The sequence below is a fragment of the Lithobates pipiens genome, unplaced genomic scaffold, assembly GCF_037356315.1.
Source record: "Lithobates pipiens isolate NorthernLeopardFrog02 unplaced genomic scaffold, aLitPip1_a1.2 Scaffold_23, whole genome shotgun sequence".
Lineage (NCBI taxonomy): Eukaryota > Metazoa > Chordata > Amphibia > Anura > Ranidae > Lithobates > Lithobates pipiens.
The window spans coordinates 217,883,987-217,956,075 of NW_027507785.1; the positions used below are offsets into that span (position 1 = coordinate 217,883,987).

Consider the following 72,089-nt stretch of genomic DNA (forward strand, 5'->3'; position numbering starts at 1 on the left):
TGGGGTGTCATCTAAGCCCCAAAGGGTTAGGAGCCATGCTGGCCTTCCCTATGCCCTTCAGAACCCCTTGTGGCTTCCTCCTAATTCAGGAGAGGCCAATGTTCCCCCTTTCACCGCCCAGCCAGGAGTCCAGGTGGACACGGAGAATTTTAGCCCTATAGATTTTTTTAATTTAATTTTTACGGAGGACATGTTGGCGTCAATTGTGGCCCAGTGCAACCTGTATGCACAACAATTTATTTTTCAAAATCCGACCTCTTATTATGCCCGTCCCTACGAATGGAGAGACCTAACGGTGGAGGAGTTCAAGGTTTTTTTAGGCCTCACATTTAATATGGGACTCAACAAAAAAAATCAATTACGCAACTACTGGTCAACCCACCCCCTCCACCACTCACCGCTCTTCTCCGCGGTAATGCCCAGAACCAGGTATCAGATCATCCTGAGGTTCTTACATTTCAGTGACAATTCCCAGTGCCTTCCACGAAATGATCCAAATTATGACCGGCTTTACAAAATTCGACCAATACTAAATTTATTTTTCAGAAATATTCCCCAAATTGTTTACCCCGGACCAACACATGTGTGGATGAGTCCCTTATTAAATTTAGTGGCAGGCTTAGAATGAAGCAATTTATGCCCAGCAAAAGGGCCCGCTATGGGGTGAAGGTCTACAAATTATGTGACCGAGCCACAGGGTACACATATTCATTCAAGGTGTACGAAGGGAAGGACACCCAGCTACAGCCCCCTAATTGTCTGGACTACTTGGGATCCAGCGGAAAAATTGTTTGGGACCTCATATACCCCCTACTGGATAAAGGCTACCACCTCTATGTAGATAACTTCTACACATCTCTGCCCCTGTTCCACAACCTTCACCGGAAGAAGACGCCAGCATGTGGCACTGTAAAAAAGAATCAGAAGGGCTTTCCTCAAAGTCTGGTGAACAAGAAGCTGCGAAAAGGAGAAACCGCAAGTATGAGAAACAAGGAGGTTCTGGCAGTGAAGTGGAGGGACAGAAGGGATGTATACATGTTATCTTCTATCCACAACGATACCTTCGTGGAAATTCCCAGAGGGAATGGCCCCGTAAAGAAACCCAAATGCATTTCCGAATACAATTTGTTCATGGGAGGAGTCGACTTCAACGACCAAATGATGGAACCATATCTTGTCACAAGACGGACATATCATTGGTACAAAAAAGTAGCAATTTATTTTTTTCAATTGGCCATTTATAATTCCTATGTCATTTACCGCAACGCCACCCAAAACCCCAAACGTTTCTTTGGCTACCAGGAGGAAGTTTTCACTGCCCTTATTTTCCCAAACGGCCCACCAGAAAATATCAGATCAGACGTTGTTAGTCGACTCTCCGAGCGCCACTTTCCCGATAAAATCCCCCCCAAACCAACAGGCAAAAGACGCCAAAAAAGATGTAAGGTGTGTACCAGAGCAGGAGTCAGAAGAGAAACATCTTATTATTGTGCACAATGTCCTTCCCAACCAGGCCTCTGTATAGGCGACTGTTTTCAGCGTTACCATACTTCAATACATTTTTAGTGAAGTATGGTAAACATAATCCTCAGTTCCTGCCTTCATACACCTTCACACCCCTTATGCCACTGCCTGCTCTGTAACTGACCCTGGCTTGTTATTTGACCACTCTTATGCCTGCCGATTCTGTACATACCGCTGCCTGATCTGGAACTGACCCTGGACTGTTATTCGACCATGCTTCTGCCTAACGATTCTGTACATATCTCTGCCTGATCTGGAACTGACCTTGGACTGTTTGACCACGATATTTGCCTGCCTCTTGGACTGATCTTGTATTCTGCAACTGGACTAGTGGGATTCAACACGGGGTCTCACATATGTGAGGGGCTCCAGTATAGTTTTTCTGGAAGAAGAAAACAATTTTCTTTGTTTTCTTATTCCTAGATTAGGGTCTGGAGACTCGGAGGCTTCAAAGAGATTTGGGAGGGAGAAGCCTCTACCCCTATCCCCATTCTGTCCTGAACGAGGCTCTACTTCTGTCTGCTGCCTGTAGGACTTACTGCCATCATGCCGCACTGACCACACCACAAGGACCTGCCTACTACCAGGACCAATATTTTTGGCACTGCTGACATCTCTGCACTGACCCTGGACTGTAATATGGACAGTATCCCTGCCTGCTGCCTAAAAAACTGTGTTCGCTGTTGCTGACCAAGTCCCTGCCTGCTGCCTGGACCAGTGATATCCTCCTGTGGACAACTGCGCTTCTAAAACCACAGGTAATCCTTTTCTTTACCCTTTGCTCAGCATAATGTATTTGGGGGTGTAATTCTTGGTATGTGCAGGCTATGTGTCCCTGGAACGCCGACGGTGTTTCTTGCATGTTGCGCCTCTGTATGTGGCCAGGCTGTGTAAACGTCTCACACATGTGGTATTGCCATACTCAGGAGGAGTAGTAGAATGTATTTTGGGGTGTTATTTTTGCTATGTAAATGCTATGCGTTGGAAATATCTTATAAACGGACAACTTTGTGTAAAAAAAAAAAATGCGTTTTCATTTTTTTTCCACATTTTCCAAAAACTTCTGGAAAAAAATGAACCATTGAAAAGACTCATTATGCCTCATAGATTATACGTTGGGGTGTTAGCTTTCCAAAATGGGGTCATTTTCTGGACGTTTCCATTGCCCTGGTGTTCCAGGGCCTTCAAAACTGTAATAGGTGGTTGAGAAATGAAATGTGTAATTTATGCTCCTAGAATGCCTGAAGGTGCTACTTCAAAATTAGGCTTCTGTATGTGGTCGGGCTGTGTAAAAGTCTCACACATGTGGTATCGTTATACTCAGGAGGAGTAGGAGAATGTATTTTGGGGTGTTATTTGTGGTATGCACATTCCGTGTGGGAGAAATGAGCTATTACAATGAAAATTTTGTGGGAAAAAAAAAAAATCTTAATTTTGCAAAGAATTGTGGGAAAAAATGACAACTTAAAATAACTCACCATGCCTCTTACTAAATACATTGGAATGTCTACTTTCCAAAAAGGGGTCATTTGGGGAGCATTTGTACTTTCCTGGCTTGTTAGGGTCTCAAGAATGGAGATAGGCCTTAGTACATCAGATGTGATCTTTTTTTTGCAAATCTTTGATTTGCACCATAGCTTGTAGACTCTATAAATTTCACAAAGATCATATAATATGCAATAATTTGGGTTATTTTTACCAAAGATGTGTAGTAGTATAAATTGTGGCCAAAATTTATGAAGAAAAATTGCTAATTTGCTAAATTTTGTCACAGAAACGAAGAAAAATTCATTTTTTTTTCAAAATTTTCGGTCTTTTTTCATTTATAGCGCAAAAAATTAAAAACCGAGAGGTGATCAAATACCACCAAAAGAAAGCTCTATTGGTATGAAGAAAAGGACAAAAAAATCATTTGGTTACAGTGTTGCATGACTGAGTAATTGTCATTCAAAATGTGAGAGCACTGAAAGCTGAAAATTGGTCTGGGACTGAGGGGGGTTTAAGTGCCCAGTAAGCAAGTGGTTAATAAAGCGTCACTTTGTTTTTACCCTAACATATGGAGGAGTGTATGTAAGGGATTCTTCAAATGGACCAACATCAGTTGGTCAACTGAAAAAGACTACAAGGTGGTGAACATCGATGGATGAAGATTTCTATATGTAATCAAATGTGTGTTTTATTATTTATTGAGGTGAGAATACTGAAGTGTCACGATCAGGTGGAAATACACGATTTGTTTATATGTTGTCCCACTGAAGCCCCCTGCACTGAAGAGAAAACTAGCCACCTTATTTATTATTTGATCTGCACTGTTATGTACTTTCTAGCACACTTGCACTTTACTTTTGTTGAACTATTCTAATGCACTGTGAATTGATTTCCTTTGGTTTGATATATTTTCATCACAAATCATTTTGAGGTAACTTTATTTTACAGTGTCAGGTTTTTTTATTTTTCTGGTATGCACCACACTTCTTATTATTTAATTAATGGTGGGCGCAGCGTCATGCTTTTGGAAGTTTTTTTTTTTCAGGAGCAGGAATTGGGAAACTAGTCAGGATCTAGGGAAAGATGAATGCAGCAATGCACAGAGACATCCTTCATGAAAATCTACTTTTAGTGTGCTCTGAACCTCCAGACTGGGGCGAAGGTTCATCTTGCAACAGGACAACGACCCTAAGCACACAGCCAAGATAACCAAGGAGTGCCTATGGGACAACTCTGTGAATGTCCTTGAGTGGCCCAGACTTGAACCTGATTGAACATCTCTGGAGAGATCTGAAAATGGCTGTGCTCTTATGCGCCCCCATCCAACTTGATGGAGCTTGAGATGGTCCTGGAAAGAAGAATGGGAGAAACTGTCAAAAAAAATAGGGGTGCCAAGCTTGTAGCATCATACTCAGAAAGATTGAGTATTAATTGGTGCCAAAGGTGCTTCAACAAAGTATTGAGCAAAGGTTGTGAATACTTAAGTGCATGCATTTTTTTTTTTTTATAAATTTGCAAAGACTTAAAACATCTTTCACATTGTCATTATGGGGTATATTGTTGTAGAATTTTGAAGAAAATGGGTTTAATCCATTTTGGAATAAGGCTATAACATAATGCGGAAAAAGTGAAGCTCTGTGAACACTTTCTGGGATGCACTATATGTTGTATGAGTGCAACTAATACCCTTTTCTTGGATCAAGCTATCTTTCTTCTGATCAGGCCCTTGCCAGTCCTTCCTCATACTGTCCCTGCATTCCCTGGCTCTGTTCATTCCTATTGGTAAATTGTACTCATGACGGCTTCCAATGGTTCCTCAGAGGAAAGATCACTGTATGTCAGAAGAAATAATAATGTAAAGAAAATACCTCCCCTGCCAGCCATGCCACCGATCTTATCTGAATTTTAGAGATCCCAGTGCCTCAAGAATCTTCAACTTCAACTTTTTTTTTCCACTTCAACTTTTGTAGTCCTTGACCAAGTTATGAACAGACTATTTCCACATGTAAAAAAATAAATAAAAAATAGCGCCACTTAAATGCCTTCCGTTCTCCTCCGACAGTGGGTGCAAGCCCCTTCGGAGCACATCTCGTTCCATGGAACAAACACTATAGCAAAATGAGGGGGCACACATCCAGCACATCTGCTGGAAAACTAGTAGATGCTTCAGCTACAGTCCCTGCATCTTGGATACGCTCCTCTGACATATTTCACTCTGATTTGGTGTAATGGTAGAGCACGATTAAGCCCAAGCAGTGTGAAATGCATCAGAGGGCATGGCCAAGATGCAGGGACTGTAGTTGAAGTAGCTACTAGTTTTCCAGCAGATGTGCTTGAGCTATGTGGTGTGTGTCCCCTAATTTTGTTATAGTGGTTGTTCCATGGAGTGAGATGTTCTCTGGAGGGGCTGGCACTCACCGTGGGACGAAAGGGAGAACTGTTACGTCTTAATTGATTGTACCCCTCTGAGGAGATTAAAGCTGAGTTCTGGGTATGTATATTTTTGCATAGTTCTTTCGGTCCAGCTTGGACCAATAACACGTATGTGTGTGCCTGGTGGAAGATGAATATGACTGTAGTAGGTACATCTACCACAGTGTTGGCCACTGGCTTCTGGGTCTCGTGCCAAGCAGCTGACCTCCTTTGTGAACATAGGACGCCGCTTGTTTGCTCAGCATGGGCACTATTCAAAGTACACTGCATTTTCTCATTGAATGCAAAGCTTTCTTTGGCTGGACACAAGGTGGAGAGGCAGGGTGGTAACGTCATGTCAAACTGGACCAATGTAACTATGCAAAGATATGCATACCTGAAAGTAAGCTTTAAATATCACTTTGTCTTTTGGTGACTTGTTGCTGGGACAGAAAGCGAGTAGAAATCAAAAATGTCACCCGTACCTCCTATGGTGTCAGCTGTTTGGTGAGAACTGTCAAAGTGGGATTTTCTCCGACTTTAACTGTTTGTGCTTCTGGGATTGTAAAATAAGGGCAATCTCTCAATTAGGGACACAGATGTCAATAACATCTATTCTACTCAAAACTAAGAAAACTTTGGAGAAAAAGATATCCACCACACACTGACTACAGAGGATAACAGTCAAGACGTTAATTGGTCACTAGGGGCATGTTGATGTTTTTTTTTGCTCCAGTTTTTGGAAAGTGACCCCAGTTGTTGCCGAATCACCAGCCATGGCTATAAGGGACAAATTTTCTCATCAAAGGAAAGGAGTCTGTCAGGGATGCCAAATACAGGCATCCAGCAGGAGTGATCAGACCAATGGGCTGCGCTTAAAGGAATCGGGAACAAATGAGTAAGTGAAAAGGTCAGTGGCAGCTGGTGAAGTTTTAGGGTGAGGGGGCCCCAGACCACGCCCTTTTTGACCCCTCCCACTTCTCATAAGCCTCACCCCTTATAGAATCCACCCACTCCGTCCCCTGTATTCCACTTGCATCCACCTATAGTGTCAGGACTCGTATACAGCTCTGCATCAGATACGGTATATAGATCATCACCACAGATAGTATCTGGCACACTCACAGCAAGCCCTCCACCCCCCGCTGATGGCTTACCATCACAATGGAATATTGTTCTGTAAATAGGCCCTGCTCGAGCCATGCGATCCATCCACTAAGCGGCGTCGTCACTTCTGGCTTCTCACTGGTGCAGAGCAACCGGAAGTGACTATGTGAGAAAGCACCGCTCATGTCCTACGGCGGTGCCAAGCAAAACATAGTGAAGAATGAGATGGAGGTGAATGAATGGGAGTGATGCGGCACAATGCAGCACAAAACCCAGCAAATGAAGCGTCTCTTCTGCAGTCAATAGCTTTCTGGGGGTGGGGTGGGGTGTCACCGGTGCGCCCCCTATGGACGGGCCGCCACTGGAAAAGGTATATTTATAAAAGATAATGACGTGCAACCAACACCAGCAAACCATAAACAAGTATTGAACACAGCACACCCTAAATAACATCTGATTAACTATATTACGATATACAAATTAAGGAAATGCACATGAGCAAACAAACAAGGACACCAGAAAAGGGGAACAGTCAGTAGCGGGAGCAGGAAGCAGGTATCAAGGGACAGGTCTCAGGGTCAGGATTCCGGATACAGAGTCCAAGACAAAGAACAGGAACAGGTCAGGCTCAGGCAAGGATAAGGCATGCAGGTGAGATACTGAAGCCCTGAGCCCCAGTGAAGGGCAGGCTTATATACTCCCAGCAGTTCCACATCAGGTGCAGCTTGATTATCAGAATGTACATCTGCTGGAAGACGCCCGCAGGTGGCCACCAGAACTACACCCTTTGGTGCTAAAAGCAACAGTGCCACCAGCAAGTGGCCGCTTGGCTGTTATACTGGAGGAGCGGGAGGGGACGTCCACCCCCTCCTTCCGCCGCTCTTCCCGGGGCTCCCGTTCCATCGGGAGCCCCGATTGAACATCCGCCGCTTCTGGCGTCTAGGGACAGACTGGAATGAAGCCGTAAGGGGCTTCATTCCAGCCTCCTAATTGTAAACACGGAAGCGACATCATGACGTCACTTCCCGTTTACTCGGCTGCCAATGGCGCCAGTTTTGGTGATCTGAATAATTTGAAGTACAAAGGAGGGATTGGAGGTCTTTTAGACCCCCGATCCTTCCATAAAGAGTACCTGTCACCACCTATTACTGTCACAAGGGATGTTTACATTCCTTGTGACAGCAATAAAAATGATTAAATTTATTTTTATTTTTTTAAAACAATTTATTAATTTTAAAATAAATAAGAAAATGTAATCACTTACACGCATACGGAAGTCACACCAGCATATGTAAACGATGTTCAAATCACACATTTGTGTTATCGCCGTGATCATCAGAGTGAGAGCAATAATTCTAGCACTAGACATTTTTTTTTAAAGCGTCGCCTATGGAGATTTTTAAGTACCGTACTTTGTCATCATTCCACAAGTGCGTGCAATTATAAAGCATGATATGTTCGGTATCTATTTACTCAGCGTAACATCATCTTTCACATTATACAAAAAAATTGGGCTAACTTTACAGTTTATTTTTTTTTAAATTCATGAAAGTGTCCCTTTTCCCAAAAAGTTGCGTTTACAACACCACTGCACAAATACCGTGTGACATAAAATATTGCAACAATCGCCATTTTATTCTCTATGGTCTCTGCTAAAAAATATATATAATGTTTGGGGGTTCCAAGTAATTTTCTAGCAAAAAATACAGATTTTAACTTGTAAACACCAAATGTCAAAAATAGGCTTAGTCATGAAAGGGTTCAAAAATAAAAATATCCCATGAAGTCCATTCATCTTCTTCTATCGCTCCGCTGACGGACCGAAACCCCCCCCCAAAAAAAAACAGCCACCGATCCGCCTCCATGGGAGGCTCCCGCTGCTGACGCGTCCTCGCATGTGACAGTTCTTATATAACTGAGGGTGGGGCCACACTGTGACGTACCTGGGTGACCCCGCCCCCCTCTGACGCAGGCAAACAGTGCACCCACAGCTACCCCCTGACAGTCGGGTAACCTGCACCACCCACCCCCCTCCGGTCCGATTTGGTACGGAGCACTTACCCATTTATGGCAGGCAGTGCTTCACCCTGGTGGAAGGCGGTGGGTATTACAGGTAGCTTTCCGTTTCCCTGCTATTCTCTGTGGGCATCACGGCGGCTTCTGTCTCCTCCCTCCCCCACGGTGGCCAATTGGAATGCTTCTCCTTTCGGTCAATTGGGAAATGGGTCTCAGACCCGCTTCCTGATTGGCTGGGAGGAGAATCAGTGTGAAAATAATGAATATTCATTCGCTATTGTCACACAACAGGGTGGGCTCGGTTCGCAGTGCTTTGCGTTCCGAGCCCACCCTATATTGAAGCCTGTTAGAGACTCTGGCTCTAATCATGTGCTTCGAAAAAACATTGGAATACATGCATCCGGCATCCTGCATGGGGGCCGGATGCATGGATAGGAGGGGTAGCTCCTGTGCACCCTTAATGGACGGGCTGCCCCTGGTAAATATGAATATTTTTAATGTGCTCAAATGCATGAGCCCTGTCTGGGTCCACAGTGGAAATATTGGGCAGGTTGCAAACCATCACCAACACAAAAATTGTGGCTTTTCGGGAACACAAAGGACTTGTTTGTTAGGACAATAGTGTTTGAATTGCTGTGGCCCCAGCAGAATAATCCCCCCTCCTCCTGCCATTACACTCGTCAATCTTCCCATTGCATCCCCAGGTAGCATTAAAAACTTAACAGAGGTTCTGACTCGTTTTCACTCTATTGTGCCTGCAGATAGGGTATTGTTAACTGAAAAATCCCCCTGTAAAATTGAGGTTTCTGTTTAGCCATATCATAGAAGGGATTGGCTATCAGACATGGGAGCATTCAGGGGCATTGCAGCCCAGCACCCCCTCCCCAATTCCAACAAATTGCGACCTAGCACAGCGCTGTTGCAAGAAAATCGCTTTGCAGGAAAGCCTGCTGTCAGATAGGAAAGATAACCATAGTTCCCCCAGATCTCAGACTTTTACTAAGCTGATCTAATATGTCATTTGTTTTATTTACATTATTAATCTGGGGGGAAAAAATGAACATGAAGCTCAAACAAACCCAAATAAATACATTGATGTTATGGAAACGCCATCAGCGCCACTTAGTGGTTCTTATCGAAACTGCATGTCTATAAAGGAAAGCTCTGCCACCCAGTGGACAGCGAGCGCAATGCAGGGGAAGCTCCATAGAGCAGCGGAAAGGGAAGTGCTGATGATCCCGGATCGGTGACATGGATGGGGGCTCCGGGCTGTGCATGTCAGAGGCGGCGCTGGAGGAGATCTCTGTGCTGTCAGCCATATACTGTGAGCCGGGGGAATTTGAAGTTCTCTCCCGTTCAGGTAAAGGACATTGTATCAGCTCTGATCTGTCACAGACTAGATAAAGCCATTGATTTCCCATTATTTAATGTATGGATCGCTTAATCCTTAACCTGGGCTGGCAGAGGGAGACAAGCAGCATACATAGATCCGTATACAGAGATCCGTATACTATACATAGATCTGTATACAGAGATCCGTATACTATACATAGATCTGTATACATAGAGCCGTATACAGAGATCCGTCTACATAGATCCGTATACATAAATCCCTCCACTGCTAATACAATCACATCATGGGAAGGAGATCCAGGAGCAGAGGAGCTGGACAGGCTGGGCTTTACATCTGTCCAATGTGTACACACACACACACACACACATATCTTTCACATTATACAAAAAAATGTGCTAACTTTACTGTTTGGGTTTTTTTTATTTTTTTAATTCATTAAAGTAATTAAAAAAAAAAAAAATTGCATTTGAAAGACCGCTGCGCAAATACAGTGTGGCATAAAATAGTGCAACAACCACCATTTTATTCTCTAGGGTGTCTACTAAAATAAATAAATATATTATTTATATATATATATATATATATATATATATATATATATTATATATATAATTTGGGGGTTCCAAGTAATTTTCTAGCAAAAAAAAAAAAAAAATGATTTTTACTTGAAACCAACAAATGTCAGAAAAAGGTTTAGTGTTTAAGTGGTTAAACTTTTTTCACTTACAACGTCTATTCTATTGACAAATGGTTACGATGTTTATATGTAAGCCCCATACACACTATCAGATTTTTTGCTGATTTTTTTTCCTTCAGATTTACCAAAACCATATAATATGAGGTCAAACCTTAGGAGTTTCAATGTGTAAGGAATCAGGCAGGCCCTTACACTACATGGTTTTGGTAAATCTGAAGACAAAAATCAGCAGAAAATCTGATAGTGTGTATGGGGCTTTAAGTTCAACTGATAAAGAATGTTTTGATTCTTGGCAGACTGCCCAGTTTTTTTCTTCCTTTCTTTTGACTGCTGTGGCTTCAGAATAGCAGAGAAAATTGTTTGCATAGAAAGAATTGTGAAACATTTTAACAGTATAACAGTGTAAATTTGCTGTCCCCTCAAAATAACTCAACACACAGCCATTAATATCTAAACTGCTGGCAACAAAAGTGAGTACACCCCTAAGTAAAAATGTCCAAATTGGGACCAACGTGTCAATATTTTGTGTGGCCACCATTATTTTCCAGCACTGCCTTAATCCTTTTGGGCATGGAGTTCACCAGAGCTTCATAGGTTGCCACTGGAGTCCTCTTCCACTCCTCCATGAAGACCTCACGGAGCTGGTGGATGTTAGAGACCTTGCACTCCTCCACCTTCCGTCCATCACCTCCTCCACCTGGCCAGTCCATCACCTTTAGGGCCGGTTCACACAGGGGGCGATGCGAGGCGACACTGACTTGCCTCGCCGCGACCTCAGCGACGACTTGCAAATGACTTCTGTATAGAAGTCAATGCAAGTCGCCCCGAGGTCGCCCAAAAGTAGTACAGGAACCTTTTTTCTGAGTCGGAGCGACTCGAGTCGCTCCTCTCAGAACGGTTCCATTGTACAGAACGGGGCGACTTGTCAGATCGCGGCACGGCAAGTCGTGTCGCCTCGTGTCGCCCCCTGTGTGAACCGGCCCTTACCCTCAGCTTCTTTAGCAAGGCAGTGATCATTTTGGAGGTGTGTTTGGGGTCGTTATCATGTTGGAATACTGCCCTGCGGCCCAGTCTCTGAACAGGGGGGGGGGGGGGAGGATCATGCTCTGCTTCAGTATGTCACAGTACATGTTGGCATTCATGATCCCCTCAAGGAACTGTCTTTGTACTCCTCACCTGGTTTCTGCCACACATGCTTGACACCATCTGAACCAAATGAGTTTATCTTGGTCTCATCAGGCCAAAGTACAGGGTTCCAGTAATCCATGTCCTTAGTCTGCTTGTCTTCAGAAACAGTTTGCAGGCTTTTTGTGCATCATCTTTAGAAGAGGCTTCCTTCTGGGATGACAGCCATGCAGACCAATTTGATGCAGTGTGCGGCATATGGTCTGAGCACTGACAGGTTGACCCCCCCCCCCGCCACCCCTTCAACATCTGCAGCAATGCTGGCAGCACTCATATGTCTGTTTCTCAAAGACAACGTCTGGATATGATGCTGAGCAGATGCACTCAACTTCTTTGGTCGACCATGGCAAGGCCTGTTCTGAGAGGAACATGTCCTGTTAAACCGCTGTATGGTCTTGGCCACCATGCTGCAGCTCAGTTTCAGAGTCTTGGCAATCTTCTTATAGCTTAGGCCATCTTTATGTAGAGCTACAATTATTTTTTTACGATCACCAGGGAGCTCTTTGCCATGAGATGCAATGTTGAACTTCCAGGGACTGGTATGCTCTGGTGAACTCCATATCCAAGAGGGTTAAGGCAGTGCTGGAAAATAATCAATTTGGACATTTTCACTTAGGGGTGTACTCACTTTTGTCACCAGCCATTTAGACATTAATGGCTGTGTGTTGAGTTATTTTGAGGGGACAGCAAATTTACACTGTTATACAAGCTGTACACTCACTACTTTACATTGTAGCAAAGTGTCATTTCTTAAGTTTTGTCACATAAAAAAAAAAGAAGTATTTACAAAAATGTGAGGGTGTACTCACTTTTGTGAGATACTGTAGGTGTGTGTGTGTATATACACTCACTGGTCACTTTTTTAGATACACCTTGCTGGTACCGGGCTGAACCCCCCCCCCCCCCCTTTTGGCTTCAGAACTGCCTTAAAGTGATTGTAAAGGTTTGTTCTTTTTCTTTTAAAAAATAACAAAATTGTCATACTTACCTGCTCTGTGCAAGGGTTTTGCATAGAGCGGCCCCAATCCTCCTTTTTCTGGGGTCCCCCAGCAGCGCTCCTGGCTCCTCCTCTTCATCGAGTGCCCCCATGGAGAGCAGCTTTCCATGCGTGCACTCATGCGGGTGCTCTTCCGAGTCCTGCTGCTGCATCCATTGACACAGACAGCGGGACTCGGCCCCACCCCCTGGCTCCCGTGTCACTGGTTCTGATTGAATGCAGCAGGATCCAATGAGAACAGCAGCTGGAGCTGCTGTGCTCGTCCTCAATGCTGGAATGGTTGGGTTCAGGTTAAGAAAAGGGGGGTTCTGGGGCCAGCTGCAGCACAGAAGATTTTTCACCTTAATACATGGAATACATACATATGAAAATTTGGGAGACTTTAAACCTCTTTTAATTCTTCATAGCATAGATTCAACAAGGTGTTGGAAACATTCCTTAGAGATTTTGGTCCATATTGACATGACATCACGCAGTTGCTGCAGATTTGACGACTGCAAATCCATGATGTGAATCTCCCGTTCCACCACATCCCAAAGGTGCTCTATTGGATTAAGATCTGGTGATTTTGGAGGCCATTGGAGTACAGTGACCTCACTGTTGTCAAGAAACCAGTGGTGAGATCATTTGAGCTTTGTGACATGGTGCATTATCCTGCTGGAAATAGCCATCAGAAGATAGGCATGCTGTAGTCATAAAGGGATGGACATGGTCAGCAACAATACTCAGGTAGGCCATGGCATTTAAACAATGCTCAATTGGTACTAAGGGGCCCAAAGGGTGCCAAGAAAATATCCCCCACACCATTACACCACCACCAGCCTGAACCGTTGAAACAAGACAGGATGGATCCATGCTTTCATGTTGTTTATGCCAAATTCTGACCCTACCATCTGAATGTCGCAGCTGAAATCAAAACTCATCAGACCCGGCAATGTTTTTTCAATCTTCTGTTGTCTAATTTTGATGAGCCTGTGCGAATTTTAGCCTCAGTTTCCTGTTCTTGGCTGACAGGATTGGCACCCGGTGTGGTCTTCTGTTGCTGCTTCAAGGTTCGATTTGTTGTGTCTTCAGAAATGGTATTCTGCATACCTTGGTTGTGACGAATGGGTCTTTGAGTTGCTGTTGCCTTTCTATCATCTCAAACCAGTCTGTCCATTTTCCTCCGACATCAACAAGGCATTTTTATCCACACAACTGCCACTCACTGGATATTTTCTCTTTTTGGGACCATTTTCTGTAAATCCTAGAAATGGTTGTGCATGAAAATCCCAGTGGGTGTTCCTGGTGATTAGCTGAAGGAGGCTGCCCCATTGAAAGCAGGTGTGAATGCGCCCTCAGAACGCACACGTTCCTGTGCCAAAATGGTGGGGCCCTTAAAGTCCCCCTTTCCCCATGCCCAGTTCATGCTTCACTTCCCTGTGCTCCTCTGTACATCCGTGGAATAAACCCCTTTGTGTTAACGTTTATACAAGATGGATGATGTCACTCCCTCCCCACTTGGTGATTAACCTCTCAGGCCTGAGCATTGTTTGCTTCAAAGAGGATCACATGCTTTCTCATACTTGGAAGTATGGATGTCCTCTGATTTCACCTCTATGGAAACTACCACTTCGTGCTCTTTTAAAGTCTAATTGGCTAAAGGCCAGGTCATTCCCTGCCCTGCAGCACACATAAACAAAGTGGTGGGATGCTGGTGACCTCAGTACCTTTTTTATATGGAGACATTTAGTCAATGGCATTGCTTAAATATACACTCATGTGTCCATACACCTGATTGGACTTCAAAAGAGTGTGAATTGGAATTTCGGTTAGAGATGATTTCGAATACTCAACTCTACTCCGACTGGACGCATAAGGTATCTAAGATGGCTCTGTTGGAAGAACAGAAGGAGCTGGGAAGAGATGCCGCAGGGCTCATTCACATGGCCGTACCCAGCTGTACACTGCCCTGTGGCGGGATATATATTTCAGTATAGCCTTGGAACCAACCCTTTTAACAGTAATGATTCACCACCCTAACTTATATACAGGCATACCCCACTTTTAAATACACAATGGGAAAAGAGCATGTACGTAAAACGAAAATGTACTTAAAGTGAAACAATACCCTTTTTCACTTCTCAATGCATGTAAATACACTAGCTTTATTTGAAATCTTGGTCAGTTTGACATGGCACTGCTCCCGAAACATAAGCGACAGGGACACCAAACTTGGGGGACCCAAGACTGTGACATGGTATAGTACAAACTGGCTGCCCCCAAAATGTCGGATATGTTGTAGTCCTGAGTCCCCTCTCAGTGCTCCCCAAGTTTGGTGTCCCTGTCACTTATGGTTCGGGAGCAGTGCCATGTCGCGTTGACTAATATTTAACAAAGATTCCAACAGTAAAAAACGAAAACGGTGCCATGTCAAGAGGCAAATGTGTCCGTACTTGCGAGGCACTTTATATAGACCTGCTGGTATTTCCGTACTCGTGAGTGCATGTAAAGCCTGTAATCTATATATTCTAATATATCATATATTCTATATGTATTTTGTTTACATCTGATAACAGACTTTTTATTAAGTACAACTCTAGCCTTGGATCCAAGCATCAACGTTAGTCCTTAGTCATGGCTGATAAAAAAACAAAATAATTAACACTTAAATAGTATATACAAAAGGTCACATGATTAACCAACACAGGTGAATTAAAAATGCAAAAGGAAAAACTCTACATGACTCCGTGCAATGGAACGTCAAGCCCCATCTTGATCCAGCAATGTGCATGAGAGCAGCAGCTCTCCAGGGTCTCTCTCTCTCTCTTCATTGGCTCACACAGCAGTGGTATTGACTCAGTGAGCCAAATAGGGGAGAGCAGGGGATGGGGCCGAGCCACGCTCTGTGTGTGAATGGACACACATAGCGTGGTTTGGGAGGGAACCTGCTGAAGTGCCTCCATAGCAAGTGGCTTGCTATTGAGTGCACTTGGCAGGGGGGGAGGAGCCAGGACTGCTGGCAGTGTATCTAAATCAGCTAGAACATCTACCCCCAGAATGAGAATGGGGGGGGGGGGTGTGTGGAGCAGGTTGACAGTGTATCATCTAGCCTTACAGGGCACCTAGGGAGATGGAACAAAGTCCTATATGTACAATAACCCTTTAGGAGCTGAATACTGTTAAAAAAAATTATATGTCTTCTTTAAAGCTGAACTCCAGGAAGAATGGATTTAAAAAAGTTACCTGATGATTATGTAACATCCAGGGGGTCCAAGGAAGCTTCCTCTCTAATATTCTCTCGGCCACAGTCACACCTTTGCCTTCTATACGTACAATGCAGGGTTAGTAGCCTTGAATTTTATGTGAGGCCTCTGAGGGACTGCTCACCGACTCGATGGAGAGGAGGAGAGCGCTGGAACAAACCCAAGCAGGGGCAAGATAAGCCAGAAGCCTTTTTATCTTCCCCTAGACTTAAAGAGGAGTTCCGCCTCCCCACCAAACAATTTAAAGTCAGTAGCTACAAATACTGTAGCTGCTGACTTTTCATGTCCGGCACTTAACTGTCCAGGGATCCAGTGATGTCGGCACCTCAACCTTGCTGCTTCACAGCTCCACTTTCTGAATGGCCCGGCGGTGGGGGAAGGAGAAGGGGGGCCGAACTTCCAAGGGACCTCACCACGGTGAGGTCTCCCAGGAGTGGGTATGGGTACCTTTCAAAAACCCGAAAGGTGCCAAATGTGGCAGCGGAGTGGGGGAGGTAGCAAACGAGTGGAGCTTCCCCCTTTGCTTTAAGGAGCATTTAAGGAATAATTCCAAGCCTTTGGGGGGATGATGCCCCTGGAATCTGGAAATAACTGAAGTAAACACTGCTATTGGTTTAATTTCAACTATGGCACTACCCGTGTGGAATTTGCAAGTTCTCCCTGTGCCTACATGGGTTTGCTCCAGGTACTCAGGTTTCTTCCATACTCCAAAGACACAGGGGCGTACCTAGAGCATTTGGCAACTGGGGTGGATCCTATATCTGGCACCCCCTCATCCAACTTTAAAATTGAAAAACGCCCCACTGTGCCCCCTGCATCCCCAATATCTCTTTATCACTACTTTGTACCTCCTCTCCACAACTGGACCCCTTTACATTACACAGCCCCCTGTAGCTCTGGACCCCTGCACATTACACAGCAACCTGCACCTCTGGACATAAATAATAGTATAAACTAAAACATGCGATGACAGGTTCTAGGGGCTGGCCAATTTTATGTCTGGCCCGGGAGCTGAGGAAGGGATCCAATAAGAAAAACCATGAGCTTGGCTGCAATCTCCCATGGAATGTGAATTCTTCATGTCAAGGTTAATGGGACTTCTGGAATATGTGAAATAGAGTAAAAGATATATTACCATATCAATGTGCGTAGAAATAGAGTAGAGCCCATAACCATGGTAGGAGAATAAGAATGTGACCGAGGTGCTCACAATAATAGAACAAATCCAGAATGAGAGGGTGAAGTGAGAGAAGATACCAAAAGGACATAAATACAGAAATGTGCATATACTAGCTCCAAGGAAAAAGGCTAAGGTGAAAGAATGTGAGCAAGGTGCTTGCTGGTGGGCTACCTTAATGAATCAGGGATGTGAAATTGCACATAGTGTGCTGACACAGAAGCTGTAAACCACCAAAGACCGCAGACATGAGCCCAGCATGGCCATCAGGCCCCCCCAGTGTCACGCTGACGTGACACAGGAGAGACAGCCTGGCGATCCATCGGAGAGACTCCCCTGGTGTCAGCCAAGCTGAAATAACAGATGTGTGCGTGACAAGATGCCCAGCCAGGATGTCACACTCACAGCGCAGGGTCAGTGGTGCCGATGCGCGGTGGGAATGCCAGCCCAACCAGCCCACTGGCCACAAAGCTGAAATAACATTGTTTTTGCCCATTTATCCCCTTTTAGATGCACCTCTCCTAATGAGTCCACGAAACGCATCAAGCCTATCTTGATGCATCCACTGTAAATTGACATCCTAGATGGTTTTACCAATTTACATTTTTACCAGACTACATTCTGCCAAAGTGTCCAGTACGCATATCTTTTACTGTTATGTGCCATGTTATGACCAATTTTCCCAATGTAATTTGACAACATTACTATGCATGTTATGCTGTATTATTGTCAGAAACCATGAATCGGGCTGAGACAGAAATACAGTTAAATCACACTTGTTTAACAATATAAAAAAAAAAAAAAGGTAAACAGAGTAAACGTAGTCAAAACCAGAGTTCAGAAACCGGAACGGATAATCGGGCAAGCCAAAACATCAGGGAGCCAGAAGGAAAGTCAGCCAAGCAAGTCTTTATCAGGAACACAGGAGAGCGTCTCTAGAGATGTGACCAAGGCGAAGGCAGAGATCATCTGGGCTGAACGGCTTAAGTAGGCAGGACTGACGAGCAGGATCATCAACAGGTGAGATAGGAGCTGGCAAATAGCCAACCGCTCAACGGCCAGCTCTGAGAAGGAAGGGTTGGGCCCAGCCCTGACAATTATGCCATGCCATTTAATGGTTAAGTAATAAACATATGGATGGTTTTACCTACGTGATTTGTTTGGTTTCACTACACACACACCTCATTCAAAGTCCCAAACTTCTCCCCTCCTTTGTTGCATACAGCACAGGGATGGGGGTGTAAACCTTCCTTTACATTACACAAGCCCCTGCACCTCTGGACCCCTTTACATTACACAAGCACCTGCACCTCTGGACCCCTTTACATTACACAGCTCCCTGCACCTCTGGGCCCCTTTACATTACACAGCACCCTGCACCTCTTAACCCTTTTACATTACACAGCACCCTGCACCTCTTAACCCTTTTACATTACACAGCACCCTGCACCTCTGCACCCCTTTACATTACAAAGCACCCTGCATCTCTGACTGCTTTACATAAAACAGCATTTTGAACATCTGAACCCTATTACATTACACAGTACCCTAGACCTCTGGACCCCTGTATATTACACAACCCCCTGCACCTTATGACCCCTTTACATTACACAACCCCCTGCACCTCTGGACCCCTTTACATTATGCAACCCCCTGCACCTCTGGACCCCTTTACATTATGCAACCCCCTGCACCTCTGGACCTCTTTACATTACACAGCACCTCTGGACTCAATTACATTACACAACCCTCCACCTCTGACCCCTTTACATAAAACAGCACCCTGCACCTCTGGGCTCTCTTACATTACTCAGCACCCTGGACCCCTTTACAATACATAACCCCCTGCACCTCTGACCCCTTTACATATAACAGCACCCTGCACCTCTGGGCTCTTTTACATTACACAGCACCCTGCACCTCTGACCACTTTACATAAAACAGCATTCTGCACCTCTGGACCCTATTACATTGCATAACACCCTGCACCTCTGGACCCTTTTACATTACACAGTACTCTGGACCATTTTACATCATACAGCACCCTGCACCTCTGGACCCCCTGCATGAACACAACTACCACCCCCACCGCTCTGGACAACCTGGGCAGGCTCTCGCTGAGCTGCCTGAGCCTTCCCAGCTGTCACTGCTTCAATTACGGGGGCGCCAGCTTGATACCCACCCCCACCCCCAGTATGTAGCACCTGGGGCTAGGGTTGTCATATCATCCCTTTAATCCAGGACACACATTAATTATACAGGTTATGTGGCGGATTAAGTTGGTAATTAAACTCACTTGGTGCCTTATCTGCATTAAATCAGCTTTAGAACCTGTGTAATTAATATGTGTCCTGGATTAAAGGGATGATGTGGCAACCCTACCCGGGGCAGACTGCCCCCCCCCAGTTGGTACGCCGCTGCAAAGACATACTGGTAGGTTAATTGGCTCCTGTCTAAATTGGTACCAGTATGTTTTATGTATGAATGTGAGTTAGGGAATTGTAAGCTCCTTGAGGGCAATGATTGATGTGAATATACAATATATACGTCAAGTGCTGCGTGAATTGTTGGTGCTAAATAAGTACCTGTAATAAATAAATAAGTAAGACACAAGGAGGCAATTAATAAACATGAGGATATATAAGAAGAGATGTCACCAGTAAAAATGACAGAGGATTAGGTGAAACAGCGGGCACGGCAGTTTAAAGTGTGACTTGGCTTAAACCGGGATAGATGGAGCGATTTTCTTTCGGAAAGAAAATCTCTCGATCCCTCATCAAAAAAAGTCAGTGCTAATGGGAGAATCGCTCACGTTGGAAGAACAGTGAATACTGCTAGCGGCCATAATAGCTGCTAGCAATATTTGCATGTAAAATCCAACAGGCTAGTTCATGGATGCTCAACCTGTGGGCCTCCAATTTCCATGATGCATTGCAAGGCTGATGGCTACAAGCATGACTCCCGAAGTCTGAGGCATGAGGGGGCTTGTAGTTCTGAAAAAGCTGGAGGGCCACAGGTTGAGCACCTGTAGCTGCTGACTTTTAATATTAGGACACTTGCCTGTCCAGGGTTCCCGCGATGTCAGCACCCCAGCCTATCATCAAATCGGCTCTTGGGTGCTACCGCTGCCATTCATAGTAAGGGAACACGGCCGTGAAGCCTTACACAAAGTGTGCTGTGCTTTCTGAATGGCCCGGCAGTGGCGGAAGGAGAAGGGGAGCTGAACTTCTGAGGGACAGCACCGTGGCACCGTCTCCTGGGAATTGGGGACAGGTACCTGACAAAAACAGTTTCCTGTTCCCCTTTCGCTCCTGAAAGGTGCCAAATGTGGCACTGGATGGGGGGGGGGGGTAGTCAATTAAGCGGAGGTTCCACTTTTGGGTGGTAGCTGTCTCTTTTATTGAGCACTTGAACCCTTCCATATTAGCACAGAGTCTGATAGCATGAAGCCGTGTGTTATACAGTAAGGCCGCGTACACACGGGCGGACTGTTCGCCCAACCTTGTCCGCTGAACAGTGTTTGGGCGGACAGTCCGCTCGTGTGTGGGCTTTCAGCGGACAGTTGGACGGACAAAGTCTTTCGGAAATTCCGAAAAACTGTCCGCTGAAACTGTGTTTGAGCGAACAGTCCGCCCGTGTGTGGGCCTGTCCGCTGTACTTTCGAAATGAGCGGACTGTTCCCGCTCGGAAAGTCCGCCCATTTCGAGCGCGTGTACAGGTAGGCGGGGCCCGCGAGGGAGACGTCGCGGGCTCCGCCGCCTGGAATGGGCTTAAAGGGGAACCCCAACGCCGAAAAAAATCGGCGTGGGGGTTCCCCCCAAGTCCACACCAGACCCTTGTCCGAGCACGCTACCCGGCCGGCCAGGAAAGGGGGGCGAGCGAGCGCGCCCCCCCTCCTGAGCTGTACCAGGCCGCGTGCCCTCAACATGGGGGGTGCCTTGGGGAAGGGGGGGCCGCGCGGCCCCCCCCCCACCCCAAAGCACCTTGTCCCCATGTTGATGAGGACAAGGGCCTCTTCCCGACAACCCTGGCCGTTGGTTGTCGGGGTCTGCGGGCGGGGGGCTTATCGGAATCCGGGAGCCCCCTTTAAGAAGGGGGCCCCCGGATACCGGCCCCCCACCCTATGTGAATGAGTATGGGGTACAATGTACCCCTACCCATTCACCTGTGAAATAAAGTACAAAAAAAAACACAACACATGGAAAAAGTATTTTATTGCACAGCTCCGGGGGTCTTCCGTCTTCGGGGGTCTTCTCGCCGGACTCCTCCGCTATGTGTGTGTAGCTCTTTTGCTAGCGGAGGAGTCCGGCTTTCTTCCTCCCCGCCGCCGGCCTCTTCTCCCGACTTCGGGGGTCTTGTCCCCCTCTTCGGTTCTTCTGCCGGGCCACCGCGCCTGGTCCGGTGGCCCGGTCTTCTGTCGCCGTCTTCCGTTCTTCTGTCGCCGCCTTCGGTTCTTCTGCCGGGCCACCGCGCCTTCTTGTAGCTCTTTTACAGGCGGTGGCCCGGTCTTCTGTCGCCGTCGCCGCCGCCGCCTTCCGTTCTTGTTCTTCTTCTTGTTCTTCTCCTGGAGATGTTGACTCGACGAGCTCTCCGGCCGGAATGCCAGAGCCGCGCTGTGCGGCCACTTATATAGTGACAATGGGGCGGTGTCACATGGTATATGTCACATGGGTTGGTCACATGGGTTGATGTCACATGGGGACTATGACATCGTAAGGGGGCGGGGTCACCATGTGACCAACCCATGTGACATATACCATGTGACACCGCCCCATTGTCACTATATAAGTGGCAGCGGAGCGTGTCCCTGGCATTCCGGCCGGAGAGCTCGTCGAGTCAACATCTCCAGGAGAAGAAGAAGAAGAACAAGAAGAAGAACAAGAACGGAAGGCGGCGGCGGCGACGGCGACAGCGGCGACAGAAGACCGGGCCACCGCCTGTAAAAGAGCTACAAGAAGGCGCGGTGGCCCGGCAGAAGAACCGAAGGCGGCGACAGAAGAACGGAAGACGGCGACAGAAGACCGGGCCACCGGACCAGGCGCGGTGGCCCGGCAGAAGAACCGAAGAGGGGGACAAGACCCCCGAAGTCGGGAGAAGAGGCCGGCGGCGGGGAGGAAGAAAGCCGGACTCCTCCGCTAGCAAAAGAGCTACACACACATAGCGGAGGAGTCCGGCGAGAAGACCCCCGAAGACGGAAGACCCCCGGAGCTGTGCAATAAAATACTTTTTCCATGTGTTGTGTTTTTTTTTGTACTTTATTTCACAGGTGAATGGGTAGGGGTACATTGTACCCCATACTCATTCACATAGGGTGGGGGGCCGGTATCCGGGGGCCCCCTTCTTAAAGGGGGCTCCCGGATTCCGATAAGCCCCCCGCCCGCAGACCCCGACAACCAACGGCCAGGGTTGTCGGGAAGAGGCCCTTGTCCTCATCAACATGGGGACAAGGTGCTTTGGGGTGGGGGGGGGCCGCGCGGCCCCCCCTTCCCCAAGGCACCCCCCATGTTGAGGGCACGCGGCCTGGTACGGCTCAGGAGGGGGGGGCGCGCTCGCTCGCCCCCCTTTCCTGGCCGGCCGGGTAGCGTGCTCGGACAAGGGTCTGGTGTGGACTTGGGGGGAACCCCCACGCCGATTTTTTTCGGCGTTGGGGTTCCCCTTTAAGCCCATTCCAGGCGGCGGAGCCCGCGACGTCTCCTTCGCGGGCCCCGCCTACCTGTACACGCGCTCGAAATGGGCGGATTTGCCTCCTCCTTACGTGGGCGAGTCCGTTCATTTCAAAAGTTGAGCGAACTGTTTGCCCAACCTTGTTCGTCAAACAGTCCGCTCGTGTGTGGGCAAGTCCGCTCATGCAAATTTTGAGCGGACTGTTTGCCGAAACTGTTTGACGAACAAGGTTGGGCAAACAGTCCGCGCGTGTGTACGCGGCCTAAGGGTGCAGGACTGGAAAATTCCTGACAGCAATAATAAAATGTTTTTAGGATTAAGTGTCAACTATAATTTTTTGGGAAATCTTGGCTCTCTGGTTTCTAGAATTTGTCAGCCTTTATCATAAACCATACACATTTTAAAGAATGAGTTAAAGCACAGCGCTATGTATTTTATCCATTTGGTCACATAAAAAGACACAACTTCCCCACTGTGCCTGAACATAAAAATCATTTTCTTCTATTTTGATGGTAGAGTTCCTGGAACTTTGAACTGTCCATTAACATTTGATTCTTGAAGTCCTTAGCAGAAGACGAATGACTTGAAGAGCTATTGGAAAATGTAATTTTCCTCTGATTTATTGCTGTCGGGATATCACATTGTGGTTGATTGAGTTTCTATGTTTTGCAGAGAGTGGAATAACAGTAATGATTCAGACAAGCGTGCAGCAGCTAACAGAATCAGAAATTCGTCTACGACTCATATTTGATCTGCCAGTTACATATCCATCCACCCTACCAAATGTATCTGTCAGCTCGGAAGAACTTACCAGGGTGCAGTGTAAGGAGCTCAGAGACAAATTACTTGGCCAAGCCGGCCAGCATCTTTCAGAACCGATGATACATGACTTGGTCCTGTGGGCGCAACAGAATCTTAACACTCTAATTGGGGATTCCATTTCGGATGAAAACCACCCTCTGTCAGCAGGCACTGTGACTGACGAGGGCACCTGGACAATGCTTTTACATTTAGATCACATGAGAGCAAAGGACAGATATATCAGGACAGTAGAAAAATGGACTTCTGATTTAAACTTGACTGGAAAACTGATGTTCATGGGCAAAATAATTCTAATTCTTTTGCAAGGAGACAGGAGTAGTATTCGGGTGAGTAGTAAAGCTCCATTTTTTTCTCCATTACCTAGGGCTTAACACAAAGCAGAAAACTCAGAACTTACTCAAGTAAACCTGTCACAAATATGAGTAGTACAAAACTGGAAACTGTGATGAAAAAACAGTGAAATTAATGTGTACCCAGAATATGTAGAAGAAAACATTTACATATTTGGAACCAGTAGTAAAAGTACTTTATAACAAGACCTCAATGACATACGTAGCTCCAGGCACTGTGGAGGAATTTATCTTAAAAATTCAGGGGGAACTGTTATTTTTCTGTTATTTTCAATGGCAGCAGAAACTTGACAGCCCGCTAGCCTTCTAATTTAACCACTTGCTTACTGGGCACTTAAACCCCCCTCCTGCCCAGACCAATTTTCAGCTTTCAGCGCTGATGCACTTTGAATGACAATTGCACGGTCATACAACACCGTACCCAAATGACATTTTTTATCATTTTTTTCCCACAAATAGAGCTTTCTTTTGGTGGTATTTGATTACAGCCGGGAGTTTTATTTTTTGCTAAACAAACAAAAAAATATGCAAAATACAAAAAAATAAAAAATCATGTTTAATAGTTTGTTATAAAATTTTGCAAACAGGTCATTTTTCTCCTTCATTGAAATGCACTGATGAGGCGGCACTGGTGGGCACTGATAGACACAGTTAAGGCGACACTAATAGGCACAGATAAGGTGGCACCGATAGGCATAGATAAGGCAGTACTGATGGGCACAGATAAGGCGGCACTGATGGGCAAAGATGGGCACAGATAAGATGGCACTGATGGGTGGCACGAATGGGTGGCACTAAGGGGCACTGATAGGTACCACTAATAGATGGGACTGATGGGCACTGATAGGTGGCTCTGATAGGTGGCACTGCTGGGCACTGATGGGCGGCACTGATAGATGACACTGATGGGCACCGATATGTGGCATTGAAGTGCAGCACTGTTGTTGAGGCAGATTGTGGGCACTGATGGGTGGCACTGTGGGCACTGATGGGTGGCACTGTGGGCACTGATGGGTGCACTTTTTTAATATTTAGGTGGCACTGGCAGGGGGCAGGTGGGCACTGATGAGCTGGCCGTGATCGGGACTGAAGTCCCTCCCACGGCCACCGTTGATGGGCTTTTACCGGTTCTGTTGTGTCACATGATCAGCTGTCATTGGCTGACAGCTGATCATGTGGTAAGGGGTCGGGATCGACCCCTTGCTCCGATCCGTGATCAGGCGAGTCTCATAGACTCGCTGATCACAGAGCGCGCCGCGCAGGCCGCTCGTGCATGGGACGACGTCAATGGACGTAGTCCCGACAAAGCAGGTCCACGCTGTAATCGTCATTTGGCTATAGCGTCTCCAGTGGTTAAAGAAACACTAGGTGATTTTAAGCTGTGAGGACTGAAACTTAACTTTAGAGTTTTGGTTGTGATCTTTGAGTATAGAGTATTTGAGTATTGAGTAGTTACTTCAAAGTACAAGTAGATACGGAGGTCAGTAATGGCTTTATTTTAAAGCTCTTTTACTGCTTGTTAAAGAGGTTGTAAAGTCTAAAAGTCTTTTTAACTTAATGCATTCCTTGCAATAAGGTAAAAAATGTTTAGGTGTCAGCATTGCCCCATCAGCAACCCTTTACTTACCTGAGATCTCATTCGATCCAGCGCCATGCATGTCTGCAGCTCTTCTCTCCCCTCACTTCCGGGTCTTGCTGGCTTCGCTGGGGCACTGGAAGCCATTGGTTCCTAGTCAATCAAAGCCAGTGACAAGGAAACGGGGGGGGGGGGGGGGGTCAGGGCCGAGTACTGCTGTCTGTCAATGGACGCAGCAGAGGGAGCTTGGGTGCGAGCATGCATGAGTGCCCCCGTGGGAAGCATCTTCCCACAGGGGCACTGGTCAAAGAGAAGGGGCCAGGAGTGCTGGCAGGGGACCCAAAAAGAGGAGGTCCGCGCCCGCTCTGTGCTATTCCTTTGCAGGTAAGCATAGACATGTTTGTTGTTTTTTTAAAATGTATTTTTTTTTATTTACCTTTACAACCCCTTTAAGAAAACAATAAAGCGGTAGTAAACCACTAGGTGTTTACCTTTCAGGTTAAAGAGAAAAAAAAATGTCATACTAGCACATTATGTTAAACTTACCTGAAAACTAAGCCTTCCAGCAACAAGCTGTCACCGCTGCAGGTGCTTCCATCTTCGCCCGGTCTTCCTTTCGGGTTCACAGATTACAACTGTGTGTCTGACCTGAGCCACTAGGATGCCACTCAGCCACTAGGACGTCACATGCGGACGGGAGCCGCCGTCTACAGCACAGGACTCTGAAGGGGAAGGTCTGGGTGGCCATTCCTTCAGAGTGCTTGTGCCGGTAACGTCACCGGCTGCATGCACAGCAAATAGTGCAAATAGTACCTATAGTTAAGCTTTATTATAGGCTTACCTGTAGGTAAAAGTCAGAGATGGGAGTTTACTGCTACTTTTTAACAGTATTAAACCCAAAAGCAAACATTTATTATATTCTTAGATGTAATGGCTGTATTCATTTTCTCTTTTTTAGGCTTGCTTTCTTCTGTTTTCATTTGGTGATCCAGTCAACAAGTCTGTTGTTTTTCAAAAGCAACTCCCCAGCAGAATGTATCAGTTGACATGGATGAGACAAATCATTTAACACTAGCATGGGTGTTTAAGATAAGCTTTTATTAAAACCTTTATCCTGAAAGGAAAAAATACTTGTTGCTGTAACTGATTACAAAGTATGAGCTTCAACTTTTTTTGTTTATTTAAATCTGCTTTTACATTTAACTTTACCCTCCCCTAGACATTATTCACAGGGGGCTTTTAAGTGATGCCTAATATCATGTGACGTAATTGCAACTACAAACATTTTATTCTACATGGTCTTTGCTTTCAGGGTAGTTTAATCTCCAGGCCTAAAATGTGCATTTTAATTTGTGTAAAAATGGCTCTGGTAGACAAGTTATTAAAGAAAGGACCAAAAGGGTGGTTTAGGAGTTAAGTGGGACCATGGTCACCTGTATGGGGAGAAACTAAGATTTGCATATAAATTCAGCTATCTGAAAACTACAGTTTTTTTTGTTTTTTTTTGTTTTTTTGCTACGTGGTTTTCCCCCATTTAAAAAAACGATACTACTATTTGTCCTACTATCAATTTGTATTGCCCATTTTAAAAGAGACTGCTTAAAAAGACTCTGGCCGCGTACACACGCGGGGACTGTTCGCCCAACTTTGTCCGTCAAACAGTTTCGGCAAACAGTCCGCTCAAAATTAGCATGGACGGACATGGCCACACACGACGGACGAACAGTTTGCTGAAACCGTGCGCGATGACGTATGTCACGTACGACGGGACTAGAAATAGGAGGTCCAAGGCACAGCAAAGCACCCTTTGGGCTCCTTCTGCTGACTTTGCGTTAGTAGAAGTTTGGTTAGAGACGATTCGCGCTTTTCAGACTCCAGCTTAATTTGTCCGTTCACTGCGGCGCAGTCTACCTGTGAGGTTTGTATCTGTCTTTCGGTACGCGTGGATCAGTTGTACCTGTTATTAGGCGCTTCTGGTCCGCTCGTTTCTGGGTTTCAGGTCGTTCTTCATAGGTCTGGCTGTTCTTCAGTGCGTTCAGTTGAGCTTGTCTGTCCAGCCGACCGTTTCAAAGCCATGGAGTGTGGACGTACTCGGGAACGAGTTCGTGCTATATGGGGGCTTGGTGTTGGGGTTAATACTTTGACCCGAGCCCAGTCTGTGAACAGGGTGAGGAGGAGTTCATGGACAAAGAATTGGTTGCGCCAGCGTGACCAATTCTCTCATATGTCTTTACTCCGTGAGATCCGTGAGAATAATCCTGATGATTTCAGGAATTATCTCAGGATGACGGACCCCGTTTTTCACCGTCTGCTGGCTTTGCTGACCCCTTATATCAGCAGGCAGGATACCTGCATGCGGCAAGCCATCACTCCGGAGCAGAGGCTCGTCGCCACGTTGCGCTACTTGGCGACAGGGAGAAGCCTTCAGGACCTCAAGTTCTCGACAGGCATCTCCCCCCAGGCTCTGGGGATCATTATTCCAGAGACCTGTTCTGCCATTATTCGGGTCCTGCAGAAGGAATATATTAAGGTAAGTTTGTTATTTTAATATTGCATTGTATGTTTGTATTAATTTCATCATGACTTTTAATATCCATGACAGGAATATGATGTGAATGTCCCCTTTATATGAATGCATGCACTTTTTATTTTTTTTTTTTTGGTGTCATTTTTTTTCTTTAAATGTTTTTTTTTTTTTTTTTTGGTGTCATTTTTTTTCTTTAAATGTTTTTTTTTTTTTTTTTTTTTTGTGTCATTTTTTTTAGCTTTTTACCTTTTTTGTGTATACATCCTGTGTGTGGGGAGAGAGAGAGAGAGAGAGATATAGAAGATATAGATAGAGAGAGATATAGATAGAGAGAGATATAGATAGAGAGAGATAGATAGATAGAGAGAGATAGATAGATAGAGAGAGATAGAGAGAGATAGATAGATATAGATAGATATAGAGAGAGAGATAGATAGATATAGATAGATATAGAGAGAGAGATAGATAGATATAGATAGATATATAGATATATAGATAGAGATATGGATTGTCAACTCATTAATTTAATTATTCCCCCCACTCAAATTTGGTTCATGTGTTGTATACTTAGTAATTAGTCCCCCCCCCCCACCCCACTTACCCACCTAATTTATGTCCCCTGGTCCATCAGAGGGCTGATTAATCTGTGAATTGGTCCGCCTACTTTTATTATTTTTTTTTTTTTTTTTTTGGTGTCTTTTTTTTTTCTTTAAATGTTTTTTTGTTTTGTGTCATTTTTTTTTTCTTTAAATGTGTTTTTTTTTTTTTTTTTTGTGTCATTTTTTTTTTTAGCTTTTTACCTTTTTTGTGTATACACCCTGTGTGGAGAGAGAGAGAGATATATAGAGAGAGATATATAGAGAGAGATATATAGAGAGAGATATATAGAGAGAGATATATAGAGAGACGTATATAGAGAGACGTATATAGAGAGACGTATATAGAGAGACGTATATAGAGAGACGTATATAGAGAGACGTATATAGAGAGACGTATATAGAGAGACGTATATAGAGAGACGTATATAGAGAGACGTATATAGAGAGAGATATGGATTGTCAACTCATTAATTATTCCCCCCACTCAAATTTGGTTCATGTGTTGTATACTTAGTAATTAGTCCCCACCCCACTCAAATTTGGTTCATGTGTTGTATACTTAGTAATTAGTCCCCACCCCACTCAAATTTGGTTCATGTGTTGTATACTTAGTAATTAGTCCCCACCCCACTCAAATTTGGTTCATGTGTTGTATACTTAGTAATTAGTCCCCACCCCACTCAAATTTGGTTCATGTGTTGTATACTTAGTAATTAGTCCCCCCCCCACCCCACTTACCCACCTAATTTATGTCCCCTGGTCCATCAGAGGGCTGATTAATCTGTGAATTGGTCCGCCTACTTTTTTTTTTTTTCTTGGCAGAAAACAAATTAGCAAGATTTCTGTTTAACTGTTGTTCCAAAATGTTTTTGAATTTTCTTTGTTATGAATTGTTTTTATTTAATGACTAATTTATTTATTTATTTTTGTTTCAGCTTCCTTCAACGCCACAGGAATGGCAGACTGTGGCTTCCCAGTTCGCTGCCCGTTGGGACTTCCCCAACTGCGGAGGGGCCATCGACGGGAAACATGTGAGGATTGTGCCCCCACCCCATTCGCGGTCCTACTATTGGAATTATAAGGGGTTCCATAGTGTGGAGCTAATGGCGGTGGTGTCGGCACAATGTGACTTCCTTTATGTGGATGTGGGGAAGAACGGCCGGATGTCTGACGGAGGAGTCTTTAGGCAGACCGAGTTCTGCCACCGTCTTACCACTGGTGGCCTGGACTTGCCACCAGATGCCGAAAATGTGGAGGGGCTCCCGTTTGTTTTTCTGGCTGATGAAGCGTTTGGTCTGAGTGAACATCTCATGAGACCCTTCCCCCAAAGGACCCTCACCCCGGAGAGGAGGATTTTTAATTACCGGCTGGCCAGAGCAAGAAGGGTTGTGGAGAGTGCCTTTGGCATTATGGCCAGCCGGTTCCGTCTGTTGCTGACAGCCATCAACCTGGCAGAATATAAACTCAACTATGTTATTCTGTGCTGCTGCATTCTTCACAATTTTTTAAGGAAATTTTCTGGTAACCAGTACCTGCAGCCTATTGGGCCTGAGGCCGGACTCAGGCTTCCAGAACTGACAGGGCTGGATCATGCCCTTCCTGGCTTAGCCCCCCAAACAGCACGTGAGGTGCGTGACCGCTATGTCAGCTATTTTAATGGTAGGGGGGCTATTCCAATGCCAGCTGACCAATAAAATTTTTTTTTTCTTGAAATATGTCTTGTCTGTTCAAATTTTTAAGTTTGGTTCTTGTTTGCTTTTCACGTTGCTTGTATCCTACATTGACCTAATTCAGGGATATGCAATTGGCCAACCTCCGGCTGGTGCAAAACTACAAGTCAATCATGCCTCTGGGTCTCATGCTTGTGGCTGTCAGTCTTGCTATGCTTCATGGGACTTGTAGTTCTGCAACAGCTGGATTTCCACTAATTGCATATTCCTGTCCTAGTGCATTTGTATAGCAAAGTGGTTTTTGACAATAGGAAATAAGGCCCTTTGTGACAGAAAACACAAAATGACTTTCCAAACTGGTATTGAGTATTGAAAGAAGTAGACACACATATTTTTTTTTTTTTTTTTTTTAATAGTGCACATTCCAACCAGTGCCTCTTATTTAGATCTTTTTATTTTTGTGTTTTTTTTTTTTTAATTCTTTTTTTTTTTTTTTTTTTTTGTGAAATTGGTTTTTAAAAAATAATTTTTTTATATATTTTTTTTGTTTTTCTAAATTCTTTTTTTTTTTTTTTTTTCTTTTTTTTTTGGTAAACATAGAAATATATCAAAAATGCAATTATCACAAAAATTTAAAATAATAAAATCTGATTTTTAACTATTTACATAAAACAAGGGGTAAAGCCAAATTTTGAAGATGCACACCAAAAATTGGTAATGTCAACATGTGCTATGTACCATCATGAGTGATCAATGGACGTGTTTGGTGTGTGCAATCCCTTCCTCTCTCATACTAGAAGGAGGAAGGGTTTGCAAACACCAAATGCGTCCATTGCGATCCTCTGATGGCACATAGCACATATTGACACACCGTGTGCATCTTCAAAATTTGGCCTCTAAAAAATCAACTAAAAACCTTAAAAACTTTTTGGCAAGGAAATGAAGGACATGATCGATTGTGTTTTAGGGGAAAAGGGGCTTATATTATCCCTAAAACATCGATCATGTCCTTCATTTCCTGCCTCATAGGGACCAGTTGTTGTTGAATGCCCTGGATTCGTTGTTGCGTGGCCAGGATTTGTTGTTGCATGGCCTGGATGTTGCTCTCCATTAAGTCGATCCTGGCATTCCAGGCCATGATCTGCCCTATCAGCCTCTGGGCACTGTCCGCTGAAAAGGGCTCCGCAGCTTCTCCTACCACCACCAGATCATCACCTAAAAACATGTGTAGATAAAAAATTGGTTAAAATATACAGCCATTAATTGTTTACCTTAAGCTGGGTTGTCAGACACTCACTTTCACTTTGTGGGGTGTGTAACTCCACCTGCTCTTCCTCCTCCACATCTAGCCCTGGGCTGGGCTCATCCAGTGGAGCTACGGAGCTTGGTCCAGCGGAGGATACCGAGCTTGGCTGCTCCCTCGAGGACACTGGGCTGGGCAGCTCCAATACTGATGCGGGGCTGGATGGCTCCATCACCGACACGGGGCTGGGGCTGGGGCTAATTGCCCAATCAGGCTGGCGAGGTCGGGGGGTCCTGGGCTGCTCCGCCTCTTGTCTGAGTCTTTGTTTCCCTATGAGAATGAAAAAAAAAAAAAAAAATAATACTTTTAAGCATAATGATATTTGAGTTCAGAAATTTGAATATGAAACATTGGTTTGAAGTAGTGTAAAATTATTAGCTGGTTATTACAAGATCCTAGTTTAATACATCCTTAAAATGACTTTTTTTTTAGTTAGGCTGTGTTCAGACTGCTGCGATGTGTGAACGCTGCAAATCTACTGTGGTTTCACGCATCGCATGCGGAGTTCGCACTGCCCTATGTGACCTGCTGGGAGTATCAGTGTAAAGTTTTATTGACACCTCCAAATTAGTTCTCATTTCACAGTGCAATCTTTAAACTCGGACAGGAATCGGACCACATGGTGTGAACACCCATGTGATCCGATTTGGCTGTGGACTAAAAAAAGGGCCATGTACAAGTTTGGTCCGGATGCGATGTAAATTCAGCCATACTACATGCATGGCTGAAATCGCATCACACAGAGATCACATGTGATTTGCACTGCAGTGCGGTGCAAATCACATTTGATCTCGTACATTGCAGCAATGTGAACCTAGCCTTTAACCAAACTGTGATACTGTATATCTTTTGTCCAAGTTTCACAGACGGACACACTCGAATCAACGCCTGGAGTACCTGTGTGTGATTATGTCAAAAATGTTCTATGAAGGCCCAAACTACACTTATAAAAGTTTCCTAGTCCAGATGTTGAACCAGCATTTTATCTATCTATCTATCTCATTTTTTTAATTGAGTCTACATTGCACTGAATAAATTTATGAAACTTTATTAAAAATTTATATCCTATAAACTGAGCGTGACAATTCAGTTTATCATGAACAATACAAAAAAAAAAAAAAAAACTAATTAAAATCTAATCCAACACCTGATAAATTTACACCATACACAAATTCATGCTATTTACGCCCACATATACGAACAACCATATGCGCCATATTTTCATAAACTACCTACACGAACGATTACGATCTAATCCGCCAGATTTACACCGCCTACACGAACGATTAATATAAATCCGCCAGTTTCAGTCACTATGTACATGAACGATTACGATCAAATCCGCCAGTCTTACATACATTATCTATACGTACGATTACGCTCAAATCCGCCAGTTCTACATACACTATCTACACGAACGATTACGATCTAATCCGCCAGATTTACACCGCCTACACGAACGATTAATATAAATCCGCCAGTTTCAGGCACTATCTACATGAACGATTACGATCAAATCCGCCAGTTTTACATACACTATCTACACGAACGATTACGATCAAATCAAACGATTATGTCCGACAGTCACGAGAAACGCGGAGTTTACTCACTTTTTTTCAGGACCTTTTTGATGCGGTCATATTGGTCCGGCTCCCTGGACTTGATGTCCGACCATCTTTTCCGCAGCTGGTCCTTTCCTCTTCGCACCCCAAATTTTGTCTCCAAGGCTGTGACCACCTCGTCCAAGATGGCGCTTTTCCTGATGTTCGGTTTTGGGTAAGGGCCATGTTCCCCATCATAGTCCTCCCTTTTAAGGATAGCCACCATCTCCACCATCTCTTCGAAGGCCATATTCGTGGCCTTGTATCTCCTCCTTGCTCCTGAAGCATGGGGCCCATGGCTTTCCTCCGCGCTGCTCACGCTGCTAATTGAACTTGCATCCGCCATTTTCTACTCTCATACACCCACAGCGGAAGGAGGGTAAAAGGGGCGGGGAAACACGGTCGCAAGGAACGTCAGGGGCGGGCGACGCAGGCGGAGCCTGAGCGCATGCGCCGTATATAAAGCGTTACCACGAGGCCGTACGCTTGTCCGAACGGGAGCAGCGAGTGCTACACGCGACGGTAAGATAGTTATCATTTTATTTTCGGTTAATTTAAAGCCTGCGTTAGGGATATGCATATTGCATTTTATTCTTATTGATGTTTAATTGATTTCTATGTGGGTTGGTGGTTGAGTGGGCTTGGTGTTTTGTGTGGTAGTGTGGGGGTGGGTGTATAGGGGGTGGGGCTAGTGTGTGTGTGTGCGTGTGTGTGTGTGTGTGTGTGTGTGTGTGTGTGTGGGGGGGGGGGCAGTAGTGTGTGTAGAGTGTGTGTGTGGGGGGGGGGAGTGTTTGTGTGTGTGTGTGGGAGGGGTAGTGTGTATGTGGGAGGGGTAGTGTGTGTGTGTGTGTGTGTGTGTGTGTGTGTGTGTGTGTGGGGGGGGGGGGTAGCGTGTGTAGTAGTGTGTGTCTCGCCTACATTGTCACAATATAGTGTGCATTTGGTCTGACTTTTGCATTTTCTGAAAAAAAAAAAAAAAATGTATACTGCAGACCCCTTTAAAGAGGAGGCCTTCCTCTCCACCTTTCTAGATTTAGTGGAGTCCCACAGCAATCTGTGGGATACAAAACACCCCCAATATCCAATCCGTGCTGCCCGGAGGAAGACACTGGAGACAGTTTTGGCGTTTGTGAAAACCCGAGTCCCCCAGGCAGACACTGATTTTGTGAACAACAAAATTAAGAACCTGCGTAGCGCGTATAGGCGGGAGCAAAGAAAGATCCTAGAGTCCCAAACATCAGGATCAGCAGCAGGTCAGGTCTATGTACCTAAGCTGTGGTATTATGACAGGCTGCGTTTTCTGGATGACACGTCAGAAGCCAGGCCGTCACTTTCGACTCTTCCGTCTACCCTTCCCTCCGCCTCAGGTGAGCCATCCCTGGAAGATCCAGACCCTTCCTTGCTGGACGAGGTTGATGCGCCCAGCTGGAGCCAGGTATATTTTAGTTTCTAACGTTTGGATTGCTCAAATATTAATGATGTCAAGTTCAATGTTTGAATTGCTTCCAAATCTAGGATTTCATCACAAATTAAATTAGATAGAAGGATACAGTAGTTTACACAAATGTGGCTCAAATCTTAATGAACTGATGGAAAAATGATGGTGTCAAAATGATAGCCTTTTGTATTTCAAGACAAATGTATTTGCAAGTGAGAACAGTAAAATTGTTAGTGATTGATGATTTCTAAATATAGGCATATTTTAGTTATTGATTGCTTTGTTTTTTTACACAGGATGAGCTCACCCAGGAGGAGGCCGGGACCAGTGGTATGGAGGAGGAGGCCGGGACCAGCCACACGCAGGAGCTAGCTGGGCCCAGCAGGAGTAGGACTGAGAGCCAGGTCCCTCCCCTCCGCCTAGCCAGCAAAAGGCCCAGGAGGATGGGCCGTGCAGAGGAGGAGTCCTTGGTGCTGATACAGCGAGCCACACAGATTTTGTCCAAACCCCCCAATCCTGAGGAGGCCTATGCCACTTATCTGGCTAGCAAGCTCCAAGAAATGGACAAACCCCAAAGAAACATGTGTGAGGCAATCTTTTTTGATGCCATACAACTGGGTCTGAAGGGTGAGCTCACACCCACCACTAAGCTCTACAAAACAGACCCTACTGCTCCTCCTCCTCCTCCTCCTCCTCCCACAACTCCACCACCAGAGGCACAGCCTCCAGCGAAGCGTGGAGGGAAGGCTAGACGGAAGAGTCGCAAGTGACTGCCTGCCTTCAGTCTGCTCTGAAAGAAGACGCAGGCTGTTGTAGTACCACAGTCTGGGGACATAGATCTCATCTGCTGCTGTTCCTGGTCTTTGGGATTCTAGGACCTGGTTGTGCTCCCTATGTACATGCTACGCAGGTTCGGAATTTTGGTGTCCACTCACTTGATGTGTGCCTGGGGGACAAAAGGCTTCACAAACGTCAAAATTGTCTCCAGTGTTGCCTCCCTTTTGTTTTGTTTTTTTGGTTCTGAGGAAAAATAAAAATTTATTATTTCAAAAAAATCTTGTATGTTTTCTTTTTTTTTTTTTTATCAATATTTTTGTATAATTTTGGGTTAAAAAAACAAAGTTTATTTGTGAGTAGGCAGATACATGTCAAAAGACTCTGGGGGTTATTTACAAAACACATGTTCATGTAAATATGCTAACTTCAAGTGCAATTTTTAAAGCACTGCAAGTGCACTTGGAAGTGCATTCGCTGTAAATTTGAGGCTTAACATTTGAAATGAGGGGAAGCTCTGCTGATTTTGAACATGCAATCATGTGTAGGCTAAAATGCTGGTTTGGGTATCTATCTATCTATCTATCTATCTATCTATCTATCTATCTATCTATCTATCTATCTATCTATCTATCTATCTATCTATCTATCTCTACTTGCATAGTCCTGCTTGGCCCAAAAAAATGCAAGTCCATCTTGTTTCAAACCCCCCACCCAAAAAAAAAAAAACAATAGTAGTTCCAAAAATATATAGTAATAGATATTTTTTTTTTTTCTGAAATAAATAAATAAATATATATATATATATGTGTCTATCTTAAAAAAAAAAAAATTGACAATGCTAGTTCCAAAAATATATAGTAATAGATAAATTCTTTTTTTTTTTTCTGAAATATATATATATGTAATTTTTTTTTTTTTGGGTTGGTTTTTTTTTTTTTTTTTTATATAAATTGGGAATATATTTTTGCTATAATTGGAAGATTAATCATAGGATGAGGATGAATAAAAACATGTAGTATAACTCTGTGTGAATATAAGCAGCAAAGCTACTTCACTTTTCTTGCATTACGAAGAAGAAAAGAACGGGCTATATTAAAAAAAAACACAAAATTAGCAGCATGACGAATATGCTAGCTTCAATACGAACACTAGTTTTACAAGACCGAGCGCTTCCGCCCTGTAAATTCTTTCTGAGTATGCGCGGAACTTAGTTTGACGAACAAGCCTACACACGAGGGGACTGTTCGCTGAAACAAAGTTTCAGCGGACAGTTTTTCGGAAATTCCGAAAAACCTTGTTCAGCGGACTGTTCGCTGAAACTGTCCGCTGCAAGCCCACACACGGGCGGACTGTCCGCCGAAACACTGTTCAGCGGACAAAGTTGGGCGAACAGTCCCCGCGTGTGTACGCGGCCTCTGAGCTTAACCTGTTGCCAACCACTTAACACATGTGTGGCAGCAAAAGAGTGGGTTTTAAACCCCACATGCCACACCTTGGCTTCATTTGGTGGCCGATGTTTCTGTGTTGAGAGTGCGCTTATTGCGCCCTCCTAACACAGAGATCAAGCTAACAAAGACAGCTTGTGGTCTTCATTAACGATTGGTACTCGATTGTCGCATGATTGTCTGGGTAGGAAGTAGTTAATGGCTTGTTTTGTTGTTTGGGGACTTCATAGGTGAGATATTTTCAGAAGAGTTTTCATTTTGGACAAACAATTTTTTTTTAAAAAGCACCAAATTTTAAAGCGGATCTTGTACTAAATGGCAAGGTTTGCTTATTACATCAAGCCTCCCTCAACCATGTATTGTTGGTATAAAATAATACACCCGTGGAAAAAAAAAAGTTAGAACCCATACATACCTAGATTATACTCTCTTAAAATACCATGTTCAGTTTATAATTTATTTTTGTGTTTGGGGTCTGTCCTACAGGAGTATTTGGTCCTCCAAAAAAGCTGCAAGGTAGATGTGGACTCCAGTGGGAAGAAATGTAAAGAGAAAATGATCAGTGTTTTATGTGACGTTAAATTACCACAAGTGCGGAAGAGGTAATTTTCCCTACTGATAAACAGCTTTAGTTCTTTTAAAGGGACTATACATCTTAAATTTAAATGTATCTAGTGGTGCTATGAGAAGCACAGATAGATGAATGTTTTTAATAATGAATTCCAATGAGCATTGTGCACAACCAATTGGTATCCATTATATGAAAAGGTTCTAAGTTATGCCCTAAGCTGTCCAGAACAGGTTCTTATGGGGAATCTTTCCAAAGGGTTCACAGACAGCAATAAATACTTAATTTGGTGTTGGCCCCACCAGCAGCCTTTCATCTTAAGCCGGCTGGTTCGATAGTTGACAGCCATTTTGGCGGACTCTCATGATAAGTTCCTAGGGACCTGGCATCCCTGGATTGATCATGTTTATCCATCTAGAGCTGACCACTTTTTTTTACATATCTGATTCTAAGTTTGAGATCCCCCCCCAGCTTTTGAGATTCCCCCCCCCCCCCCGCTTTTTTATGCTCTTTTCTGATAGCACTTGATGCTCCCTATATCGGTAAAATTCATTGCCACCCCCCCCCCCCCCCCATTTATCAGTAAAAGTAATTTTACATCTCTGTCTCTATTAAAAAGATTTTCCTCAAGGCAGAAAAGAGCAGAGGGCTTTTCCACCTGAGTGTAGACTGTGTAAACCAGCAAACAGTATAAATATAATAATGCACTCACATGTAGTAGAGGAAGAGTCAGCATGTCATCTCCGGGTGGCTACAGCAGCGCTGTAGTCTTTCCCTTTATTTCAAAAGATTTCCTCACTTACCATCCCAATGACAGTGAGGTAAGGAAAACATTCCCAATGGGGCTACAGGATATAATAATAAAATCTAACAGAGGACCTTATCTCAGTGGTTGTCATCTTATGAGGCATAGGGGGCTTCAGCTGTGGCCCCTGACATCAACAAAGGACAGTACATAATATTTTAGTATACAGTATGTATTGCTAGAATGGAATGTCAGAAACTGCAAATCTAGGAAATGATGGTCATAAAATGTAGACTGGTTACAGATTTTGTTGTGATCTCTACTAGCCTCATATTACATGAGGCTAGTAGAGATCACTACTACTACCCCTTTACAAATCAAGGTTCTCACTCCCATTACAGACTGCTCAGGTCCATGGGCCGCAAAAGTACCAAAGGGTCGCAGGTCTGGCATCAAGGTTCTAACTCATATCCACTCTATTTGAAATAAAAAATAGTTCTGCCTTGTGTAACATTATGATTAACAAATATTTGACAGCCATTTTGGTGGACTCTCGTGATAAGTTCCTAGGGACCTGGCATCCCTGGATTGATCATGCATATCCATCTAGATCTGATCACTTGCTTTTACATATCCGATCCTAAGTTTGAGATTCCCCCTCCCCCCTTTTTTTCTGCTCTTTTCTGATTCTTCTTTTCTAATTTTTTTCTTAATGTCTGATTTATCGGTAAAGGTATAAGCCAGTTTAGGTGGCCAATTTAATAGAAGTAGTCTCTACCTTCTCTGCTGGAGATGCTCTGCTGCTATATACACCTGAGCCTTGATTTGACCACCTTGTGTTTTTAGCATTGAATCCTACATGACAGCCTTTAATTTCCTAGTTTGTCCTCTAATTGCATTTGTATATATATTTTTTTGTACTATCTTTGATTATGTCCTTACTATTTTATTTAGTGGATGTGTTTGTTCTCTATTTAGAATATTGACGTGGCCTCTGTTGGCTTTTTAATATGTACAGTTTGCTTACTGTCAATAAAAACTTTTGTAAAAGAAAAATAGTTTTGCCTGAAGTTTATCTTAAATTTGCATTTCCTCTCATTACAGACTTTCTACATTTGAAGTAAAGGTATATCCATCGGTTAGTGAATTGGAAAAAGAATTTGAAGCAACTGGACTCTCATCTGTTTTCACAGACTATGTACAAGGTATTTTATGAAGACTTGAAAAACGGGTCTGGACAGGCAGGAAACATCCATATCAAGATGTAAGCACAGCTACATAGATTTCTAGGAAGACGTATTATTGGAGTGATTTTCCTCGCTTCTGTTGATATTTCACTTGGAAACCTATTCAGATTTGTAAATTCATGGCAGAAGTTTAACTATACATGACAGGATATAATTTGTTGTCTGTACCATACATGTTCTCATATTTTTGCAGATTTGTCATCTTTTATTAAAGTTACGCTTGGTTACATGAAATGCTTTATTTTAGAAATTTACATATCCTCTACAATGACAGCTCTGCTCATTTCAAAGTTTTGTTTGATGTACAGTATTTTAACACATTGTTGAGGAGCATAAGTCCCAGACTTTAAAGAGACTTGCAAATTTGTCCATTCAGGGCAGAGTGACAATGTCTGCGTAAAGGGCCCCTAACCCACTGATACTCATGTATGTGACCTCTTCCCTTGTGAGGATGCTTGAATCTAGCAACCAGTAGCTACACCCAAGAACAGTCACATGAAAATGAAGTCACAGCTCCCCATAGCTTCCACCACCACTAAGGATTCTGACTCCTCCATGGGGGCAAGAGTCATTGCCAGTCAAAACACATTAAGCCTATGGAGAAGCCCTGCTCCACCTATCTCTGGATACGGAGATCAAGGTAAGTTGCCATGCAAAGTCAACTTTAGTTTGGCTCCACTTTCCTTGGCTGCTCGCCAAGAAGTCAATTCTCCCTCTGCACAATCTGTTGGTAATGTGTCTTACTTAACCACTTCCATACCACAGGTCATGATATGACGTTCAGATATCAGTGGTGATAGCTGAATGATGTCTACAGCTACAGGCATCATTCAGATATTGTTTTGCAGCCGGCGATTCCCTTCACTGTAAGAACAATTATAGCGGCTGTTCAGCTGCTTGCTCAATCTTACAGGCAGCAGGAGGGGACGGTAATTTTTTTTTTTTTTTGGGATTTCAGGCTCTCCAGCCTAGAGGAGAGATGTGGGGTCTTTTAGACCCCACACTCCTCTATAAAGAGGACCTGTCACACACCATTCCTATTACAAGGGATGTTTACATTCTTTGTAATAGGAATAAAAGTCATCAAAAAATGTATTTTTTTTTAAAGTGTAAAAATGAAAAAAAGTTTAAATAAAATAAACAATAAAAAAAATGCCCTCCCCATCCCCGCTTGCTCGCACACAGAAGTGAACGTATACGTAAGTCGCGTCCACACATGTAAGCGACGTTCAAACCACATATGTGGTATCACCGCAAACGGTGGAGCGAGAGCAAAAATTCTAGCACTAGACCTCCTCTGTAACCCTAAACATGTAACCTGTAAATCGCCAATGGAGATTTTAAAGTACCGAAGTTTGGCGCCATTCCATGAGTGTGCGCAACTTTAAAGCATGTTGACATGTTGGGTATCTGTTTACTCGGCGTAACGTCATCTGTCACATTATACAAACGAACTGACTTAACTGTTTTTTTATTTTTTATTCAGGAAAGTGATCCCCCCCCCAAAAAAAAAAAACGCGTTCTAAAAATTGCAAACACTGTGTGACATAAAAAGTTGCCATGACCTCCCTTTTATCCCCTAGGGCCTCTGCTGAAAAATATATATAATGTATGGGGGTTCTTGGTAATTTTCTAGCAAAAAAAGGTTTTTTACATGTAGGAGAGGAGTGCTGCAATTCGTGCGGCAAGGAAGAGGTTAAACGCTGGACAGATTTATAGCTAGGGCCAAGGAGCCTTGTGCAGATGTGGTGGATGCATTAGTGGCTCCACGAGCTCACTCCATTCAGATATATGCTTACCCACTCATAAAAATGTTGCTGCGACTACCACACCAGATGGAAGCCCAAAGAATTCTGGTGATCCTGTTGGATCTGGATTGGCTCCAGAGCTCGTGATAATTGAATCTTTTTAGTCTGGTAGTGGTGGCTCCTTGGCATCTACTGCTTTGAGAAGACCTTTTTCTCAAGGGCCTGTTTGTATCCTGCTTTACAGCTGCTGTTAACGTGTAATTAGCAGTTAGCAGTTAATGCGTAATTCCAACCTAACACTAGCTAGACCTAAAAATGTTCTCTCCCCTGTCCTGCTACCTATCCTTCCTAACCTCCAAACTGGCAAAATGGTCTTGCAAGCCTTTATTTTTTGTCTTTTATGAGGAAAGGGTTGTGCTGCATCCTAGATTCCCTTTCTTGCCTATAATGGCATCAGCTTTCCACTTAAAAGAAGACATTGTGCTTCCCTCACTTTGTTGGAATACAAGTAAGTTGCCTTACATTCTTTAGATGTAGTCAGGATAATTAGGGTACATTTGAAGGCTGTGTCTGGCTGGCCAACATCAGGGGCTGCCCCCTGGGCTGTTTTTTTGATTTAAAAATGTACCCCACTCCTGCATGTCCCAATCCAACATATCACTATTACATCATGTGCAAACACAAACAAGGACACATCACCAAAAAAGGTGACATTTTGTGTCCATCAATGAACGCAGAGAAATAAAAAATAATCAATTTTTAAATACTGCTATCTGCTTTGCCACTCCCGTGTTCTATGCTGGCATAACTGAGTAACAGCCACACCCCTCATTATGAGTGCACACACACAGACTTGCATTTCAGAGGCAGAGAGGAGGGGTGTTTAACTCCTTCTTAGTGCTGGTTACTGGATGCACTAGGTCCAATTCTGGTGTCTACTGAACTGCAAAGTCATCTTTAGACAACCTCTACAACTGCTGAAACAGGAATATGAAGGTACACGTATGCTAGGTACACACGTGCCGAAAACTGTAGGTTCCGCAGTTACCAGGCGACTTTTGGCCCATGTGTACAGCTCCTCATCTGACAGAAGCTGGTCTCATAACCAGCTTTTGTCGAATGAGCATGCTGGAAAACCATCAGCCGACTGGCATCTAATCAACACTTGCAGCCACCTTTCCAGGGGCATATGTGTCCTACCTTACCTCTGTTCCAGCCATTGCAGCCTTTGTAATTGTCTTTGGCATTCAATACTTTCAGGAGTGTTAAATGCCCATGTCCCCTGCCATACGCTGTGGTTTCTTCTATCAACCCCTATGTCACTGCTGAGTCCAGTAATGATGTAGGGGTTGAAGGAAGGAAGCACTGCACATGTTGGCGAGGGGCACAGTCACCCGACATGCCCAGAAGTGTTGAACTTCGAAGACATTTACGAAGGCTGCAGGGCTGGAACAAAGGGGAGGTATCAGACACAAGTCTCTGGAGGGATGATTATATTATACTCCTTTTCTTCTGGGAAAACTGGTGGTTTCATTTAGTTGGAGATCTAATACATGGTCTTTAAAAAGTTGTGAGTGCTGTTACTGGTTCTTACCGGTGTTTAAAGGGGTTGTAAAGGTAAATGTTTTTTTCACCTTAATGCATTCTATATATTAAGGTGAAAAAACATCTCACACTGCCGGCGCCCCCAGTTCCCCTGTTTTACTTACCTGACCCCTCGAAAATCCCGCGCTCGCCCCCGCCGTCCTCTTCACCGCTCAGCCTGGCCGCTGATTGGCTGGAGTGGATGGATTGAAAGCAGTGCAGCCATTGGCTCGCGCTGCTGTCAATCACATCCAATGACGCAGCGCGCCGGGGCCGTGTGATACAGCCAGCGGCTATAGCCGCTGGCTGTATCACGGGAGCGTGCCCGCAGGTGCTTCTCACCATGCGAGAAAGCTCGCATGAACGTGAGAAGTACCTGCGGGAGGAAGCAGAGACAGCCGCCGAGGGACCCCAGAAGAGCAGGTTTGGGGCCACTCTGTGCAAAACGAGCTGCACAGTGGAGGTAAGAATAACATGTTTGTTATTTAAAAAAAAAAAAAAAAAAAAAATTATTTTACAATCCCTTTAAGGCTTAAAGGCTCATTAGGTGGCACTCCATATGGCTTACTGAAAACCTTGAGCATCATGAATAGACATAATAGTATCTTTCTCCTCTGTTATTGAGACTATACAGAGGAAACTGTGCTGCACAGACAGTCCAGTGAGTATGTTTCTAAAATCCAATTGAGACCATCTGAAATAATATACACTTTAATCCTTCATATCTCTTAACAAGTATCCATTGACATTGTTTTCCCTGCTGAATGACTGTCAGTTTGTTTAAGAAAAAACATATCTACAATATCTAAAAAAAATGAGAGTTTGGAGTTAGTGAAAGCTACAATTCCAGGATGGACTATAGATTTTCTGCTTACTCTAGCATACTTTAATAACCTTATACTTGGCAGGTGATATGAGTACAGTTTGTCGGCTCTTGAAAAGGAACATAAAAGAAAAGGTCCTTCTTTTATTTTATCAAATATAGGGTTTTAACCTTGCAGAGAATCTGTGTATGAAAAGAATTAATAAACAATCTCATGTTGAGGTGAAAGAAATAGTACTGAAGAAAAGAAACACTGCTCAAAAAATACTGGATGTATACGTGTATGTATAAATATATACCTGCGAAACATGTCTGTTTTTGAACAGTAAAAGGGTAAAAAAGAAAATCTAAAAAAGGATCTCTACTGTTTACACCTATTTATTCTCAACTGTCACTAAAGGAATTAGAGGTGCTAGCAGATATAAAGTGCAGGTGCCTGAAGCTGCCAGGACATACCTGTAGCAGCTTTAATTGCCTCCTGCATACCCAAAGGGTTAATTACTGGACAATAATGGGATGCCTAGCCAATAGGCTGTTCTGATTCAGAATAGCCTGGGATTCAGCAATGCAGTAAACAATTAAAGTTGCAAGTTGCTGTAGGTACTGAATGTACAGGCATGCCTAGCTTTTTGGTCCTACAAATGGTATCTGATAATTGCTTAGTCCTCAGTGCCCCTGGTAGTGTACCTGTGTCCTCATATGTGGTTCAGCAGCACAACATTGTACCATAAATATCTGTTCTCCCTTTTCCTTTTTTTTTTATCAGTGCTTGAGCTACTGCACACGATCCTCATACTCAGCTCAGTGCCACAATGCAGTGTTCCAACTCCTCTTTCCATTGGTAATCTGCATATCATAGTGGAAATATCACTTTCCCCATTCCTGATTCGAGAGTTCACTTCCCACTCCCACCCTGGTCCCACACTGCTCCATCTCACACAGGTTTTACTGCCTCTTTACCCTATGTTCACACCTATGCATTTTTTTTGTGTGTGTTTTTCAGGTTGCAGAAACACACTACAGTCCATTATACATGGTTTCCTATGGTACACATTCACATTTATGTGTTTTTCAGCCATTGCGCTTTTGGAAAGGGTCAAGGACTTTTTTCCCTGCAGCAGATTGTGTAATAGACTTCAATGGAGCCGCACCAGAAAAGCAAGTGTTGTGTTTTTGATGCATTTTATGTTTTTTTTTTTCACCTTAACACTGTGTCTAGCTAAGGAGTGGGTCAGGAAGCCGGTCACCACGTCCTTAACAACTGATGAGTCGTCAGCTGTCAGTGGGCTTCCCTGCTGCCAGCTGAAAGTAAAAAAAGAAATGCGGGGAAAAAAAAAAAATCTGAAAAAAACCTGGTGGAGGGGTCACCTCTCAAATCCATACCAGACCCTTATCTGAGCATGCAGCTTGGCAGGTCAAGAAAGGGAGGGGACGAGCGAGCGCCCCTCCCCTCCTGAACCATACCAGGCCACATGTCCTCAACATGTCAGCGTGCTTTGGGGCAGCCTTGCACTCCTCCCCAAAGAACTTTGTCCCCATGTTGATAAGGATAAGGGCCTCTTAACCACAGCCCAGTGTTGGGGGGGTGGGGGTCTTCAGGCGAGGGGCTTATCAGAATCAGGCCCCCAGATCCCGGCCCAGAAGCCCTTTATTAAAAAAATAATAATATAAAAATGTCCCTCTATGTCGACACGGGCTGGGTCCAGTGGTGCAGCGGGCATCGTGATTGATAGATTTTTTTTTTTAATAAAAGACTTGTCAAAAACTCTTGTACTGTCTTTATTCACGTTTTACACTTGAATTGGTATTGATTCAATTGGTGAATTGGTAGGGGTACTATGTACCCCATACTCATTCGCATAGGGGGGGCCGGGATCTGGGGGCCCCCTTGTTAAAGATCAAGGTGCAGATCTAAGCATATTCCATTTACTTATTTTAAAATATAAAAAAGCACCAACCCTGTGTAAATACGTGTAACAGCTGCCCCTTTAAGTGTGAATCACACTAATAAATCAAACAAAAAATGTAAAGTGGGCACTAGTTAAACTACATGCATCCTAAAATTAACATGTACTAGATAATAAAAATTACACCCACTGTAACAATCACTATTGTGCAATGCCAGAAACAAAAAATGCACCAATAGAAATCGCACAAAAAAATTCCACTAAAATCCTGTGAAAAAAATAGTTGTTAATACCAGTGTTATATTGGAGATAACTTAGTTCATATACATTCAAAGATAAAATAATACGATCATTGCTATTGTGCAATTCCACAAAGTTTCTGGAATTGCACAATAGTGATTATCCCATTATTTTATCTTTGAACGTATATGCACTTATCACCAATATAACACTGGTATTAACAATTTTTTTCACAGCATTTTTGTTGAACTTTTGTGCGATTTTTTTTTTTTTTTTTGTGCTATTTCTCTTGCTGCATTTTGTTGTGCATTTTTTGTTTCTGGCATTGCATAGTAGTGATTATTACAGTGGGTGTAATTTTTATTATCTAGCACATGTTAATTTTAGGATGTATGTAGTTTAAAGAGGAAGTAAACCCTGATGAGTTTACTTCCTCTTTCATTCCCTGCAAAGGCAAAGCATAATGGACTACTATGCATCGCATAGTAGCCCATTATGTGTCACTTACCTGACACAGGAGCCAGCGAAGTCGCCGCTGTCCCCTGTAGTCCGCCGCATCCATCTTGTTGGTGGGGTCTCGCAGCTCCGCTGCTGTCATTCGGCGAAGCCGCGATGACGTCACTCCTGCGCATGCGCACGGGAGCCGACACGCACGGCAGCTCCGTCGCTGAGAATGCCGCGCTCAGTGCGCATGCGCCGTAGACAGCGGTGCCCGTTTTCAGGCAAATATCTCCTAAACCATATAGGTTTAGGAGATATTGCTTGGACCTACAGGTAAGCCTTAATCTAGGCTTACCTGTAGGTCAAAGTGGTTTGTAAGGGTTTACAACCACTTTAATTAGCGCCTACTTTACATTTTTTGTGTATTTACTGTTCTCTTCCCTTAACTTCATTTAGACTATATGTTGATACTCATTTTGTGATGGTATAAATTAGGGGTTAGAATATCCATTTTTTCATTCATAAGAGTATACCGTATATACTCGAGTATAAGCCGAGATTTTCAGCCTCTTTTTTGAGGCTGAAAGTGCCCCCCTCGGCTTATACTCGAGTCACCGCTGTCTGACTGCCCGAACAGCGTGTCGAGCAGACAGACAGCGGCCATTCTACCTTTCAAAAGCCGCGCCTCCGGCTCCGCCTCCGCCTGTGATAGGCGGAACACTCAATTTCCCAGCAGTCAGTGTTCCGCCTATCACGGACATCGGCTCATCCTCGTACTACGGACGAGGATGAAACGATGTCTGTGATAGGCGGAACACAGACTGCTGGGAAATTGAGTGTTCCGCCTATCACAGGCGGAGGCGGGAGGCGCGGCTTTTGAACAGGGGAATGGCCGCCAGGGCGCCGACGAAGAGCGGCGATCCTGGCATGGGACGACACGGAGGCTCGGGACGGGACGACACGGAGGCTCGGGACGGGACGACACGGAGGCTCGGGACGGGACGACACGGAGGCTCGGGACGGGACCGGACGGAGGCTTGGGACACAGGTAGGCTGGACACACAAGGCTGCACGGACACACACACACACACACACACACACACACACACACACACACACACACACACACACACACACACACACACACACACACACACACACACACACACACGGAGGGATGGATGGATGGACACACACACACACAGGGATGGATGGATGGATGGACACACACACACACAGGGATGGATGGATGGATGGACACACACACACACTCACACACACACACACACACACACACACACACAGGGATGGATGGATGGATGGACGCACACACACACACACACAGGGATGGATGGATGGACACACACACAGGGATGGACGGACACACAGGGATGGACGGACACACAGGGATGGACGGACACACACAGGGATGGACAGGCATATCTCACCCTCGGCTTATACACGAGTCAATAGGTTTCCCAGTTTTTTGGGGGTAAATTGGGGGCCTCGGCTTATACTCGGGTCGGCCTATACTCGAGTATATACGGTAATTTTGGTTTAAAAATGCTATAATACTAGGCGAAAACACACCTTTCAAGATTAAAAGACACAGTAATGCACATAGAAGTATGTCATTTGCAAATTTCTGAAACTTGGTCATATGTTTTCCTTTATGTGCCACCTACCATGTTCCATCCAGCTGTGACCACATTTCTAAAATGATACACTCAGTCTTGGCCATCTGTCTATTGATCTGAAAATCAGGTAACCTTGCAAAAATAGAGATGGTGGAGATGTTGGCAACAGTCATATTTATTATGTTCTGTATACTCAGGAGTAAACCATCCAGGTGGCTTATCCTATAAAATATTATACAGCAACACCCAGCAAGGACACTGACTGTACCACCTGGGAGTACTTGAAAATATGCACATATGTGCATATATATTCAAATAAGGCATGATAAGCACATAAATATCTGACAAGCATTGAAAAAAATACTGATAAGTAACAATTGTACCTTTTTAAAATGCAGTATAGTTTCCATTTTAATAGCCCTTATAGACAATAAGTAAAAGAAGTATGTGTATTTACTCATGGTTTGGACTTGTTCTGTCATGCAGACTTTTTTTTTTGGACAAATGTAAGCAAAATAATGGATGCCCCATTTCAGCAAAACCCAAGACTGATGTTACTAGGTCTGGAAGGACCTTTTATCTTTTTCAATGCTCCTGTTAGGAAGGCAGTTAGAGGTGTTTGTTGACAGGTGCCTAGCATGTTATTGGTATATGCACTTAGGGTTAATGTCCAGTAATTTAGGGGTTAACATGCTGTAGTGTGTCTGCCCTTTTTGGTCTATGGTGTTTTCTGTAGACGGAATATATATATAAGCAGGAGAAGGTTGGACCAAGGTTGGTTGGTTATTGGAGTGGAACGGAGACCATACACATGGAGATGTAGATGTTGAAGTGTGGGGTTGCCCCATAGCCAAACCCTGAAACAGGACTTGTACAAACAAACAATATCACAAAAAGTAATACGTAGCACCCATTAGTAGTGCTATATCAAAGAAAACAGGTGCCAAACCAGGTAGTAATGACCAACTTTATATATTTTCACCCAATATGGTTGGTACTGTAACTAGGCAAGCATAACATGTATTAACAATAAAAATAACATGCATTCAGCATAGCATAAACAGTAGCAATTGCAGCACTAAACAGTAGTAAAGTTTAATCTACTGGAACTTTACTGCCAGAGCGCATTTATCGTGGCAATGCTAGTCCTAGACTGACTGGGTATGCACTATCCAAAAGGAAAGGAGGATGGTAGTGGAGGGGGCAGGCGAACAAAGGGGGCTTGCAGAATAATTGTTATGGGAGGGGCAGTCCTTTGAGATGATATTCTGTTGGCTATCAATGGGGCCCCTTAAAAGCATTGATGTGCTTAACGACAGTCTCAGTTAACCTGCATGAAGTATTGGATGCAGTATAGGTATAGTATAGTCTCGGCACAGGTGCAAGGTAGATGGAATAGGTGCAGTATAGAATGCAGTATGGATTGGGTACAATTGCGTCCCACTCTCAGTTGCTCAGTCTCTGCTAGCAGTATTAACAATGGGTGAATAGTCCTCTCACCAGTTCCTGGGATGCTACAGTGACTTCTCATTGTAGAAAGGGGTCCCCTCAGTTTCTCCCCTTAAGCCATTCGGTGATCAGAATTGGGAAGCAGTGAGGGAGTGCATGCTCCAGTCTCCCTACTGCTGCGGTGCAGGTGCTGTGATGTGGGCGGTGTCCTCACTTTCAGTCTCAGGCTCAGGTCTCCAATGGTATGGTTTCCCGCTGGCAGGCAAATATCCAGACAGAGGTGCTCTCTCTCTAACTCCCTTGGTGCCAAGAGGAAGAACTTCCCTTGGCAGTTTAATGAAAATGATGTCTCCAACTGCAGAGAGCCTATTGGGATATGGAGTGTAAGGAGCCCATTCATCTAATTAAATGGCTGCCATCTCAAACTACAACTCTCAGGATTCTCAGAGCTCTGCATAGAAGTCTATGGGGTTGGTTGGCTTTAGCTCTTCCCATGCTGGCTGGGGGAGAATGGTGCAGAACCCATCAATATCTAAGCAGAGGGAGAGAAGAATAAAACTCAATGTCTACTTCTCTATATTGCTGTAGCCCAACCCCTCGTTACAGGAGCTTAACCTCACAGTAGCAGCATAGCACTTCTAAAATGGGAGAATGAGTACTGTCCTGATTACTGACACGGTGCTTTGCTTTTGTAACATCTAATGCCCTGTACACACGGCCAGTTTTCCCATTGCAATAAACTCTGAAAGTTTTTCCGACAGAATTCCGCTGAAACTGTCTTGCGTTCACATGATCACACCAAAGTCCGACCATCAAGAACGTGGTGACGTACAACACGTACGATGGGACTAGAAAAAGGAAGTTCAATAGCCAGTAGCCAATAGCTTCCATCTCGTACTTGCTTCAGAGCATGCATCGTTTTTGGTCCGTTGGAACAGCATACAGACGAGCGGTTTTCTCAGTAGGAATTGGTTCCGTCTGAAATATTTAGAACATGTTCTATTTCTAGGTCCATCCATCGACGTAAAAAGTCAGATGGGGAAAAAGCTCCCATCTGACTTTTTCTGTCGGATATTCCGCTCGTGTGTACGTGGCATAAAGAACTATATCATTAAGATGCAATGGAAATGTTGATCCTAAGAACTTCAAGTAAAGGAAGTTCTGATTTAGTATCAACACCTGGTCTGAATTACTTGTGAAGGTGAGAATGTGCTCCTGCAGTGAATGGGCCTAGGGAATGGAGTGTAAACTTTCATGTTCACCTTTTGGGTAGTGAAGAGTGGGAAGTAAAGTGAAAGAGGAAGAGGCAGTGGTGGATGGGAAACTTTAAAAAAAATCTTCAGCAATTCCTGTCCATGGAAAGGAAATAAAATTATCTATTTTTTGTACTCATCAAAGTGCTCAGGGTACACAGGGCAATCTGTGACTGCCTAGCTTCATAATGAATCAGACAGAAACATAGCTATAAGTACAGATGCACATAATATTAACCTAATATTTTGCAAATTATGAAAAAATAATTAAATGCATATATAACGAGAAGCTGAGCTGTCTCCAGAGAGAAAAGGAAAAATGAAGCTGTCTTGCTTGTCAGTGTCTTACATTTTTTACCCATTTGCTTCTTTTCTTCAGAGATCAGTTCTTAAAGATTTAGGGTGGATATCAACATGGCTTCTCTGTGAATTAATACTTGAATATTTTCTAGAAAGATGGCTCGTAAATTAAAAAGTTTCCGCGGGAGACTCTGCTTTTAATTAAGTTAGGGATTTCAATTTTCTATTAATACTTCAGTCTTATTTGTGGTCTTATTCACCTTCACACTCTAAAATAGATATGTCATTAAATAAAACCTGTTCAGATTTTATTATTATTTTGTTTTAATGTACAAGACAGCTTTAATACACTCTCAAACAATCTTTGCAAAGAGGGGCTTTTAATAACCAAATGTCTGCTATATAGATGTTGCTAATATATTTTGTTTGACAAATCTACTTCAATCTAGTTTACAGTGTTACTTATATGGATGGAAAATGAAAGCCCTGAGTAGGTAGGCCTGTCCTCTGCATGCATTCCGAGACTTAATGTGGACCAATACTGCAGAAGCATTGTCCTAAAAAAGGCAAAGAGTGGGTAAATGGCGAGATACCAGTATTGCCAGTAGGCTGATTTATTTTTTTCCCCCATTACAGGCGGCCCCCTAGTTATGCACATCCTACTTACAAATGACTCCTACATACAAACGGAGAGAGACAACAGGAAGTGAGAAGAAATCTACCCCCAGAAAATTCACTCCTGTAAGAGTTATTATAAAAAAAGGTACCTCCACTAATGTTTTATCACCATGGCTTGTTCCCAGAACAACCCAAAATTTTCAAAATCCAATTGTCATTGGGACAGAGAGTGAGGTGAAATCTTCTGAACAGGGGCACAGACATCAAAACAAATGCTACAGGGGTGTTAACCTTTCCCTATGCTATCCAAAAAGCTTAAAAATATTTTTTTGGGCTGGAGCTACACTTAAACAAATGTACCTGTTCCGACTTACAAAAAGATTCAACTTAAGAACAAACCTACAGACCTTATCTTGTTAGTAATCCGGGGACCGCCTGTACTAAATTAACAGGTCATATTCTGTACTGTGTCACTATACAGGGGTAGTAATCTTGGTAAAGGGACAAGGCTTTGCTTCCACCTGCCAGAGTCCCCCCCCCCCCCCCATGACTTACAAACAGATTCCGACTTACAAACAGATTCAACTTAAGAACAAACCTACAGACCCTATCTTGTTAGTAACCCGGGGACCGCCTGTACTAATTTACCAGGTCTTATTCTGTACTGTGTCACTATATGGGGGTAGTAATCTTGGTAAAGGGACAAGGCTTTGCTTCCACCTGCCAGAGTTGCCCCTCCCAATGACTTATCTAGGAGCTGCAGAGGAGGTAAGGGAAGCACAGATTCATAGAACGAATGATGCAGAAGCAGGGGAATCCTTGCATTTGAAGTCCACAGCTAAAGCTTCCTTTCCAGCAAGGAGAACAGTGAGCAGGTCATTAATGACTTCAGCAAATCTCACTCCAAATCTGGAGGTAGCAGTGCTTAGATGAACTTATACTACAGATATGCAGCTATAAGTCTATGGGAACGGGAGAGCATAAGCACAGTTACAGGATAGGAAATGTGCTACTATTTTCAGAAGGAATAAAAAAAAAAGAGATTTAAGGGTACTTCTTAAGTTCAACTAACATGCCATATGTTCTCTGTAAGAGAGCAAATGTTTCCTTTTTGAAATCAGGTCCATTTTAAATTTGAACTCCAGACAGTTTTAAAAAACATTATTAAAAGCAGATTGCCATTCCTTAAAATAAAGGTAGTAATCCATTATATATGTAGTCTCCTGGTCAACAGAGCACAGGGTGTGCAAAAGAAATTTCTATAAACCATTCAAGCTCTACTGCATCATACAGTACTATCAATCTTATACCAGCAACTTGCTGGCAAGAGAGAGCAAAGTGCTGACTTCCCTTGCGTGCTGTTGATCCTTCATTGTCCAATCTGCAGCCTGGGGATGACTCCCTGGCCAAGTTGTGCTGCCTAATTGAGCTTGAAAAAAGTGTGTTTACGGCCCCTGTTTTTCAGACCTGAAATTATGCCTCACTCACTAGACCGACCATAATGAAGTTCAAGACCTTTTGCCAGGTAAGACTGTTAAATTCTTCATTGTTTAATCTGCAGGCAGGGAATGGATCCTTGGTCAAGCTGTGCTGCCTAATTTAGCTTTGAGAAATGTGAGTTTAAGGTGCCAGTTATGCAGTCCTGAAATGATGCCTCGATCACTAGACTGGGCAAGGTGTATTACAACTCTTTAGTCAGTTAGGACAGTTAAAGCTCAATTGAACCCTTACACTTTCTCTATTGTTGATACAAACATCCCCAAACTATGGCATATCAATTCTCAGACAGTTGGCACCAGAACAAGTGTCTCCATTTCAAGATTCTTCCTTTAGTCCTGTTCCGGTGACAATTGTAACATTTTGTATTTTCCCTCAGTTGCAGTCGCAGTGACAGTGGTCACCAGGACAAATAAAGAAAGTGAATCAACCTAATACTCAATGGTTCTTCTTGTTAACCTCTGTGTCATTACATAACACAGGAGATCGGTAGGAGGAAGCATTGAGCTCTGCAGGGGAATAGATCGTCACGCCTGGAAGTGTCATTTTTTGAAGAATTGTAGCGTTGTTTGGCAGCCCATGTAGGCTACAAGCAGCTGTGGCAAAGCACTTCATGCAGGCATGTTCCACTGCTGTCACCATCATTAAATTCTCCCAGAAAAATTAAATTCAGTAGTTGTTGGTGTGCCTGCAATGTAATTGAGTTAAGGTTTACATCTACTTTAACAGCTACTAAAATGTTATCCCAACATTCAACATTAAAGTAACACTGTCATGAAAAAACTGTTTTGCATACAAATATATTTGCAAAATGAGATACTTACTTTTCCCACTGCCTACATCACTAGTACACTCTTTCTATTCTTTCATTTTATTTCTTATTTAATGCCATGCAACAGAGACAATCAAACGTAGACTTCACATACATTGTGACAGGTTACATATTGCTTAAGTCACATCTGGAACACCAGGGCGCCACTGCAAGGTATGTATAAAATAGGTACAATAAACAACCATTGCATAAAACAATGTTCACTCTCCTGCGCTGTGCAGTAAGTCCCAACCTGTTATCAGACTCTTATCTTGCAGGAACAAAGAAGCTATATACAACAGCACTAAATGGGGAAGCACTGACCTTGACTGAAAAGTTCCTTTGCAGTACAAATGCCACGTACACACGATCAGACTATCCGGCAGACTTGGTCCGGCGGACCAGAGTCCGCCAGACAATCCGCCCATGTGTGGGCCCCGGTGGACTTTTTCTTTCCAAAGAAAGCATCCTCTGGGACTGTGACATCATAAGGGGGCGGGGTCACCATGTGACAACACCCGGTGACCCCGCCCATTGTCCCTATATAAGTCACCGCACAACGCGTCCCTGTCATTGCGGCCAGAGAGAGCGTCAAGTCAACATCTCAAGGAAGAAGAAGAGAAGGCGGCGACAGAAGACTGAGCCACCGCTAGTAAAAGAGCTGGAAGAAGAAAGCGGAGGCCCGGCAAGAAGAACCGAAGAGGGAGACAAGACCCCCGAAGTCGGAAGAAGACCCCCGGACGTCGGCGGCGATGAAGAAGAAAGCCGGGCTCCTCTGCTAGTAAAAGAGCTAGCAAAAGAGCAGAAGATAGCAGAGGAGTCTGGCGAGAAGGCCCCCCCCCCAAGACAGAAGACCACCGGAGCTGTGCAATAAATTATTTTAAAAACATGTGTTGTTTTTTCTTCTTTACTCTTTTTTTTCACCAGGTGAATGGGTAGGGGTACATGGTACCCCAATACTCATTCACATAGGGTGGGGGGCCGGTATCTGGGGGCCCCCTTATTAAAGGGGGCTCCCAGATTCTGATAAGCCCCCTGCCCACAGACCCCGAAACCAACGGCCAGGGTTGTCGGCAAGAGGCCCTTGCCCTCATTAACATGGGGACAAGGTGCTTTGGGGTGGGGGGCCGCAGGGCTCATTGAGGGCACATGGCCTGGTATGGCTCAGGAGGGGGGTCACTCGCTCGTCCCCACCCCCTTTTTTCCTGACTGGCCGGGCTGCGTGCTCGGATAAGGTCCTGATATGAACTTTGGGGGGGACCCCATGCTGTTTTTTCAGCGTAGGGCTTCCCCTTTAAGTCCATACCAGGTGACTGGGCCAGTGAGGTGTCAATCTCGCCGATGGAGGCGGCGACATTGACCTCCTTTGCTAGTCCCGTCTACCTGGAGCCGCGTTCAAAATGAACGGACTTTTCTCAGTGTGTGGGCAAGTCCATTCATTTCAAAAGTCTGGTGGACTCCCGCCATAGTCCGGCGGTTTGTCCGCCGGAAAAGTCCGGTCATATGTGGGCAGGTCCGCTTGTTCAGAAAGTCCGGCGGACCTCCGCTGCAAAGTCCGCCGGATAGTCCGATCGTGTGTATGCGGCATTAGAGACATCTAAACAGGCACTGCAGAAGAGGGAAATCTTGAAACGCGTTAGCCGATGTGATTACAAGTGTTATGGATTTTCGCATATGGACTTTATGATAATGCTGTGACACAAGTATTGGTTTGTGAGTATATTCACCTCTATTGTATTCAATAAAACCATGTATTGAGGATAATGTGCTAGGCCTATACTCCCTCTGTGTTCTTCTATGCTTTCAATAAACAGCCATTTCAATGTGCAGCAATATGTAGAGAATAATTCAAAAAATGATTTAAATTACCCTATTTATCTGCGTATAACACGTGCCGGCTTATAACACGCACCCCAAGTTTAGGAGGGAATTTTAAAGAAAAAAACTTTTAGGAGGGAAGTTTAAGGAAAAAACTTACATTTAAATGCCCATTAATGCAGCCTTGTCAGTGTCATTTGCAGCCTTGCATTGCAGCCTTGTCAGACATTTGCAGCCTTGTAAGTCATTTGCAGCCTTCCATTGCAGCCTTGTCAGTCATTTACAGCCTTGTCAGTGTGTTTGCTGGTGATGTGTCAAATACTGTCCCCCATCGGATAGTGTCCACCGGGCTTGCCGTTTAAAAATGGCACCGCCGAGATATAGAGCGGATGTCCTGTGTATCTCGGCGGCGCTCGGTAGCTCTCGGTGGCTTTTGGCTATTTTTGGCCGCACTCGGCCGCCCTTGGCGGCTTTTGACCGTTCTCAGCGGCTTTCGGCTTCCCGAAAGCCAGCGAGAACGGCCGAGTGTGGCCGAAAATAGCCGAAACCTGCAGAGAAGCAGACAATCGGCGGGGGATCGGGGTATAACGTGCACCCACGATTTCCCCCTGATTTTAAGGGGAAAAAAGTGTGTGTTATACACCAATAAATACGGTATGCGGTTATAGGCAAATGGTCCACAGTGACAGTTTGGTGGCAATCTCTACACACTAGGAGAGTTCCCCCCCCCCTGTTCTCATAAGGAGCTACCAAATGTGGAACGAGGTTTCATCGGGTAACCTTTTAATAGAAAGGAGAAGAAAATAGAGAGGAAGTCTGATGTAAGGGGGTCCATATGAGTTCTGCGCACCCCAGAACTTAAATGTATTTAAGGGGAAAAAGAAGAAAGAAGGGGAGGGAGAATGGAAGAAAAACAGGGGGAGGAGGAGATTGGGGTGGGGGAAAGGGAGAGGGGGTTGAGAGAGAAAAGGGGTCACCATCGGGGGATCGAGAGTAACCAGTATCAGGCAGTCAACACAGCATTCAAATGATATCCACTGATCAGGCATTATGGAGGTGCTCATCAAATAAGCGGAAGAGGTCCCAATAGAACCATCTCTACTTATGTTTCTCAGATTTGTCTCGAAGAGCGGAGATCAGGTCAGGTCCAACTCCATCTGTTCAATGTCATTCACTCTTGCAAGTCATTGAATCACCGTTGGAGCGAATTGTTGTTTCCACATACATGGGATACAGGCCCGAGCAGCATTTAGGAGGTGTTTAAGAAGGGATTTGTGATACCTTTTTCTAGAAAGAAGGGTGAGGTTGAGTAGAACTGCGGCAGGGTTATCCTCTAAATGTAACGATAAGTTGGAGTACGGGCTGGCAGAAAGAGCGTAACTTTGGGCACTCACAAAAAAATGTGAAGATTAGAGCCTGCATGTAGGTTGCAGCGCCAACATTGGCCAATTTGTTGAGGAAATCGCTTGGCAAGAAATGACAAAGTCCTACACCAGTGCTTAACTATTTTTTAGGTGGTCACTTGGTCCTTACTGCAAAGAGATACACTCTTTCGTTCAGAAAAAAAATCTTCCTGTCCACTTCAGCTTTCACTGATTCCTCCTGCTGACCTTCAAATTACTGCTGTCCTGTTATGGGTGGCGATCAACAGGAGGAATCAGTGATTATTATTCTTATTTTGCAAGTGCACTGCAAAACTGTGCAAAAGTTTTTTCATGATAAGGTTGCTTTAATCTTCATCTTAGACATAACCCAAAAAAACGCTCAGGAAAAAACAGCTTTCACAATATATACCTACTGTGTTTTCTTACTTGGTTGGAGTTCCTCTTTAACATTATTTTGCCTGTGGGTGATTTCCTTTTTAGTTGTCCATTCTCTATGAAGTCGGATGTGAATTTTGGATAATCATTTGTATTCACATCACCGCTCTTTTTGCGAGGTGTGAAATAGCAGCTGTAGGAGATAAAAGAAAATGGTTTACTTATGACAGATTAATACCATGGTTCTGATAACGTTTGTCTGAGGGAATCCCCTAAATAGCTGAGAAGAAACATTACAAAGATGGATCATCATTTCAGATGATCAGCTGGCAGGACTGTTAATTGGTAATGGCATAATTCAGCTTAAAATATTTTTAACTGTTATTGTGATATTTCATTCTTATTAAACTCAATAGCTAACATCTGAAAACACTATCAGATTATTAAGTGTTAATTGTATGGCCAGAGATGTGTTGAATGCAAACAGCCAGTGCTGAAGTGGAAAAAAGGATACAATCATACTGCAGAGGTAGAAGAATAGGTTCTTCCAGGTATATTTTGATAATTATGGTACATGGTATCTATAGCATTGCTGCTTCCTCCAGACTAGGAATCTTTAGAACAAACAGTGCACCTGTGAAGATAATGAGGTCTGACGAACGCCCACCCCGGGACACACCGCTGGACACAATTATGTGAATATACATCCTTTTTAGCAGAGTCTTCCCATTAAAGTAGTTCTCAAGCTAAAACATTTTTTTTTACCTTAATGCATTCTCTGCATTAAGGTAAAAAAACTTATGCCTCTGGCTGTGCCCCCTCCCCCCAAACACTTACCTGAGTCCTTCAACATTGTGTCCATCTGCAGTTCTTCTCCTCTGTCTTTCTCTGCTCACAGGAGGATCGGGCAGCAGTGGGGCAAATACAGCCTGGCTCAGGAGCGAGCCTGCACATCTGCTCCTATAGCAAGTGGCTTGCTATGGGGCAGAGACAAAAGAGGAGGAGCCAAAATTGTGGGCGGGAACCCCAGAAGAGGAGGTTGGGGCTGTTTTGTGCAGTGCCATTGCACAGAGAAGGTGAGTATAACATGTTTATTATTTTAATTTAAAAAAAATGCCTTTAGAGACCCTTTAAGCTTCAAGGGACACTTTAGTAGCTTTTAGCAGTCATCTACACAGCATTATTAGCACCTAAATAATCACATTAAAAGCCAGATATTTGTAAAAAGTATAATGAGTTATTAAAACACTCTCATCTATTGAGCCACTGACATGATCCAGACACAGGTAAATAAACTCAGTAGTCTGAATGTCAAAAGTCCCAAGCCAATGGCCCATCAGCAAAGGCTCAATAGCAAGTTGTAAATATTTTAGCAAGCAGTGGAAAGCAGGCTACATTACTGGCTGTTTACTTATCACCGAAGAGCCAAAATCCAGTCATAATGCACAAATCCTGGTATGATAAAGTTAATTTAGTAAAAAGAATATATCCAAATAGTCTAGAAAATACCAGTCATATATAGCAGGTACACCTATATTACAATGTGCAGTAAGTTAATGGGCACATTAACCCTTCTCAGGAAGCCACATGTTATACCTCTTGATTAGTCTCTATCATCTTGTGACATAATTCTGTGTAATAATATGTTGGTTGCATAGCCGTTTGGAAATATGAAGTGACATTAAAGGAGTGGTTAATGAATTATAATTAAGCCTTTTGGTAATCCTTCTTCCCATAGGTGTTTTATTGGGTTAAGGTCAGGACTTGTGACTGTGCAGGCCAGTCAAGTTCCTCCACCCCAAACTCGCTCATCCATGTCTTTATGGACCTTGCTTTATGCACTGGTATGTAGTCATGTTGGAACAGGAAGGGGCCATCCCAAAACTGTTCCCACAAAGTTGGGAGCATGAAATTGTCCAAAATTGGTATGCAGACGTCTTAAGAGTTCCCTTCACTGGAACTACGGGGCCAAACCCAACCCCTGAAAAACAACCCCACAACATAATCCCCCCTTCACCAAATGATTTGGACCAGTACACAAAGCAATGTCCATAAAGACATGGATGAGCGAGTTTGGGGTGGAGGCACTTTACTGGCCTGCACAATGAATTAGAGTGGAGACTGCAAATGTGCTTCTTTAAGAATGGTCAAACATTCCCATAGACACACTCCTAAACATTGTGGACAGCCTTCCTAGAGGAGTTGAAGCTGTTATAGCTGCAAAGGGTGGGCCAACTCAATGTTGAACCCTATGGACTAAGACTGGGATTCCATTAAAGTTCACGTGTGTGTAAAGGCAAGTGTCCCAATACTTCTGGTAATATAGTGTATCTCTATTTCCATCAAAATGATGTACACATGCTGAGGGTCATTGTGGTGACCAAGGATTCCGATACACTAGTACTAGACTAATGATACATTGAATTGGATGTTGTGTGCATAAAGGGCTAACTGCAGAGTTGGCAAACGTTTGACTGCCCAAAGTTGGCAGTGGAATTCAGGAAAAGGCAAAACCAATTCATGTAAACTGTAGCAGTGCATACCATCCAGCAGGCCAACTACTCCTATCTATCCCAAATAGAGCTAATTCTTCTCATGTGGTCCAACGTAAGATGACAAGATATTACTTTGTTTCAGGGCTAGCCAAGATCGTTAACATGAGCTCTTTTCTCTTCTGATCACCGGTGGAATAGAAACCCCTGGACCACCCTGTGGCCTTTTGACCAGTCCAGCTGAAGTGTTCCATGTCCTGAAAAAGGGACTGAATAATCCAAACTCTTATGCCCTGTACACACGGTTGGAAATTCAGATGGAAAAGGTCCGATCAGATTATGTTGTCGGAAAATCTGATCGTGCATGGGCTCTATCGGACTTTTTCCGTCGGAAAATCTGACGGAAAAAGTTTGAGAGCTGGATCTAAAATTTTCCGCCAAAAAAATCCGATCTGACTTTTTCCGATCTTGTGTAGAGAATTCTGATGGACAAAGTGCCACGCATGCTCAGAATAAATTACGAGACGAAAGCTATTGGCTACTGGCCTCTAGGTAGTCCCGTCGTATGTAACGAACGTCACCTCGTTCCGAACGATCAGATTTTCCGACAACTTTGTCCGACTGTGTGTATGCAACACAAGTTTTGGCCAAAATCCATCAGAAAAAATCCGTCTGAAAAAATCCATTGGATTTTATGGTCGGAATGTCTGACCGCGTGTACCAGGCATTAGGTCCATCACAGTAGACACTAACATGGTGAACCACATCCTCAGGGACATGACAAGCTTTAGCATAATAGAACCAGACTAGTCTACACCACTTACAGAACCCTTTATTACACAAGTAACATCTTGATTTCTCCTCACGCTGGATCTTTCAAGAGACGTCCCTATTCCCAATAACAAATGAAACTACTGTACAAATCTTTACTGAGGTATAAATCTTAAACATAAACAGTGTTGTTGAACATTAAAGAGGAATTGCAGTCTACTCACATCATTTGTAATAAAACATCTTGACCATTCTGAAGCTTCCCTCCAACCATTTTGCATATTATTTTATATATAATTTGCTTCTGTTCTTGCCAGATATGCTGCAGAAATCTCCCTCCAATGAGTCTGGCTGCAGCCATTTTAACTGTGGGCAGCTGAAGCTGCTGCCTGTTCACGTCCTGGATTTACACAGACACACAGAGGCACTCCTCTAGCTCTGCAGCCCTGCAGCTTTCATTGTCCCTTATATGACTCATCCCCCCTCCCTTCCTGGCAAACTCTCACAAGAGTGAGAGAGAGAGAGAACTGTGCATGATGTCATAACCCTAGGATTTTTACCAGACAAGAAACAAGAAGTGTGCTGTATAAGGTATTTACTTGCAGAATAAAAATGTTTTACTATCCAAAGTTAAAACAACAAGGGCATAGAATTTAATAAATGGACACATGGAAAAATGACAGAAGGTCTGCTTTAACGTATTCTTCTCTGGAGGAAACTGTGCTCACAGTCTTTGTCAGTGGCGGCTGGGGAAGTTTTAGGATGGGGGTGCAAGACCCCGCCCCTCCATGTTTGGCCCATCCCACTTCTTATAAGCCACACCCCTTATATAATCCATCCACTCCGTCCCCTGTATTCCACTCGCTTCCACTCATAGTGTCAGGAGTATACAGCTCAGCATCACAGCACAGGGTATATAGCCCCAGCATCACAGGACAAAGTAGCTCCAGCATCACAGGACGGAGTATACAGCCCCAGCATCACATATCATGGTATATAGTGCAGCCTTACAGATCGGCGCAAACAAACTGAAAAATTACACTGTTAGTTTAGTGTAAGTTTAAGAGATAGGTATGGCTGCCAAATCCAAGTGTCTATTTCATCAAATGTAGCCTCACTGTGCACATCATATGCAGACTCACTGTGCCCATAATGAGGGGTTCCCACCATGCCTGTGCTGGGTTCCCGGGTTTGTACACCTGCTGTGGCCATTATGAGGGGTTCCCACCATCCCTGTGCTGAGTTTGTGACTGGCTTTTATACTGGCAAAAGACTTCAGAGAACAAGTGTACAGGGTACATTATGTAGGTTCAACCTGATCACCACATTTTTCAAGCTGTTCTGGATGCATGATTATTCAATATTGCCATGTGAAAAACACAGCCAGAAATTTTCAATTTATCTTGGAAAAACAATAGCTATCTGTTGTTATTTTGGGGTATTTCCCTTTAGATTGCACACTTGAAAGGAAGTATAGACTAGGGGTCTCCAAACTATGTCATAAGAAGCACATCCGACCCACTACAAGATTTTACCCGGTCTGCATCATATACCAGGCTGCACATTATACACAGGGCTCTGCACATCATAGACCAGGCTGCACATTATACACAGGGCTCTGCACATCATATACCAGAAGGCATATTATACACAGGGCTCTGCACATAATATACCAGGCTGTGCATTATACACAGTGCTCTGCACATTATACACAGGGCTCTGCACATCAAATACCAGGCTGCACATTATACACAGGGCTCTGCACATCATATACCAGGCTGCACATTATACACAGGGCTCTGCACATCAGAAAGAGTGCTGACAACTAAGTCATGACTGCATACATATACATACTAGAGCCAATTGATCTATCAACATGTCATTAGAGCATAAGAAGGAACCCATCCAAGCACTTGGGGAAACATACAGTATGCAGGTAGTGTCTGAGGATGCTAGTGATTATATGTATATTGTATACAGTGTAAATAGGTTCTTCCAGTGCAATGTTTGTTGCTGTTCCATGTGCATACATAGAGCTGTGGCATGCAGACCCCATTGGTCAATTCTGACATCATCTGGCACCGACTTTTTGCTGACCTAGATATCAAGTGAAGGCAGTCCGCCTTGCTCAGCCAGGAAAGCCTATTGCATTGAGCTTGCACAGTCTATTGCAATGCATGCTTCCAGTCCCCCCTTGCTTGATTATTCATTTGCTACTCATTGATCTGTATTTATGAAACACTACCTAATTACCCTGGCATGAAATGTCATCATCAGGGGCACCAGGGGCAGCACCTGCCAGACTGGTCCTGAAGACTCTGCAACCACTACCAGGGGCAGTACCTGCCAGACTGATCCTGAGGACACTGCAACCACTACCAGGAGCAGCACTTGCCAGGCTGGTTCTAGAGACTGTGCATCTGATACCTTCAGAGGCGGCACCTGTCAGACTGATATTTGCATCTCTGAAACTACTATTGGCATCCGTGCCAGACAGTGGAGACTACAGCACAGGGACTGGAGCTGCCTAGCTGATCACAAAGGACCTACATCTGGTAGCAGTAGCAGGCAGGGGAGCCCAGGACCCAAACACTGCACCTGCCTGACTGATTGCTGGTGCTTTGTAGCTACTCCTGCCAACAGCAACACTACCAAAGCTTGCACCTCACTGACCAATGTCTGCTTCTGTAAGGAAAGGTCATCATCAATTGCTGCTACAGGACACAGGAGTTATGTAACTACTACTATCAGCAGCAGCACCTCCACAAGTGGGGAGAGAAGAGTGCCAGTCAGTCTCAGCAGTTGTATCTACAGCACTGGCTCACCAGCTGCTCACACTGGGCACAGAAGTGCCATTAGAAAGGTGCCTAGGGTCCACTTCTAGGACCTGTCATTGTACCAGATCATCAGCTGCTTACTCTGTACAGAGGACAGTAACTCCTACCACTCGCAGTACCAAGCAGCAGAACCCACAGTTTGGGGTCACCACCTGTCTGAGTGAGCATTACATCTTCAATAAGGAATCACCATCTTTTGGGTACAATGGAGCTACTGCTGCTACCATAAGCTCAGCAGTCACCCCGTTCATTGGAGGAGCAAGAAGATCCGGAGGCACCCTCACTGCTGTGGAAGAATATAACGGCTGCAAACAGCAGCTCTGAAGGTACTTTCGCCTGTGCAACAAGCAACACCATAGCTTTGTACTTGCTGATAAGCTGGGGGGGGGATCTTCCATTGAGTGACGCCGGAACTAGATGAAAGTGAAAGTAGCAGGCAGAGTGCACCCGCCCGGCATGTCCATCGCGCCGCAAGGGAGTTTTTTGCAGCAAATTAAGCGCCTCGTTTGCAATCTCGTGTATGCATAGATGTGGCACTTCCCATATTGCACTGCACCCGGCACCAGGACACAGTGCACATAAGGACCTTTTTTCAAATGTATTTTTTCTAAAAGGGACATGTTTAAATTTTTTTTTACTTTTTTTGGACTGCCGGGGGGGGGGGGGTTGGGGGGTGGTTTTGGCACCAGGGCGCCCCCTATGGATGGGCTACCACTGTTCTTTGTCCTCAGAAAGGTACTCCATGATGAAGTAAACTCTGTAATCTTAGATCCCTAGCCAGTTGAGTGCTGCCCGCTTAGGGGGAGCACAAGTCCCAAAAGAACATACCTGGTTGTTGGTGTATCTTCTTCCAGGGTGAACAAAGTTCCTTACTCACATCCTCACCTGCTGACCACCCCAGCCTGAGACACAAGTTGTTATATATATATACAGTGTATAACTTTTGTGTCACAAAGTGACCATTCAAATCTTGCATGAGTTTGGTGTCCCGCTGTGACTCAGACCACCCCTAGATGGTGCCTGGAACCCACAACAGAGGACACCGTAGTCCTATGCTGGGTTCCCCCTAATGTTAGTACTAAAGAAAAGAAATAAAATAAATAAAATAAAATACAATAAGGACATATGAGGGCATCTAGTGGTAGGTGTGAGAACTACACATATATCTCACTAAGGGAATAAGAATGTGAGCCTAACACACTGTTTCATGTGTTGTGTATGTTTACTAGCACAAAGCCTTGCCAGAGTTGACTGACAAAAGTTCCCAAGGCGAGTTCAGGCAACAGGGGACACAGAGGAACATTGCTGAAACCTGGCTAGAAGGGAAGGAAGGGGCGAAGCCAACTAGCAGCCAGGATAGGGATTGGGAAGATGTAGTGATTGGTAGTGGACAGATGAAGATAGAGAGCATAAGGAGATGATCATATGAGCAAAGAATGAGTGTGTGTGACGTGGTGTGCAGTGGAGAAAACTATGGAACGAGTAAACTGTGATTGATAAATCCTGAGAGTATATGGAAAGATGAGCAGCGGTAGACTAACTGAACATGTAAGAAGAGTGGGTGACAAGATGAGCAGAAGAGAAAACTAAGGGAAGAGGCTGTGGAACAGGGAAGGTGTTGAAGAGTCCTGGAAGAAGAGAGATACAATAAGCAAGAGGCTGGGAGACTGATAGTGCTGTGTACTGCTGTTTACTAGCAGCCAGATGTTCTTTTCTTGCTCTTGTGTGTGTGATCTGTGCTGACCCCTCCATTTACTGTGTTGAAAGTTGACCTCTCCTCTTCACAAAAAAATCACAACAGCATACAGCGCTGCATACTGATATGAAATCATCTTACATTCATTAGTTAAAGAAACATTTTTTCTTTTACTTAATATGTTTCCACTTTCAGGTTAAATGAGGCACTGGTGATGTAACCAGGACCTAACAGATGCATCCTGGAAAGTTCCTGTGGCATGTTCCAGGAGGTAAAGAGCCCAATCTATTTTGAAGCCTATTAGAGCATCTGGCCCTACCCAAGGTGCTTAAAAAAAATCCGCTGCTAGAGATGGAAAGGGGAGGGGGTGCTCATGCGCCCTTAACGGACGGGCTGCCCCTGTTCAATACAGAGATCATCACTTGCCTTTAATTCACTATATACATTATGGCCAGCATTGTTCTATCTGTCTGGAAAACCAAATAATTCCAATTCACTATCCCCGTCCCCTACTGTGTTATACGCCGTTAAATACAATAAATACAGTAAATTCATGAGGGTAAACGTCCCTCCTTGCCATTAACATCCCGTTTTCATTCCTTAATGAAAATGAATTCTATTTTTGTCATAGTTTTCATCAGTTGACAAAAATGTGCTGTACTTTTAGTTTTGTTTTCATCACTGTAAAAAAGCCTCTGACGAAAATGATGACGAAAATGTTTTTGTTGGCAAAATTAACACTGCAGGCAATGCTGCGTGATTCTATCTTCGTCACATTTTGTTGTGACAAAGGTATATAGACGATGTATTGTTTTTTTGGATGGGTACTATGATTGAACTCTCTGCATTTATGGTATACATCTCCAGTAATGAAGCATTCCATTTTTGGATTTAAGATTATTTTTGAATCCTTATGGATCTCTCCATCCCACTCTTTATTGCAAGGAGACTGCTGGTAACACCATATTGCACTACACGAGTGCCCATCCTCGATCCTGGTATGCAGCATTCAATTCAGCCAATATTTGAAGATGCATCAAAAATGCATCCAGGGGCAAGGAGGAAGACTTTGAGTTAGAGGCCCAAGCCTTATTTAGTTGCCTCCTTGCCCAGGGATATAGTAAAAAGTTTCTTATGCATGCCTATCAAAGAGCCAAATCAAACCAAAGAGAACATTTAATCTTCAAATCCAAGACCCGCAATAACACTGACACCACTAAACTGATCACCACTTTTAGTGCCCAACAGGAACAGTTCCGAAAATTGTTAGCTCGGAACTGGCATTTCCTAGCAGAGGACGCTGTAATCTCCAAATATACACAGAATCATCCTGAGATAGTATTTTGGAGATCACGTTCCATTATGGGCAATTTGGTCCATAGCCACTACTCGCCCCCAGAAATGCTGGAGGGAGCTGTGGGCGACCTTGGCACCTTTTGGTGTGGAAGATGTAATTAGTGCCCCTGGATTAGGGAGGGTAACCTATATCCATATCCCCAGAGGTGGCAATCTCAAATTAAGGTCCTATACAGACTGCTAGATGGTGGGGATGGTTTATATGGCAACATGTATATGCGGAGCATTCTACATTGGTAAAACCAAACAGACCTTTGGGAGACGAATACAAGACCATCTCTATTATATAGATGTAAGCCTCCTGTATACACCTATATGTAAACATGTGGGTCTCCAACACAGTTATGATCCCTCAGTAATTTCATTCTTTGCTTTAGAGGTAATTCCCCAGAATCCACGGGGAGGCGACTTTGATAAAAAGATTTAAAAAAAAGAAGCCAAATGGATTTATAATCAAAAAGCGACTACACCCCCTGGGTTGAATACAACACTCACCTTTAAACCTTTTCTTTAGCGGTGGGGTACTTCTTAGGTGAGACTGTCACAATAAGCCATTTCTATGCTCTTAAATTGAGTTTGCTATAGTGATATAGCAAAAGATTCATTGAACATTACCTTCATATAATAAAAATGTTTCATACTTACTAGAGAAACAGATGTCCATTTTTTACTGTTATGGTGGCTTTCTAGCATCGTGGAGTTACATAATGCCAGGTATCCGGAGGAGTCCTATGGTGAGACATTCAGGTGCCCCTGGTGGACAAGGAGTTCCCCTGTAGTCTCCTCGGTATCTGTCTGCTGTAGTATACCTCCGGCGGATAGGAGGCGCTGCTCAAGCCCTATTGCCACTTGCTGGTCCTATTGGACTATGCGGGTGGGAGGCCTCCCCTGCGCATGTACTCCTACATGGGCACTTGTGCCGGTTATGACATCAGTGAGCCGTGCACGGCTCAGTCATTTCCGGTCGGATCATGTCTATAAAGCAGTGGTAGCTGATGCCATCTGGACATGGATTCCAGTGGAGGAGATTAGCAGTGGAGAGGCCAGGGTAGATGTTGATGTACTTGATGTACTGTCTTATTGGTCCCTAGGTGATTACTTGTGGGTTAGTCTGGTTGGAGGCTTCAGTGGGTATGTTGGTTGCTATATATGTGGACATGTGTGAGGCAGTTGTGTTACTGTCACTGTGCCAGGAGAGGGTAATTTCAGTGATGTGGTGAAAGGGGAGAGGGCATGTAACATGGGTGGATGGGTGAGCAGGATGTGGCTGAGTGTGTTAAACTGTGGGTTAGCCCTTTGGGAGGGAGTAGGGGGGTGATGGCCATGGACATCCATGGACAATGCCAATGGTGAGTTATTGTGGCAGTTTGCTTAATAACAAACAAATGGCCCCTGCCCCACCTATAACTGGCATTCACAGCAAGGAGCATATGCAAGGGTTGACCAATCAAATTAACCTGTCCAACAGTCTGCGTTAAAAACAGGGGTTCAGTTAGCATGCATTTGCAAACGCATGCGTAAGCTGCAAGGCCTTTTCACGGCACCCTATTTATGCTTGCAGTCCTAACACTACTGAATGTATGAGCGTCTCCACAGTGGGAGCACATGAATTCTAATGGATAGATGAGGGGCAGGTGGGCCTGGAGATAGCCCCACCCCCCTTAACTACTGGGCACTTAAACCCCCTTCCTAACCAGACCAATTTTCAGCTTTTGGTGTTCTCACAGTTTGAATAACAATTACTCAGTCATGCAACACTGTATCCATATGAAATTTTTGTCCTTTTTTCACACAAATAGAGCTTTATTTTGGTGGTATTTAATCGCCGCTGTTTTTTTTTGTGTTTTTTTTTTGCGCTAGAAATCAAAAAATACTAAAAATTCTGTAAAAAAATATGTCTTTGTTTCTGTTAAAATTTTAGCAAATTTGTAATTTTTCTTCATAAATTTTGGCCAAAATTTATACTGCTACATATCGTTGGTAAAAATAATTAAAATTGGTGTATATTATTTGGTTGGTGAGAAATTTATAGAGTCCACAAGCTATGGTGCCAATCTCTGAAAATGTATCACACCTGAAGTACTGACAGCCTATCTCATTTCTTGAGATCCTAACATGCCAGGAAAGTACAAATAACCCCCAAATGAGCCCTTTTTGGAAAGTAGACACTCCAAGGTATTTAGAAAGAGGCATGGTGAGGTTTTTGAAGTTGTAATTTTTTCCCAAAATTCTTTGCAAAATCAAGTTATTTTTTTTTTCCACAAAATTGTCATATTGTAAGGTTATTTCTCGCACACAAGATATGCATAGCACAAATTACACCCCAAAATACATTCTGCTACTCCTCCTGAGTATAGCAATACCACATGTGTGAGACTTTTATACAGCATGGCCACATACAGAAGCCCAACATGCAGGGAGCGCCAGCAGGCCTTCTAGGGGTATACATTTCAAGGCTAATTTGACTTTTAGGCACTGTAGTAGCATCAGGGGCGTACCTAGAGCATTTGGCACCCGGGGCGGATCCTATATCTGGCACCCCCCCACCATAAAATGTAAAAACACCCACCGTGTCCCCTGCATACCTCTGCATCCTTCAATATCTTTTTGTCACTACTGTGTACCCCCCCTCTCCACAACTGCACCTCTGGACCCCTTTAAATTACACAGCACCCTGCACCTCTGGACCCCTTTACATTACACAGGACCTTGCACCTAAGGACCTCTTTACATTACACAGCAGCCTACACCTCTGGACCCCTTTACATTACACAGCAGCCTACACCTCTGGACCCCTTTACATTACACAGCAGCCTGCACCTCTGGACCCCTTTACATTACACAGCAGCCTGCACCTCTGGACCCCTTTGCATTACACAGCAGCCTGCACCTCTGGACCCCTTTACATTACACAGCTCTTGTACCTCTGGACCCCTTTACATAACATAGCACCCTGAACCTCCTGACCCCTTTACATTACACAGCGCCCTGCACCTCTGGACCCCTTTACATTACACAGGACCTTGTGCCTAAGGACGTCTTTACATTACACAGCACCCTGCACCTCTGGACCCCTTTACATTAGACAGGACCTTGCACCTAAGGACCTCTTTACATTACACAGCAGCCTGCACCTCTGGACCCCTTTACATTACACAGCTCTTGTACCTCTGGACCCCTTTACATAACATAGCACCCTGATCTCCTGACCCCTTTACATTACACAGCCCTTGTACCTATGGATCCCTTTACATTACACAGCACCCTGAACCTCTGGACCCCTTTACATTACACAGCCCTTGTACCTCTGGACCCCTTTACATTACACAGCACCCTGCACCTCTGCACCCCTTTACATTACACAGCCCCTCACAGCTCTGGACCCTCTGCATGTTACACAGATCCCCTACAGTGCAGACCCCCCTCCCTACCATACAGACCCCCATCTACAGTGTAGACCCCCCTACAGTACAGAATCCTCCCCTACAGTGCAGACCCTCCTACAGTACAGACCCCTCCACCCTATAGCGCAGACCCCCCCCTACAGTGCAGACCCTCCTACAGTACAGACCCCTCCCCCTACAGCGCAGACCCCCCTACAGTACAGACTCCCCTGCAGACCCCCCTACAGTGCCGAATCTTCCCCTACAGTACAGACCCCCTCCTACAGTGCAGGACCCCTTCTACAGTGCAGGACCCCCCTACAGTGCAGACCCCCTACAGTGCAGACCCCCTACAGTGCAGGACCCCCCTACAGTGCAGAACCCCCCTACAGTGCAGAACCCCCCTACAGTGCAGGACCTCCCTACAGTGCAGGACCCCCCTACAGTGCAGGACCCCCCCTACAGTGCAGGACCCCTTCTACAGTGCAGACCCCCTACAGTGCAGGACCCCCTACAGTGCAGGACCCCCCCTACAGTGCAGACCCCCCTACAGTGCAGGACCCACCACAGTAAAGAACCCCCCTACAGTGCACAGCCTCCCCTAAGGACCCATAGTGTACCTCGAGCCCAAGGCAGCAGTATTGCAGGGGGGAGGTGTGAGCAGCACCCGAGTGGAGTGTCACCTGTCGGCTCAGTGATCCGGGACCCGGCGCAATAATCCCCTTCTCTCTGTGGTCGCGTGACTCACGTCGCGCCGTTCTGATCACTCTCGGGCAGCGGATGTCACTCACAGCCGAGCAGAGTGAAGCCGCCTCCCCCTCCTTGTCTACACAGTGCTGTGCATAGAGGAGGGGGAGGCGGCTTCACTCTGCTCGGCTGTGAGTGACAGCCGCTGCCCGAGAGTGATCAGAACGGCCGCGCGACGCGACCACAGAGAGAAGGGGATTATTGTGCCGGGTCACTGAGTCGGCTGATGTCACTCCACTCGGGTGCTGCTCGCACCCCCCCCTGCAATGCCGCCCACTGCCAGTGCCTCGGGCTCTCTCTGTGTGGGCTGCGAACCCGAGGCATGGCGCTGTCTGACACTTCAGTTGCGGGGGGGGGGGGGCGCTGGCCTGACATCCCCCCAGTGTGTGGCACCCGGGGCGGTCCGCCCCCCCACTTAGTACGCCCCTGAGTAGCATGGATGCAAACTGATGTGGCACGGATGAGCCATGGATGTGGATGGCTGTGTATGGCTGAGTGTGGGTGGGATGGCTGAGCATAGCTGGGTATGGCTGAGTATGGCAGAGTATTGCAGGGTATTGCAGAGTATTGCAATGTATTTCAGGGTATTGCAGAGTATTATAGGGTATGGCAGAGTATTGCAGAATTTTCCAGGATATGGAAGAGTATTGCAGAGTATTACAGAGTATTGCAGAGTATTGCAGGGTATTGCAGAGTATTGCAGGGTATGGCAGAGTATTGCAGGATAAGGCAGGGTATGGCAGAGTATTGCAGGGTATGGCAGAGTATTGCAGGGTATTGCAGGGTATTGCAGAGTATTGCAGAGTATTGCAGGATAAGGCAGGGTATGGCAGAGTATTGCAGGGTATGGCAGAGTATTGCAGAGTATTGCAGGATAAGGCAGGGTATGGCAGAGTATTGCAGGGTATGGCAGAGTATTGCAGGGTATTGCAGGGTATTGCAAAGTATTGCAGAGTATTGCATGATAAGGCAGGGTAGGGCAGAGTATTTCAGGGTATGGCAGAGTATTGCAGAATATTTCAGGGTATTGCAGGGTATAGCAGAGTATTGCAGAGTCAGAATGTGGCTGGAATGGGCACTGAGCAGCGCTGTGGGCACTACACATCCAGCCCACAGCACTGCTGCAAATGATCTCTCACCTCTCCCCTCACGGTGTACCGATCGGTACAGAGAGGGGAGGGAGGAGCCGGACGTGACGCCGGTCTGTTGTGATCGCTCCGTCATTTGACAGAGCATCATGGATGTTTCTGGGTGTGCATCCAGGGGGGGCGCGCGAGAGCAAGGTTCTGTGAGGATGTCCATGGACACCCTCCCAGAATTAGCCGACCACGCTGTAGCCGTCTTTCGGCTATGGCCCAGTCGGCATGTGGGTAAAGGAACAGGAGTG

General features: G+C 44.5%; 1 protein-coding gene across 2 annotated transcripts; it reads left to right on the plus strand.

Moving 5' to 3' along the window:
- Positions 1-9,743: 9,743 nt before the first annotated feature.
- Positions 9,744-39,768, plus strand: RWDD3 (RWD domain containing 3). 2 transcript variants are annotated; one of them, XM_077452866.1, is made up of 4 exons: positions 9,744-9,907; positions 23,539-24,014; positions 37,461-37,576; positions 39,392-39,768. In XM_077452866.1, the coding sequence occupies exons 1-4, from the start codon at positions 9,799-9,801 to the stop codon at positions 39,501-39,503; spliced, it is 813 nt and encodes a 270-aa protein (XP_077308992.1). In that variant the 5' UTR covers positions 9,744-9,798; the 3' UTR covers positions 39,504-39,768. The 2 variants fall into 2 exon arrangements, with proteins under 2 accessions (XP_077308992.1, XP_077308993.1); XM_077452867.1 differs by having other exon boundaries at positions 9,770-9,871.
- Positions 39,769-72,089: the final 32,321 nt, after the last annotated feature.

Bases quoted from the DNA above. Each gene is read 5' to 3' on its own strand.
- RWDD3 (XM_077452866.1), top strand. From the start codon at position 9,799: ATGGATGGGGGCTCCGGGCTGTGCATGTCAGAGGCGGCGCTGGAGGAG. The intron at 24,015-37,460 runs GTGAGTAGTAAA...TCTGTCCTACAG, and splicing joins GAGACAGGAGTAGTATTCGG to GAGTATTTGGTCCTCCAAAA. The intron at 37,577-39,391 runs GTAATTTTCCCT...CTCTCATTACAG, and splicing joins TTACCACAAGTGCGGAAGAG to ACTTTCTACATTTGAAGTAA.